Genomic DNA, 56908 nt, shown 5'->3' with positions numbered 1-56908 from the left:
TAGTCAAATTAGCTTTAGCATCTAGAACTACAAGTATAAATTCTATTCCATGAGTTATCACATATCTTGATATCTATGGCGAACATAGAATTCTGCCAAAATGAGAAAGTTATCTACAAAATATCTTTTAGGGGAAGAATATCAATGAAGAAACTTTGCGAACCTCCTTTCAATGAAATCTGATAATGGTCTATCCAAATTCAAACTTTAATCTCCCCTATAAGTAAGCCAAAAGAAGAAAATTTCCTATTCCCTTATTCCAACTCTTTGTAATGTTATTTAGCCGAATGTATAGTAGCCTACTTAAATTTGAATTACTTTAATCAATCAAACAAGTTGAAAATCAAATAATTTATTCAAATCGTCGTGAGCACAATAGGTTACAAATTCGAATTCCATTCTTGAGTTTTTAGACTGACAGTAGTAAGTTAGTAACTGGATTTAGAATTTGTAGAAACTCTTCTTAAACATTTAGCTATAGTGTCCAAACAAGCAAGAGTGAAAAGACCACCTTTGCCAAACCTTGTTACAAGTGTTTTTGGGCTTACTTGAAATTATTGGGCTTGGTTGAAATTATAACAAGTGCTTGGGCGCCTTTTTTTCAGTCTCTAGATCGGAAGAATGAACAAAAGCCCAAAATTCGGCCTACACATCGTCCGGCCCACCCGCCCACCTTTTTTTTTTTTTTTTTTTTCATTTTAATAAATGAATTCACCCAACACTTTGATATTGCCCATTTGCCCAACACACTTGCTTTAGTTAGCAATCTTAGCATAAGTTATCAATATTTATAAAATATTTAAGTGATGAATTTTTAAGGAAAAATTAGCCGCAACAACACTAACTATTACAAAGGTGCGTGTAACATCATAATCTTTTAAGGGTGCGTTCTAGATTGTATATTATGCTCTTGGGTGCACATAACAACATAAATGAAAACGGAAAACTGAAATTACACCGGAAAACTGGAATTTTTTTTTTATATTTTATAAGTTTTTTTTTTTAATCTTCACGTGAGTGACTTATTACACTCCTCTAAACTCCATTTAGTTTCTACCTTTTTATTCCTTTCATTCTCAACCTCCACCATTATGGTAATTCCTTCACAAGTCTAAAAATCAATTTGCATTATCTCCCCAAATCTAACTATGAAATAGTTGTCTAAATCGAGTAATTATGAGCTCTAGCTCTTGTTGTGGAAAAAGTCTATTGGGAGTAGAAGACAACTTTTGGTACGCAAATCTCATACCCCAAAATTAATGCAATTGAATTTAATTTGTTGTGGGTAATTGAGAAAGAAATTTTATTATTATGTTGATAAATGCAAATTTTTTAAATGAATGGATACGGAAGAATAGTTGACATGTACAATTGAGGTGATGAATGGTTTGGTATTTGAGAAGGAAGTATTAGAAGGTGAAATAGAAATCTGATCTGGTAAAACAAATCATTGAACTTAAGTTGAAGAGTGAAAAATAGAATATTGAAGCAACAATCCACTGAATACAGTGATGGTTATCGAATGATTTTTCTTTATTTTATCATTTTAGTACTCTGTATTGATATACTTCGTATAATGCAATATTAGAGAGTAATTTAATAGGAAATTAACATTATGTTGTAGTATTTTGTGAGGCTTGGTATCACTAAGTGACTTTTGTATCTTAAAATTTGGTAGATTGAAATGATTTTTCTTAATCAATAACATAATACTAAAACAGACACCAAGAATGACACGTGTCATTTATTGGTGCTGTCATTTTCCCTCCAAGACCATCCTCCATCTTCTCTTGCCAAAAACGCTTTAGAGAATATTTATATAATATGATTTGTTATTATTGGTTTTCTTATATATTCTATATATACACATTTAACTAAAATTTTATTCTAAATATTCTAATTCGTATCTTTTCTTGACAAAATCTTTTAAAAGAATATTTGTATAATATGACAATTTCCTATTTGGTCATCATTTTTTTGGATAATCATGTTTTTTTTATATGATGAGATGCATTTTTTATTTAATGAGATGCATTTAATATTGAATGAGACGCATTTTACATTGTATTGGGAAAAATAAATTAATGTAACTATTTTCTTTTCTCCAAAAAATTGCAAGATCACTTTGACTATCAACTAAACTCCATTTCCTCTATTTAATCTCATTTTACCATATCACGTCCCTATTTTGTTTGTTTTTCTTTTCACCTCGTATGTACCATTGAATTAAGGACTAGATTATCAAACATTATCATTATTATTATTGTTGTAGTAAGTTACGCATTGATTTTAAAACTATTTCAATAATATACAACTTTCATGCAAGCAAAATTAATTTTTTTGTTAAATCCGTGCATCGCACGGGCACTAATCTAGTTTTATCAATTTAGTACTCTTGTTCAAAAAAAAAAAAAAAATCAATGTAGTACTCAGTTCGTATTGAAATAGAATGCAATATTGGAAAGTAATTAAACAAGAAAGCAACATTATAAAGTACTCTGAGAATAACTAGTGGAGGTTGAGAGTGATGGGAATTGAGAATATATAGGGAGAATATGGGAGGTGAAGCAGAGTAATAAATAATCACGTAAGAATTTTAAAAATCTTCAAATATTAAAATATAAAAAAAAATTCCAGTTTTCCGATGAAATATTAGTTTTCCGGCGGAATTTCAGTTTTTCGTTTTCATTTATGTAGTTATGAGCACCCAAGAGCATAGTATATGATACAGAACGCACCCTTAAAAGATTGTACTGCTATACGCACCTTTGTAATAATTGGTGTTGTTATGATCAATTTTTCCTTTTTTTTTTTTTTCAAAATTGCTACCCACCTATTGTAGGTGGGTGCCAATTTTTCCTATTTTTAATGATAACATGACAAGTTAAAAGTGATCTACAATAGAGATGCAGTTATTATTCAAAGATATAAGGACTATAATATTAGAAATATATCATATTACTCTTTATCAATTTTCTATATAAAAATTTAAGAATACGTGTAACATCAACTGAGATTTAAAAAAAAATCAACATCAATCATCATGTAAATATTATTTGACCATATATATACGAGTATAAGATTATTGACATACATAGATCCACGTCATTGCTATGGCAATTGACAAGCAATAAGTATAACATTAACCATGACTACATTTTAACACTTAATTTTCTTCTAATAACTCAACTTCAAAAATAAAGACAAGATTATTTGATAATTTCAGAACTTATTACCGGAGTATAAACATATAACACAAATATACATAATAAGTGATGAGTTTAGGAAAGTGAATGACGGAAATGGCAGCGGTGGCCGTAGGGGCAGGAGACGCCGGAGAGGACCATACGGCAGACCTGAGTCTTGTATCGCGGGTGCCGAATCACGGGCCGGAGCTCTGCCACCCCATGGGCAAATTGGCATTGAGGTCCATAAGGGCAAGTACCTGTTTCTTGCCATTTGTTGCATAACTCGGTTTTGTACATGCCTTGGTTGAACACATCCATCTCTACTGCTTTCTCTTCTTTTTTCACCCTCAATATCTGTCACAATAAATAATCATTACGTACATATTTACATTTTTTAGTACTAGTTTGATTTTTGGCTAGGGTTATATTTTTGTCTTCGTCTAATTATGTACAAAAATATACATATCTGCACGTAATAAATAACCAAATAACGAACGATATATTATAATACACGTTAATTAAAATCTTATTATAACTAGGTCAGTATTTATTTCGCAAACAAATTTTAAAATGCATGTCAACTAAAAAAAATAGTAATTTAATTAGTTCGATGTTTTTTTTTTTTTTTTTGAAAGGAAGTACTTTTTAGGGACGAGTTTAATTAAGTTTGAATAAGTATGAAACTCACTGTTCCATTGGCATGTTGAGATGGATATTGAGACTGATTCACCGGCGTAGGCGAATTCGAATTCACAAGCTTGAAATAACCCGGTGATCTAACTGATATACTCTTCGGCAATGTAAACCTCTCATCCTCTTCATCCAAATCATCAATCACAGTACTAGTAGGACTATTAGTACTCCCACCAAACACAGTGTTATTTTGATGATTATCATCACCACTACTAGTATTGTTATTATTACTCCAACCACCAGAAGCAGGATCTACACACGGCTGTCCCGAGATCGACAAGGCACGGTTGAGGCGGCGGGTGAGATCATCATTAGTCAACTTGAGCCACTCATTCTCCTCTTGAAGGGTAGTGGCTTCCCTACTGAGCTCCTTGAGACGGGTGATCGCTAGCCGGTACCTGCTTAGGAGCTCATCATAGAGGTGGTTTTCGAGGATGAGGCGTGCTCGGTATAGGCTGGCCCCGGCTGCTGTCGATCCGTCAGCAGCCGTGGCCGAGGGGGTGGAAGGAGGGGAGGTGGAGGTACTACTAAACAAACAGTAATTTTTGATGTTGTTTGATATAATGTCATCAGAAGCATAATAATCATCATTGTTAACATTACTATTTTTGTAATCCATGGTATTAAAATTTTATGTTAGTAAAAGTAACATACCATGCATAAAAATTATATATAGTGTGAAATAAATTAAAGTTGCTTAACATAGAAGGAGAAAAGGGGGTGGAGGTGGCTTCAAGGCTTCAATCGTTGGGTCAATCATGAGGTTTATTGGTTAGATTTAGAACACTTTTATAATTTATTTTATATTTATTATTATTTGGTTGTTTGATTTATTTGGTTGAGTTTTAACTAATTTTGACAAATAATATTTGAAAAGAAAAGGTGGAAAGGCTAACAGAAAATAATCATGGCATAGTAGTATTGTTTGCTTGTTGTTCACAATTGTAACTAACTAACGTAACATAAGCTGTCTTATTCTTGGTGCTCGTGTATTGTGTATCTGAAATAGACAATACAAGTTTTACGTCCAATGTTTTTTGTTTCATCCCTATGCAAGTGATCTATTTCGCAATATGTCTCTCAAGTTTGGTAGCTAATCTTCTATGCATCCCAACCACCGTCACTTTTCGATCTCCATGAAAATGTTACTCCCTCGATACCATTTTAATCTTATCTTTCTATTAGCAATATGATCGAAATTTTGTGAGAAACTACATAATAAAAAAAATAAGAAACTATCTAACAAAAGGTAAAATGTTGTAAGATACTACCTTTGACCAAATTTTCACCGTTGACTTAATTTTACGACGTTGATCCACCTTAAAAACCACCGTGATGAGGGTTGTTTATTTTCAAGGCGGTAATGTTATTTTATTTTGGGGTGGTTGGAGGATATTACGAGTTGGTGAGGGTAGATAAGTGCTTATAGGGATGATGATTTTTGGGGTTAGAGGTAGTGGTTTTGGGGTTGAAAGGTGGTTTAGGTGCGGTGGAGGCAATTTCAAGCAAGTTGTATTAGTTTTGGGAATGAAAGCGGTGGTTTAGAGAGTGTTTTGATGAGTTCGGTCAATAGTGGAAATCCGGTATAAGCAGTATTTTACAACATTTTACCTTTTCTTATGTAGTTTTTTTTTTTTTACAACATTATACTTTTATTAGGTGGTTTATTAGAACATTTTTTTATTAGGTGTAGTTAGTTACTCACAAAATTTGGGTTTTATTAGATAATTTTTGACAAAAAGTCCTTCAATACTCCGTAAATTAAAAAAGAAACAACATAACTTTAAATTTGTACGTACTTACTTGATACTTCATTCATAGACAACTTAAATAATAAATACTTCTAACAGGGGTGTTCAAAAATCAGTTCGGACCGAAAAAATGACTCGGACCAAACCGGACCGAATTAACCGGTTCAGTCTTTGGGTCTATAAAAGCATTTTCGGTCCGGTCTAGTCCAAAACCCCATAATAATCGATCTTGGACTAGACCAATTTTTTCCTTAAATTTATGCATGAAATGAAATCTTAGATAATGGTTAAGATTATTCTTAATAACCTTTGAAAACTTTAATTATATGAGCTTTTTTGTACTTAACATACAAAAAAAAGACGCTAAAGTAGAGTTTTTCCTATAATTTTTTCGAGTTTTCCATAATATTATTAAAAATTAGCCTTTTTTAAATAAAATTCTAAAATCGGTCCAAAGCGGTCCGGTCTAGGTTTTGGATCGATTTTTTCAGTCCGGTCCAAATTCAATCCTAGCTTAATGTTGAGCAATTAGGTTTTGATGATTATAAACTAATGATGATTATCTATCTAACGTGTATGTTAAGTTGTGCATAGAAAGAGCAAGTTATGTTTGGAACAGGATACAAGGAACCTGAGCAATGACAAGTATATATATAAGCAACTTGAGCAATATAGGATAAGCAATAGAGGAACAAGAACAATGATAAGTGTTCGGTTGATAAGCATGATGATGGCTAAGGAACCATGAAAGTAACTATGTAAATATGTGTTTACATATGTTAGCTTCACGAGGTAAGTATCCTATACATATATATGTCATGTATGTGTAGAAGTCTTTTAATTTAGTTTAGTTTTCTTTATTGTTTTTATAAATGAAAAAACTAACCTTCTGAGTTACTTTGTTATCCTCAGAAGTTTGCTCAGTTTGTCATCATTAAAAAGGGGCAACTTGTTGACCCTTATGAGGTTTTGATGATGATGTTAAGAATTGAGCAAACTTCCATTTAATAAGGATTTTCTAGTGTTGTGATGTTTGTAGGTTCAGTAAGCGTTGAGGGCTGAAGTAAGAACTGAAACAGAGGAACTTTAGAAGATCCATGAGGATACAAGTAAAGTTAGAAGAAGATTTCCAGAAATGGAACTTCCAGAAGTTTCTTAACAGGAACTTCAAAATGGTTTGTAACGACCTGGTTCCGGTGTAATGCTGGGGCAAACCCTAAGATCCAGAATATATCAAGACTACAGGATTCCAGAACAAGAGTTTCAGAGAAGCAACATGAAGACAGAGAAATAGAAGTATATTGCTCTAGGATTCATGTAAGTATGTTGGACATAAAAGTCGGTCTGGAACAAGTCTTTATAGAACCAAGGTGAACTCCAAACAGTCAATGAAATTAGAGTAACTAACTTGTCAGGAACTCGGAGACTGTCAGAGTTCAGGAACCTAATAGGAACTTAAGTGTGCACGTTGTTAAAAGTCGGTTTTAATGATATGTATATTTACCTTATACGTGCATATCTTTTAGGGATTTGGTTTTATTGAATAAAGATATTTATCTTCTAATAAATCCCTTTTGGAAAAAGATAAATTTTGTTTAAAAAGTATTTTTAAACTAAAAGATAAGATTGAAATAAAATCTGATTTTATGTTAAATTTATCTTATTATTATTGACAGATTTTATTCTTAACAAAAAGATATATTTTCGGAAAACTTGTTTTAGAAAATATCTTTTAAACTTATCTTTTCAGAAAATCTATCTTTTTCAAGATGAAATGAATAATTCGAGTGTACTATAAATATGCTCATATGTATTCATTCAAAGTTGAGGCTGACGAAGTGAGGTGGTCGTGCTTAATAGTTTTATCCTTCACCACGAAGCTAAGTCAGTTCTCCTGGTCAAAGTTCCTATCAGGTTTTGGTCACAGTACGTTCAGTGAGTTCCAGACAGGTCTCGAGTGTCCAACATATTAGTTTTATCTCTTTATTCATAGATATGTATTTAGGGATATTCAATGAGATCTTGTAATGGGAAAAAGGGTTTTGAGTGTTTTGTATTTTGGGGTGAGATTGTGAATTCTCTTAAATTCACACAAGTGATGAGTTTGAAATCTCGTAAAATTCGAGTGGTAGCTGTGAGTGCACAGTGAGTGAAAGGAACCTGAGAGATGTCTTGGGTCACCTAGGAAGTGTCTTGGGTTAAGGGAGAAAAAGGGTCCTGAGAGGTGTCTTAGGTCTGGTAGAAGGTGTCCTATCATATAGTCAAGTGTCCGTGGTGGAACTTGCGAAGCAAATGTCTGTGTAATAGGTTGTACTAGGAGAGTTGCCTATTATAGTGGAATTTGTTTATAAGTCCCAATAGGGCCGAGGTTTTACTTCCAGTTGGGCACTGGATGGTTTCCTCGTAAAACTTGCTGTGTGCTTTAAGTTCCTTTACGTTTTAATTGTTTATTTCCGCTTAAGTTTCGCGATTGGAACCTACTACCATTCACCCCCCCTCTTGTAGTAGTTCATCTACACTAACACTTAATCGGTTCGATCTTGGGTTTTTGAAATTTAAATTTTCGATCTTGATTGGACCGATGAACAACCCTACTTCTAACTTCTATGACCAAGAATAAGCATTATAGAAAAGTATGTACGAGTTCAGTGGCGGATGTAGAATATTTAGTGTGGAGGGGCACTAAATAGAAAAACAAAAAAAAAAAAAAAATGCTTGTGTGATGGCTTAAACCTAAGACTTTTTGCATAAACTCAATGCATTACCACTATGGCAAAGCTAAATTTTAATGTTATTTATTACATTAAAATTGTATTTAACCTATAAATTTATACCTTTACCTAAATAAATAAATATAATTTTTTTTTTTGGGAAGGGTGCCACCCAGGACCCTTAATAAGTCTGCCTCTAAAGCATTCTTTGAATCACTTCCGTTTCAATATAAGAAGTCTAATATGTGATTTTAGGTTACTATTATTGAATTTAACTGAATCTCCCTCCATTCTTTAAATTTTTCACACTTATTATTATGCATTTTGGATCTTCCTTATTATTTTCACACTTCTTTCATTTGATAATCTGATGTCTTAGTACACAACCCTCTATTTTATTTAATATGGAGTATTCCATTATACAGTAATTATGACACCTCACCATTCACGAAATTAAATTGATTTATACTCCATAAAATTGACTAGAGCAATAACATGGTTAGATTGTTAAAGTGACAAATGAAGGCACTACGAGGAAAGATTTTCCCTATTAAAAAGGCATGCAAGGATAACGTGGACTGTTATTATTCACAAACAATTTGTTGTATTATTGTTGCAAAGATTCTGATAGATATTATATTTAGGATAATATTTGTCGCAGATTAGGATAGATTTAATGTATATTTTATATCCTTATCGTACTAGGTTTCCTAACGTGATTAGGCCTAGCGATTGTAAACTCTATATAATGAATCAATGGTACACACTCCAATCTTGAGGAGTTTTCCCAAAATCTAACATGGTATCACAGCCTTAGTTTTTAGATCTAGCTTCCGCAATTTTTTATTTTTTTATTATTCAATCCCTTCATAGTTCCTTTTTTAAGTTGATTAATCACATTATATTTCTCTTTTCTTCCCACGATTTGCCCACCAAGTCAGTACTCTTGCTGCATTACTTTTAGGCAAATCACTTTATCTTTTACTTTTAGGCAACTTGATAATATTTGATTAATCAGCTACCATTCTTAGTCTGCTACATCATGACGAAGGATACTCCGTCTCCATCTACTGAGTTTCACCCTGCACTTTCCGTCACTAATATCAAGAATTGTGTTCCCCTAATTCTTGATCGGGAATCTGTTAGATACTCAAACTGGGAGGAATTGTTTTGCACTCACGCTGAGGCTTATAATGTACTCGATCACATCGATACAAAGACCACAAAACCTAAGGATATTTCTGAAACTTTGTGGAAACGACTCGACGCGATCGTAAGACAATGGATATACGGAACTATTTCATCGGATCTTCTTGACACCATCCTTTGCAAAGGGGACACCGCACAACAGGTTTGGGATAAACTCAAGAACATCTTCCAGGACAACAAAACCACCAGGGCCCTTTACCTAGAAAACCAGTTCAATGATCTCCACTTGTCTGCTTTCTCTGATGTTTCTTCCTATTGCAAGCAACTTAAGAGTTTGAAAGATCAACTAGCAACCATTGATCAACCTATTTCGGACCAAAAACTTGTTCTACGCCTCATTGCAGGTCTCCGTAATACGGACTATGACACGGTGGCGGCAATATTGGCTCAGACGGAACCTTTACCGTCCTTTGAATCTGCCCGATCCCAACTACTACTCGAGGAAACTAGGTGCTCCAGTGATAAAGGCACGCAATCCTCTAGTTTTGTGGCTCAACAATCTTCCTCAACCCATCCCGGAAATTCAACACAACAACAACAACGGGCACCGGCCACTGGTGGTGGTGGTGGTAGGGGGGGTGGCAGAGGACGCGGTCGGGGCGGAAAGAATGGTGGCAAGGGACGTGGTCGCGGCGCCACACCTAGCCAGCAGCAGCAGAACACGCAACAACCGCAACAACAAGGATGTCAACCTCAACAGCAGAACACGCAGGCCCCTTCTAATGTTCAAAATTGGGCCAATCAGCCTCAATGGCCCAACTTCAACCAGCCTTATTGGCCACACGGCTGGGCAATACCCCCTGCACCTTTCCCTACGTCTGGACAGTACCAACAAAGGTCCAGTTTTAATCGTGGACCACCTCAACAAGCTTACACAATGGGGTCATCCAATTACGGGCCTCCTATGTCTCCAACGGAGTTTAACAGTGCTTATTCCTCCATGACTCTCCCAAATCCGGACAACGGATGGTACATGGACTCCGGAGCTACGTCTCATATGACAAATAATACTGGTACACTTCTACCCCTTTTTAATTTAAGCACTCATAATCATATTTTAGTAGGTAATGGTCACCGCATTCCAATAACGGGTTATGGTCATACCACCCTCCCTAACAATAATTCCCTTAGCCTTAAAAATGTTCTACTTGCACCTCAAATTATTAAAAATTTAATTTCTGTCCGTAAATTTACTTCTGATAATAAGGTGTCTATAGAATTTGACCATAATGGTTTTACTGTGAAGGATCTTCGCACGGGGAGGGTAATAACGAGATGCAATAGCACCGGAGACCTCTATCCAGTCACCTCAAGCTCACCAAGCACTTGCCTAGCCACTACTCTCACTGCAGTCACCCCATGGCATGATCGTTTAGGACATCCAGGAGCCTCTTCTTTAAGTTTTCTTAGGAGCAATAATTTTATTTCTTGTAATAAGGAACATGATTCCTCTTTTTGCAATTCTTGTCAAATAGGAAAACATGTTAGACTACCTTTTTATGATTCAAATAATAATACTTTCACTGCTTTTGACATTATTCATGCCGATTTATGGACTTCTCCTATTCGAAGTATTAATGGTCACAAATACTATTGTACTTCTCGATGATTTCACTCATTATGTGTGGGCCATACCCCTTGCTTATAAATCTCAAGCCTACCAATCTTTCATTCATTTTAGACAATATGTGCAAACACAATTCGAACGGCCTATTAAATCCTTTCAAAGTGATCATGGTCGAGAATTTGACAATGATCCATTTAAAAAGTTTTGTGTTGACAATGGTTTGGTTTTTCGATTTTCTTGTCCCCACACATCATCACAAAATGGGAAAGCCGAACGTATGATTCGAACAATAAATAATGCAAGCGCACCTTGTTATTTCATGCCTCATTGCCCCCTTCTTATTGGTCACATGCTCTTGAGACGGCCATATATCTTCTTAATATTCTACCAACCATATCTCTTAAGCAAATGACCCCGGCTCAGGCTTTGTTTCGTAGAAACCCATCATATGACCACTTACGGGTTTTTGGTTGTCTATGTTTTCCTAATCTTTCGGCAACTGCTCCTAATAAACTTGCTCCTAGATCCACTCCTTGCGTATTTTTGGGGTACCCCTCCAACCATCGTGGCTATAAATGTTTGGACCTTGCAACCAGCAAAATAATCATCTCACGTCACGTCACCTTTGATGAGTCTACTTTTCCCTTTAAAAATTTGGAACATTACACTTTAAAGGAGTATGACTTTTTGGGATTTGATGAGAATTCCCCACTTTTGACTCACCATTTCTTACGCATCCAATCCCCTAAGGCCCACGTGCATCCAAGCCCAACCCCAAATGCACATCAAGCCCACACCCCACCAACTTCACCATCCCACAATTCTGCACAGCAGAATAGTCCGCAAGGGACTTGCGACCCTTCCTCATCAGCCGCAGCCACCTTGCGGACCCCACTGCCCCACCATCTCTAGGCCACCACCCCGGCCCAGTCAACCACAACATATTCCCCGCCACCCTTGCGTGGCATACCGCCCATACAACCAACTCGGCCACCACCTCCTTTTCCCCGAGTCACCCGTAGTCAACGGGGTATTTTTAAGCCTAACCCGAAATATTGTAACCTCACCGTTCAACCTTCGGGTCCCCATCATTATAAATCACCCTTCCAAAGTCCTATAAACAAGCTTTAAATGACCATAATTGAAATGCGACGATGAATGATGAGTATAGTGCTTTAATTAAAACAGGGACATGGGAATTGGTGCCTAGGCCTACGGGGGTGAATATTGTTAACTGTATGTGGCTCTTTAAGCATAAGTACAAGTCTAATGGTGACCTTGAAAGGCACAAAGCTCGTCTTGTATGTGGTGGAAGGTCGCAGGAAATTGGTGTGGATTGTGATGAGACGTTCAGTCCGGTAGTTAAACCGGCCACTATTCGCACTGTTCTCAGCTTAGCTACGGCTAAAAAGTGGTCGATACATCAATTAGATGTCAAAAATGCCTTTTTACATGGTGATTTGCAGGAAACTGTTTACATGCATCAACCCCCGGGATTTATCGATCGGAGTGCTCCTTCTCATGTTTGCCGACTCCGAAAGGCTCTATATGGTTTGAAACAAGCTCCTAGAGCTTGGTACCAGCGTTTTGCAAATTTTCTGATCAAATTGGGTTTTGTCATTGCTAAGAGTGACAACTCTCTTTTTACTTTCCGGCAGGGTGATGATATGGCATATTTGCTTCTATATGTTGACGATATTATTTTAGCTACCTCATCTGACAGGTTGCGTACAGGGATTATATCTCAGTTGCAAACTGAGTTTCCTATGTCTGACTTGGGGCCTCTGAGTTATTTTTTAGGGATTGCAGTGACCCGAAAATCTTCTTATTTGCTACTTTCACAGGAAAAGTATGCACAGGAGATTTTAGAGCGTGCAGGTATGGCCTCTTGTAAACCTGCAGCCACTCCAGTTGATACTAAGTCCAAACTTAGTGCAGATGCAGGACCACCTTTTCGGGATCCTACTTTGTATCGCAGTTTAGCAGGTGCTCTTCAGTATCTCACTTTTACCAGGCCAGATATCTCTTATGCGGTACAACAGGTGTGTCTTTTTATGCATGATCCCCGGGAACCTCATTATGAGGCATTGAAACGCATTCTGCGTTATGTTCAGGGTACCATTGATCACGGCTTACATTTATATCCTACTGCTTCTCATCGCTTGATTACTTACACTGACGCTGACTGGGGAGGTTGTCCCTGTAACACCCCAATAATTCTCTCTTAAAAACCTGTGAGAAACCTGTAAATAACCTGAACAAATCCAAGAGAATTACTGGTGTGCTACCGCCACGTGTTCAAACGTTAAGGCTATCTCAGAAGTTAGCAGCGGAAAACCAAAACAGTTTTAAATAAACCTCAAAGCAAAGTATTTAAATCAAAATAAGTATTACAAGTTGGAACCTTTAAGGCCCTTATTCAAAACCCAAAAGTAATAGTAAGTAAATAAAATTCAGTGTTAAAACAAACTTAAACCAAGAGGAAAAGTGTCAATTAAAATCGAGTTAAATAAAATCAAACTTGCAAGGAACGCGAAAATAAGCAACCAACTCTCTACTCAAGATCCCACAACCCTGATGAATGCTGCATGTGAGAGAACCTGTGGTTATTCTGCTCCCCAATATTACAAGTGTAAAAATTGGATCGTCACAGGGTCATTGGAAGGCGAAGGCCATGACCAAAGAAGGACACACACACAAAAGCACGCAATCAGCAAAGCTAAGTACATACAAGCTGCAAAGTAAAATAAGGAAGTACTTAACATGCTACTAATAATCAATCATACGCATCATTAAATCACAAATTCAACACACGACTCGATTATTTAATTTATTAAGACTCCACTAGCTAATAGTAGCTAACTCATTTCAATTTATTCATTGGATTTAGCAATAGACAAGGTTGTCCAACCCATGTCCCATTTGGAACATCAATAAAGAAAAACCCCATGCCTCCTTTCGGAAACATCAATAAACATCCAACGACCACGGGCGCGACTCCGTGACCGTAGTTAGTATGAGATCTCACCTAACTCCTAGTTTTAAAAAAAGTATTTGAAATAAGAGACTCGTAGATCAGACGGCCTCGAGAAAAGTACACGGCTAATACCCCATGTACCCCAACCCCTGATTGTCATTACTCCAGAAGTGCACCAATCCAGAGTTTTATTGCTCATCCATCTTGCACTTTACGTGATTTACATGTTTAGACTTGGTGATGACTCACATGCATAACAATTCAATCAATCCAATATCAATTAAATCAAGTAAAACGACTTTTCACTTTCAATTCTTGATTTATTAGTGGCAAGCAACATTTATTATTTTTTTCTTTACTACCTCGGTGTATAAACACCTTGAGTGCATAAGGCACCCCAAACTCTTAACCTTGTCTTATAAGACATGAACCATTCCTTTACTCATTCTATTTCATTAAATCATGAATGAGTAATAATTAGATCATTTCACCAATCACATACCTTTGCCTCTAAGCACACCTTGCATAATTAGTACATAACCAATAATTGCAATAAGAAATAGTGCACATCAAATGAAATTCACAATGTATAACCAAACAATTTCACCCAGTCATCCCTAAACATGATACTAAGTTCTCGATCCATCCTTAAACATGCACCTAAAAGCAAGGTTTTGTAACTTGTACGTACCTTGAGTAAACAATTCGATTGGCCACTTTAAAGACTAGAAATCACCTTCTACAAAGTCCTCTCCTAAACCAAATAATAAAGAATAAATCAATACCAAAGCAATTAAAATTACAGCAATACTAAAGTATTTAAAAACCTCTCAAACCATTAAAATAAAGTCCTTAAATTACTCCAATTAGCCAAAACTAATAGTACAACATCCCAACTACAAGTTTAGGTGTTAAAATCATGAGAATATAGTGTTTAATAATAAATTACAGCAACTTTAAAGTGGTAAAATAAATCTGAAAATTTGGTTTAAGCATATAAAATAATCCCATAAGCATAATTGTTTGAAAAAGCCATCATATAGCAATTTAGTGTGTTAAAAACCTAAAAATACACCACTTCAACGCAATTAGAGGCTTCAAAATAGAAGATACAAAATCTGAAAATTTATTAATAATCAAAATAATTGAACTTAAACATAATTTACATATAATATAATTAGATAATTTAATTAGTACGTTTTAAACCCTAAAACCATGAAAAATCAACATTTAAACCCTAAATTTATAATTAAACCAAATCTGAAAATTCATTAAATAAATTAAACATGATGAAACTCATAAATTTATAAACTTTAATAACCCAAGTATAAAATCAAACCATGATAATAATAATTCATAAACAAAATTTTAATAAAGATCAAAACTTTAATTAAAAAAAAATAACAAGAATAAGAGGAGGAGAAATAAGGGAAGGAGAAAGGAGGAAGGGGCAAACTGCTGCTGCTGGTGGCTCGGCTGGAGGCGCGGCGGTGGCTGCTGGCGGCAGCACTGTAGCAGCAGGTAAGTTTTTTTTTTTTTTTCTCTTCTTCTCTTCGTGAAACAGTAGGAGGAAAAGAGAGAGTTTTTTTTTTTTTTTTTTTTTTTTACGTGAGATAGAATGAGGGAGGAGGGGTATAAGGGTTTTTATTTTGGGCTTTTTAATTTCCTAATTAAATTAGGAGTGGTATTCCTAAATAGACTAGGATTATTTGTAAATCAATAATAAAAAAAAAACACTACTTTATTTTAAAAACTTCCATAAAATAATTTATTTAATAAAATTACCATAAATATAATTACAAGAATAACATATAATTAAATTGTAATTAAATTAAAATGTGGGGGATTACAGTCCCGATACCCGGCGTTCCACTTCGGGCTATTGTTGTTTTCTTGGGGACAACCTCGTGTCTTGGTCATCTAAGCGTCAACATACCTTGTCTAAGTCGAGTGCAGAAGCTGAATATCGAGGTGTCACAAATGTTGTCTCTGAGGCGTGTTGGCTTCGTAATCTTTTACTTGAGTTACATTGTCCTCTACGGCAGGCTACTATTGTTTATTGTGATAATGTTAGTGCTATCTACCTTTCTGGCAACCCGGTACAACACCAACGCACCAAACATGTGGAGATGGATATTCATTTTGTTCGAGAAAAGGTTGCTTTTGGGCAAGTTCGGGTTCTCCATGTTCCTTCTAGATATCAGTTTGCGGACATTTTCACTAAAGGCCTACCACGAGAGTTATTTCTGGATTTCAGATCCAGTCTTAGCGTACGACCTCCTCCCGCTACGACTGCGGGGGTGTGATAGATATTATATTTAGGATAATATTTGTCGCAGATTAGGATAGATTTAATGTATATTTTATATCCTTATCGTACTAGGTTTCCTAACGTGATTAGGCCTAGCGATTGTAAACTCTATATAATGAATCAATGGTACACACTCCAATCTTGAGGAGTTTTCCCAAAATCTAACAGATTCATCAATTAATTAAACAATAAAATAAATATACAATAGTTTGATAGAATGATAGTTTCATTTTTATAGTACTTCATTAAGTTTGCCCATGTTTTTTCCACTGTGGTCCTAATTAATTTGTGCAGTTCGATCGTGATATGTATTTGACTATTTGTTGTTTTAGTCGTTACTCCGTTTACCAATTTGTTCAATGCTTATCTAGATGTTAATTGACCTCTCAACGCAATGGTTTGTCTTATATCTTAGCGATTTTACTCTAATCTAAAGCAAACCAAATTATGCATTCAACCATCACATAAATAAATAATTAATACAAGAAAAGAAATACATAAACAATTAATTAGAAAATGTTCAATTTCAACTAAAAACTTACTTAATGGGTTATACTTCGTATATATGTTTTAAATTGGACATTTTGGTCAAGGAATTTTCTTTTGAGACTTGAAAGAGAATTTAATTAGAACTTTGACAATAGTAAATGTTTATGGTGTGTCAGAACTCACAAGAACCTCGAGGTACAAAATAATCATCTATTAAGTACTTCAATATAAATCGGTCAATCCAACAAGTAAACAACAAATTTTTTACACCCAATACCATAACAATCTAATCACTATAATTGACATATTACGTAAGTTGGAGGTATCATGGAGAAAAAACATACGAGACTCCCTAATAGAGAGTTAACCAAGACTCATCTTATGACTTTACTATCTTACAAAGACTCATCAATAGGCATCAATGAAAAAAAATTGATACATGAAATCCAACCAAATTTTGGTGTATTCCTTAGTTTGGTTTACAATTGATTGATTGAGCTAGACTTCTAAATATATTATTTTTTTGTGAATGCTCACAAATTAAATCATTGCAACAATGACAGTTATACGTCATGTTAAGAGAAGTGTCATTCAAAAGCTAACAATAGTCATATGAAGATTCAAACCTAAGCTATATATGGTTACTATTCAAAATCTTAACTAATTAATTAATTAATTTTATTAAATCTATTAGTATTATAGCTAATAGCGGCTACCAAAGTCTGATTAATCTTCTTCACTTTTTCCACTTTTATTATTACCTCTAATTGTTTAATAATTTTGGTGGAGAGATAAAAATCTTTTCTTTACTATATAAGTAAAAAAGGATATAATAGAACTTATTAGGAACCTGAAATTTTCATTTCCACACCAGCAACCTTTCCTTCTGAGGTGTTGAAGTTGAATTTTCCAAGCAAATTAATGTAATAATATCTGTTGTTATCCGCAGTCCAATTTTGAAAGTTGATGACCACCTTCTCCAGTCTCCACACAACATAAAAATGCTTCTAGACTTGAGGCATGCAACTCGATTTAATTTACAAAAATGATACGACTTATATAAATTGTTTTATTATGATAAGTTGATTGACACACTCGTATAAGAACAGAAATAGAATCAAATAGCTTAGCATCTAGAGTAAATATGACCACGCAGTCGGAATTAATGGAGGAAAAGCAGCGCAATTCCTAATACTAACCAACATATTTACAAGCGATAAATCTATAAAAACTCTGAAATTCACAAGTGTAAAACTCTTTATAAATTTTATTAAAACGTCAAAACTGATTATTAATGACGGCTAAAACGTTTAAATAGTCTAAACAAAGCCCTTATACGAAAATAAAGCAAAATTAAAATCCTAAAAATGTTTAAACGCTATTTTCGAGCCTTAAACGAACTCGGATAGCTTAAAAAGCCTGTCACTCACACAGTTGTGAGTTGGATTTTTTGACCCGTTTCCATTTTCGAAAATATTTTATTAAGCAATCTGAGCCCGACTAGTAGAAATCATGACCCTTAAAAATTGAAATCAAACTTTGCGACGCTGAACTTCTTCGTCGAACTGAGCCCCTAATCTTCCTACGTCACAAACCAAATTGACCAACAGGATCGAGTCCAATTCAATCTACTAGCTACTCATTTGAAGTGTTCATCTTGAACTCGTCTTGCAAGAGTATTAACATTCACATGAGACAATCGTGTGCACAATTAACACAAGTTCTTCACGTAATATTATTTCTAATAAAGATATGAAGAAAATTTACAATTTTTCTGGAATTGACATGATTATTAGTTTCTAATTTAACCATGTGCAAAATTTTAAAACGCATCTCAAAGGCTCTCAAGTGCAATTACACGAGTGACAAGCCTTGAAGATGTCATCATAATTCAACTCTTAGACCTAAATGCAAAAATCAAAAAATAAAATAAATAAATAAATACTACAACAACAATAATCATACACGTCTCTTATCTTACTAGGCAATTTCGGACAACCCTTTAGAAGTACTCAACGACTTGTAAATCTCAAAAACAAGCCTAGCTTCAAAATCATCTTGATTCTTATACTTAATCTTAAAATGTTTAGCTTGTGAAATCCTCTTATTCTCAAACTCAACACCTCCATCAATCTGCCCTACTCCGCCGGCTATATTTAACATCATATTTACGTACCCATTCTTGAACGTATGCCATAGTTTCTTTGGCGTATGAGTAATTGTCTTCCTTAGACTCTTAAACTTTAGCGTCTTTTTAATCCTCCAAAATCTCCTATAATTTCTCGTAGTAGAGTCGTTTGATCCGCCTTTGATCTTCACTACTTGTATGCTCCTCTTTGTTTCACTAGCTCCATCTAAGAGATTGTACCCATTTTTCTTCCAATAGTTACTCCCATTAAAAGGCCTAGATATTTTCTCCATTTATTTATTTTATTTATTTATTTATTTTTTTTGTATGGGATTTTTTTGTATTTGGAGAATGTGTAAGATATAAGACGTTGTATAAATAAGAAAGATAAGGTAAGGTGTTATATAAAGCAATATATGCGGCTAATTTTTTGTGGGTATAATACTATACAATATAAATGGGTTGTCTGTTGTTTTATGTAGTGACGCAAACTCCGCTGAATAGATGTGAATATAAGGAGTTTGGCTTTAACTGGGTCAATATTATTATTCAAAAAGTCCACAAAGGCCGGTTTGAAAACTCGTGTTTCAATTAGGATTTTGCGTGCCTCACAAATATTTATGCTGCTGAAATTATTATGATTTTGTCAACTTTTTGTGTATATACGTGGTTATATACATTTTAGTACTACAGTATGAATTAAGAAGCTCGTTTAGTAGGACTAATTAGGTCAATAATTACAGTTATCTTGTAGGAATAGCATGTGTTAGCTGTGTTTGAATTATTAAACGCTACAGTATCTGTTTATTTATATTTTTCTAATGGTTGTTTGATTAGACATAGGGCGTATTCGACGCTAGCTTTTAAGTAGTTTTTAGGTAGCTTTTAGTGGTTGACCAAGTCAAACCACTACTTAACAAAAAATGTAAGTGTTTGACAAAGTAGTGGTTAGAGTAGCTTTTATGAAAAGTTAGAAAGATTAGCTTTTGAAATTAGATGAAGCTTTTCTGGTAACTGTTGAAAATTTAATCCATAGTTTTAAAAATAAAATATTGATTTTTATATATAACAACTAGTCAACCGCTACTTTACCGAACACTCATATCTAAATTATTTATTTTCACAGTTAACAGCTTGTTGACAGCTAACAGCTACCTCCACAGCTACAGCTACCTTCATAGTTATATTTTACCGAACACGCCCATAGGATATTGTACCATTCTTTATAAATGCTCGGTAGAATATAATTTACGAGAAATATCATAGTTTCTTAGTGGATAAATAAAGGACATAAAAGTAGGAGTTGTAGAGGATAATTACTTACGGAGTATTAGAATATAAATGTCTTTTTTTGACACATTTATTTGCCAAAATTTGCTAGGGACCATCTTAGTTAGTTTTTTTTTTTTTTAATATATATATATATATATATATATATATATATATATATATATAAAAGAAGATAATAAGCTGTCAAATCATTTTACTACTTCAATTCTGATAGATGTACTTGTATATAAATTGTGTAAAAGTCAACTATAACAATTATATGAGAAAGAAACTTACATTAAGTCGTAGGAGTGGACAATTGAACATGACCATACCATTCAACTGGAAACTAAATTGAGTAAATGCTAGTTATGATAATCAACAATAAACTTAGAAAATGTGCAAATTAAGGGTGAATGATTTAAATTAAATAAAGAAGCGGTATAGAATTCATATTGCTACACTTCCTAGTAGGGGTGAAAGTAATTTGGATAAAAACCGAAAACCGAACCAAACCGAACCGAATAAGCAATTCGGTTCGGTTTTGTTCGGTTTTCGGTTTGGATCGGTTTGAGAAAATGAAAACCGAATTATATCGGTTTGGATTCGGTTTTGGGATTTTAAAAACCGAAAACCGAACACCGAACCTAAATTTATAAGCCCAATTATCTCAGCCCATTTTCCTACATATATATACCCAAACCCTAAATAATTTCCCTCAGAGTTTCAGTCACAGCCGTTTCTCTTTCCCTCACTAAAACCCTAGATTTTCCCTCATCTCTCCCTCTCACCACCTCACTCCGTTCGTCCACCACCACCAATCCACCACCTCAATACTTCCTGCTTTCCTGCTTTCCTACTTACCACCTAGATTTTCCTGCTTTCCTCACTACTCCGTTCGAGTGTTCCAACGCCGGCCGCCGCTGACCACCTGTTGGGCTGTTGGAGTGTTCCGGTATGCTTTAATTTCAATATTTCATATTTCACTTCTCTTTTCCTGCTCGAATTGCATGTTTTCGCTCGAATTGCATGTTTTCTTTGTTATTTTCGAATTGGTGATAGATTGTTTAATTGTTTTCTTTGAATAGTTATTATGCTCGAATTGTATTATGCTCGAATTGCTGATATTCCTTCAGAGTTCAGAATATATGTTGTTCTGTTATAGTATTATGCTCGAATTGCATGTTTTCTTTTTGATAGATTGATTGTTTTTCATAGATTTGCATAAAAATTGTTGGTTATTGAGTGAGTTCTTTTTTCTGTTTTAAATCAGATTATCAGAATGTCCACAAATATGGATAATATTGAGGAACATGAATCTGACAATGAAAAATCCAAACCCAAGAGGAAGAGAATGAAGGATCGTTCCGAGGTTTGGGAGCACTTTATCAAGGAAGAAACACCCACTGGAATGCAAGCACGTTGCAAGTACTGTGGTATGAGATACAAGTGTGGTACAAAGAGAAATGGCACTAGTCCATTGTGGGCTCATATAAATAGATGCCGTAAGTACCCCTATAATACTCCTAAAGAATCAAAACAAAGTTTGTTGTCTTTCAAAAGCAATAAAATTGAAAGTGGTTGTACTAGTGGATTGTCTTATGTGAAATATGATCCAACTGTAATTAGAAAAGCTTTATCTGAGATGGTTATAGTTGATGAATTGCCTTTTAAGTTTGTTGAGGGAGTAGGCTTTAAACAATTTTGTAATGTAATGGAGCCTAGATTTCATGTCCCTTCCAGAATTACTGTGGCTAAAGATTGTTATGAAACTTTTTTAACTCAAAAAAGAAAGCTGAAATTGGTATTAAAAAAGTGTAACTCAAGGGTTTCATTAACAACCGATACATGGACATCTATTCAGCAAATTAATTACATGTGCTTGACTGTTCAATTTGTTGATAATGACTGGAATTTGCAAAAACGTATTCTGAATTTTTGTCCTATATCAAGTCATAAGGGGGAGGAAATTGGGAAAGAAATTGAGAAAGTATTTTGCATAACTGTTGATAATGCTAGCTCAAATGATACCGCAATAGGATATATGAGAAGGAAAATAAATGGTTGGAAAGCTGGGGTTCTTAAGGGCCGATTCCTTCATATGCGTTGTGTTGCTCATATTGTGAATTTGGTTGTGTCTGATGGCTTGAAAATTGTTAATGAGTCTATTACTCGTGTGAGACAAGCTGTAAGATTCATCAAACAATCCCCTTCTAGGTTGGTAAGGTTTAAAAAATGTGTTGTGGAAGAAAAAATCAACTCTAAAAAGTTGTTGTGCCTTGATGTGCCTACTAGGTGGAATTCCACCTTTTTAATGTTGGATGCTGCTTTGGTGTTTGAGTATGCTTTTGAGAGGTACTCTGAGGAGGACCCTCATTATGTGATTGAGTTAAATGAGAGGGAGGGGAAGGGTTGCCCTACTTCTGAGGATTGGGAAACAGTCAGAAGGTTTTCTGAATTTTTACAAGTCTTTTATGATCTTACTTTGCGTGTCTCTAGGTCTTTGCATGTGACTTCCAATTTATTTTTCCATGAATTGGTGAGTGTTGCTGTCCTTTTGAAAGATTTGATGACAAATGATGATGTGGAGATGTGTCTTATGGCTACTAAAATGAAGGAGAAATATGACAAATATTGGGGTGATCCGGAGAAAATGAACATGCTGATTTTTATTGCTGTTGTGCTTGATCCTCGTTATAAGTTAGATTATGTTGAGTGGATGTTAACTGAAATTTATGATTCTAAGCATGCATTTGTTTTGGTGAATAATTTGAAAGAGTCTTTGAATGCATTGTATGAGGAGTATCGTGGTTCTTCTGGTGATGTGATTAGGGAGGAAATGTCCTCAAGTATGGACAATTCCCAATTTTCTCCCAAACAAAAGAAGCTTGAGGTATTGAAGAGTAAGTATAAGAAACATAAGTGTGAGAAAGATGGAGAAGCAAAAATTGAGTTAGACAAATATTTAGAAGAGAAACGGAGGAGGAATGTGAAAATTTTGATATTTTGGGGTGGTGGAAGTTTAATAGTGCTAGGTTTCCAACAATTGGAAGAATGGCCCGTGATATACTTGCTGTCCCTATCTCAACAGTAGCCTCTGAGAGTGCATTCAGCACTGGTGGTAGGGTTCTAGACCCATTTAGGAGCTCCTTAACTCCAAGGGTCGTTGAAGGACTTGTTTGTGCTCAAAATTGGCTACGTTCTTCTCCCTTTCCTAATATAGAAGAGTGTTTACAAGAAGTTGAATATCTTGAAGAAGGTAATATAAAACAACAATTATCATGTTATTTTTTTTCATTATTTCATATATATTATGTAACTTGTTTATTTTTTTTAATGTTATTAGACTTGAGGAATATGACAATTGGTGATCAAAACCCGGACTTGGTTGAGCTTGATTGAGAGTTAGCTGCCAAGAATGAAGCTGCCCTATTGATTGAAGACTTGAAGTTGCTGCCAAGAGCCTAAGAATGAAGCTGCCCTGTTGGTTGAACTAGTTCATTTGTGGACTGTTTGTCTGTTTTATTATCAATTCATCATGTGGACTGTTTTGTTAGTTTTAAGACTTGTTAAGTTCTTATGTCTCAATGTGGACAATGTGTAAGTGTATTTAATTACTATGGCAGTATGGCTGGACTATTTAGTTACTATGGCAGTATGGCATATGGTTGTGACTTGTGAAAGTTGTATGTTAAAATTTATGCTTTAATTTTGTTCAGGAACAGGTACAAAATTTAGGCCTTCAAAAGGCCCAAAATTATATGCCCAATAAAAAGCCCAGATTTTAAGGCCCAATACAACAGCCCATAAAAATTCGGTTTGGATTGGATTTAATTCTCAAAACCGAATTATTTCGGTTTGGATTGGATTGGATTGAATCCAAATTCGGTTTGGATTCGGTTTCAAAAATCCGAAACCGAAATAATTTGGTTTGGATTCGGTTTGGGGTGTAATCCAAACCGAATACCGAACTTTCACCCCTACTTCCTAGTAAGTTCTCTAGCTTTGATTCCAACCTTAAAGTAAACATGTTATAATTCGTAAAAGCATCTCTTTGCTGAAAATTTCATCAGACCAAATAACGTCAGCACACACAATCATCAAAATAAGATTAATTAAATCAAAATATTTCGCATAATCAAATTGACTTGGTGAAACTTCTTTGAGACCAGCAATACGCCAATACGTCATCATGTGCTTAAGAAGTTTTAATTAGCATGAGCTATGTTGTATATACTGCTTAAACATTGCTGGTATTACAACAATTGAAGCGATTAACTAATTAGAGAACTCATTGAATTGGGTATAAAAATTCTCTAATATCAGAGAAGTGTCGGCAAAAAATTTACTAATATTTTAACTTAAAAATGATAAAAATCATTCTCGTAATTTGTAACATAATAACATGGATGATGTGGTGTTGTTATAATACGTAATACCAAAAAAAATCTTTGCAACACTTATTGTATACGTAATACAACACCATCTTATATATGATTAATGCATAGTTTATAACGTGATAACATGAAATAGTCATTGCACACGAAGTACTTCACATATTTTAAGATGGAAGGGAAAATGTATATGGAATGAACAACACTTTGATGGTGATGATTGATGAATTGGTGATTAGTTGATTACACATTACACTGACTAGGCTAGGCCAATACTCCTAAAGTGAAAGTCAAATAAAGAATACAAGAAGGTTGGGGCTTGGGCTTTGAATATTACTCTGGACTTGAAACTTTGTAGTGTATGTTGGCCCAAACTAGCTATTAAACTACTTCGTATTTATCATGTTATGAATAACGGCTAAGTGATAGAGCAATGAATGACCACCTTTGGACTTTGGAGCACTAATCAAAAGTCCTTCAAATATTTCCAAACATAACTTTTTCAACTCCAAATTTTTTTAATACAATAACTTACGATAAAATAAGTCGATCAATCATACAAGTAAATAAATTAGGGTTTTCACCAAAAAAAAATAAAAAAAAAATTAAAAAAAAAAAATTATGGTCAAACAACTATAATTTTAATTTATAAAATACTATGTAAAATTAAGCTCAAAACTTATACAAAGTGCAGGGCGTATTTCATCCATCTAATTTCCTTACCTAATCTTGATTTGCAATATAATCCTGACCTAATCTTCTTCTAAAAGAGTGCATTAATTTCACTTATCTAAACATGAAAGAATTTACTTGAAATTTTTTAAGCTTATTTAGTTGTAAGTTAAATTTAATTAACTCTTAATGCTTTGTTTAAATCAAAATATATCAATTTTCAATTCCTTAAATTTTACTCCTATTTATTTTGATTAAGTAAAAATAAGATAAATAGACAAAACCCTAGTAAAATATCTGTGGCGACACGAGTCCTTTAAAGTTTAGAGTGAACCAATGCTAGTAATCTAAACATTTAAACAAGGCCCAAAACTCAGTTTTGTGAACACCTAGATTACTGGAGTAATAAAAAATGGATGTTTCCTATTATTTCGCAGATCTAAAAATAGCAAAAATCAAACTCTCAATTTCGAAGGCCTTATCCATTCAAATCACAAAGTTACGCTCAACAATCACTTTTCTACACCAATGGCTTTCTCCGACAAAGAAAGAAGCAGCATCGATTTTCTTCACAAGGTTGACCCCGTTGACTCTTTCTGGAATTGGAAACAACATCAACCCAACAAAAACAACAAACTCAGTAAATGGAAGTTTGACGAGAAACGTTTCTCTGCTCCCGATCTTTTCGGTACGAATCGCCGGAAAAACGCTGCAACTGATACCTACGTTTTGGGCCCGGGAGCTGGGGCCGGTGTTGGATGTGGTGTTGGGCTGGGTTTTGGGTTGGTAGGTGGAGCTGGGCTTAATACTGGGCTTTGGAATCATCTTCGTCTTGCAGTCGGGTTCGGGTTTGGGTGTGGTGTAGGGGTTGGGTTTGGGTATGGGCAAGGGTTCGGTTATGGTTCGAGTTGGAAGTCGATTAAGTCGGATGTACTTGGGTTTGAGGATTAAATGGATCCTAACCGGTTGTGCCGTGTAGCATGTACTTTTATTAATAATAATACAAGTAACAATTTATTTGGTTTTCTATTCATTTCCAATTCCTTTTGATTTTGGTAGTTCAAATGTTGAAAAATATTACATAGTACGTATTTTGTCTAACTCATAAATATAAATAGTTGAACAAAATTAAGGGTGAAAGTAGGAAATCTCTTGTTAACATTATTCAACAAAAGGTATTTTTCTTTTATACTTCTTTTTCACTGAGCTCACCAACGCTACACAAGTACACATCATTAACATGTCCAACCTACCACTAAGTAGGGGTGAGCGTAGCAGGGTACCCTGTAAAAATATCGGTACCCGGAACCGGAACCTGTTGCAACAGGTTCCTAAAAATAGGAACCGGAACCGGAACCTGTTGCAACAGGTTCCTAAGAATTGGGAACCGGAACCGGAACCTGCAGGTTCCGGTTCCTAAACAGGGTACCCTGTTTTTCAAAGTAAGCTTAATAGTTACTTGATAATTGTGACAATTCTATATTTTTAAAAATGGATGTTCACAATTAAAGCTTACAACTTTAGTAAACTGCTTCAAATATAACAAACCAACACTAATTGTCTAGAATATTCAATACCATATAGGTTTCGGTTTCATGTATCCTATAGGGAACATGTACTAACAGGGTACCCTACAGGTTCTAGGTCCAAAATTTTATTACCCGGAACCGGAACCTGTTGCAACAGGTTCCTAATTTTATTACCCGGAACCGGAACCTGTTCAACAGGTTCCGGGTTTGGAACCTGCGGTTCCGAACAGGTTCCGGTTCCAGATCAGGGTACCCTGAATTTTTGCTCACCCCTACCACTAAGTATACCATTTATGCAAATAATTAATAACACGAAAAACCCCTCCCAAAAAAAAAAATGAGCCAAAGAATAGGAGTGACAAATCGTTTGACATACAATCATACAAAGTATAACATGTAGAGTAAAATTAAAGTAAAATTTCATGAAATTTTGTTTTTATTTCTCTTTTGGGACTAATACCATAACACAATGAATCAATATTAGCTTTACAAATAAGAGGGAGAAACATTAAACACTCGACCCAGCGCATGAATGAGCATCATATAAAAAGATCTACCATAACCAACCCCTTGCCCATAACCAAACCCGGCCCCAACACCGCAACCAAACCCAACTCCAAAAACCGGGCGAAGGTGATTCCACTGCCCATTAGAATGCCCAAACCCATCTATCAACCCAAAACCAAGCCCAACACCACACCCGGCACCGGCCCCAAATCCCGGGCCCAATTTGGACAAATCCATTGTGTCAAATCTCTGGCAGTTGGTGCTTAACCATATTTTAGGATTCTTGTTTTTGGGTTGTTTCCAGTTCCAAGGAGATTCATCTTTGTCAAGGAAGTTAATTCTTCCTTTCTTGGAATTCATGGTGATTTGGAATTTGAATATAAAAGGGTGGTTAGAGGTTAATTGTAATTAGAGTTTTTTGCTAAAGGGTTGCCTTAGTAATGCCTGCTATAGTATAGTGCTATAGTGAGTAAAGTCCATGTTGACCATAAAGTAATACAGTACATTGTTTAATGATTAATAATTATGATTCCACCCTTCCTTTTATTAAATAATCTTGTATTAGCTTAACATGGACATGCCTTTTGGACCTTAAGTTATTCATTAAACTAGAGTATACCTGTATTAGTCTTTTAACAAATGAAGATTGAGGAGATGGTAGAGTTAGGTTTGGACCGTTCACAAGATTCTAAACCTCTAGTTGGCTTTCAGGTCAGAAGTTGGACAAAGAAAAATCATTGTAATGGCGTTACTACAACTTCAGTAGTGTATTCATACCAATCATACAAACTTATATCACTTGACGTATAGAACTTCCAATATAAACACGTTGCAAATAATTAAGGAGTTGTCAGCAAATCAACAATTAGTAGCACAAAGTATCCGTTAAAAAAAAAAAAAAAAAGGGTAGCATGAAGAAGAAGAGACAATTGTTTGACATTAAAATCATACGTAGTATAACACATAGAGTATACTGCAACACAATGTTAAATGATTTATTTGACAAAGGCATAAGTACAATTTCCCGAAATTTGATTTCATTTCTCTTTTGGGACTAATACCACAAGTTCTAATACGGTAATACCACTGCACAATGGTGCAATATTAGCCTTACAAAAAGTGGGGGAAACTGGAAACATTTAGAAGTGTGAATCAAACATTCCACCCAAATACCACCCGAAGCACCGTCGCATAAAAACATCTACCATAACCGACCCCTTGCCCACACCCAAACCTGGCCCCAACACCGCAACCAAACCCAAATCCAAAAAACGGGCGAATGTGATTCCACTGTCCATTAGAATACCCAAACCCACCTAACAACCCAAACCCAACCCCAACACCACACCCGACACCAGCCCCGAAACCCGGGCGCAATTTGGACATATCTATTGTGGCTAATCTCTGGCAGTTGGTGCTTAACCAATTTTTAGGATTCTTGTTCTTCTTGGGTTGTTTCCAGTTCCAAGGAGATTCATCTTTGTCAAGGAACTTGATTCCTCCTTTTTTGGAATCCATTTAATTTTGAGATTTGAATAGATAAAGGGGATTACAGGTTAATTGTAATTAGAATTTTTTGTTTAAGCGTTGCCTCAGTACTGCTGCTACAGCGCTATATAATGAATTATAGATCTAAGTCCATGTTGACCATATAATAATATTTTTTTTTTTTTTTTGGCAGCAGTCTAAACAAGTGGATTATCTTTCTGTGCTTGTAAAAAAAGGTTAATAATTATGGTCCAACCTCCCTTTTCTTTAAATAAATCTTGTATTAGCTCATCACTAACGTACCCTTAAAGTTAAATTAGAGTGTACCCGTATTAATCATTTACAGATAAAGATTGAGGATATGGTTGTAACTTGTAAAGCGTAGTACTTACAAGTTACAACCATCTAGTTGGCCTTCTAGTCCGAAGTTGGACAACAAAAAAACAAGCCAGTACTTGTAAGTTGTAAAGCATAATATTGGCGATTTGGCGGTACTGTACTGCAAGTCTGCAACTTCAACGAGGTAGTCATACAAAATTATATGACTTGACCTATAGAACTTCCAATGTGAACACTAACTAAAGGAAGATTACTTAAACAAGCCTTAGTTCTTAGAATACACTAAGGATGATCTCAGACGTGCAACACTAATCGATTCCAGCACAAATAAAGGAGCACTAAAGTCAGTCTTTAATCTGACTGGCAAACAAAATCTATACAAGTTACTCGTAGTGATATAAATGTCTAGCACTGCTGTCTGCTCATCCAGCTTTCGCCAATATCCTAGTGACTGAATGCATTTACACGAAGCGAATAGAATTATAGAAGCTGCTTACTGCTATGGACATTTAGGCAGCATGAACGAAATCTTTGATCAAGATTAGAATATATAGCAAACTAAAGCCAGTATGTTCCCTGCATTTATCCAAGAAGAAATGCAGACAGTATCACTTTGACCAAATTCAGGACTGATCAAAGTTGAGTTGAAACCAACAACAGAGGAGGACCTTCCACCGGGGCCATTCGGGGCCTGGCCTCCCATAAATTATTGTAATTAATTAGTTGATGAACTAAAATAACCTATCTTTACTTATAAAATATTGTGACATAGTGATTAGTTTTGAGGAAGAGGTTAAATATTTAAATTCCAGCCCCTCTAATGTTTTTAGCCAAGATTCGCCACCAGCAACAACCTACACTGGCTAAGAAAAACCCTCTTTACTTTTCGAGCTCAGGCCTTCAAGTTCTTTACTAATCATCTTTTGATCCCCGACATTGAGAGCCTAATGCAATTCCTCATACACCCAACTTCACAAACATCACTTATCCTCAATTGCACTCAATTATGTATTGTGTAATAAATACATCTATAATTCCAACACCACCCATTGATTTACCCGACTTCTTCACATATATCTGAATCCCCTTCAATTGCATTACCATCATCCTTAACTACAACAAAATCCAATATTAACCAACTCCTCCATGCTCTATTCTCACAACTACAACAACCCATGTACTACGAAATTACACTAATCAAAATGTAGTACAATCAACATCTCCAAGACTCCAACAACACCCAAATGGCATGGGAGAATTTACACACTTAACTGTATCACCAAATGTCATTTTCCAATGTTAATGCAATTTCAAGTGAATTGATTAATCAATTTAAGAACATATTACACAATAAAACAGGATAAATTACCAAATTTCATCAAAAATCAGACAAATCAAAAAACATACCAATTCCAAAAAAATCTAATCAACTTGAGAATATGACCCTTTCCCCTTCTCATCATCATCACTAACCCAAAAATCAGACAAATAAAAAAATACATACCAAAATGGATAACCCACTCTTTTCTGAAGCATTGGAAATTTTACCCTCCCTGCTTTTAACGTCCCTCGCACAACCTGAACCTCGTCATATTTGCAGACAGGGTTAGATCGGACATTGTGCTTACTTCTTAAGTCGGTGGAAAGTGGGGCCGACATAATTATACGGCGGGTACTTGACTGCGCTGTGAAGCGGGATTTCCGGCATTTTCATCGAGAGCTTGTGTTTTCTGGGTTTATTTTCTCTGACATTTGCAGGGTTTTAGAATTTTTGAAGAGAAAGAAAATATATACAGCGATTTGGGCGGGGTTTTTGAAATTAGGGTGGTTTTATTGTTGGGTTTTGTTGGGCTGTTTGTGTTGAGTTTCTTTTGTTACTGTACAATCCAATTTTTAAATTAACAGTTTTAAGTCTTTTAGGCCCAATTTAAGTTTTTAAATTTAACCTATTTTTTGTTGTCTAAAAACAGTAATGTAGACGAGATTTGATTTCAAATTGGCACTACTTTTTATACTTTAATCAACTAAATTAGTTAGCAATCAAACATCCACAAATTTAGTGGATCTTTTACATCTTTATGTGTGTTTTAGGTTTTTTAAAATTTTTTTTTTTTTTTTTTTTTTTTTTTTTTTTTTTTTTTTTTGGTGTTTAGAGAGCCACAAGGGCGGGGGTGAGAATTGATCCCAATATCTCCTGAAAGTGGGAGGGAAGCTCTAACCACTTTAGCTTTAATTTATAAGTATACACCAACCATTTTTAAAGAGGATGTAAACATAAAAAGTATTCATACTACCACTTTTTCCAGGTTTTTTATTTTATTTTTTTTATTTAATATTTTTTTGTAAGAAATTTGATCTTGTTAATTTAAGATGATTATTTGTTCATAAATTTAACAGAAGCTTTTGTTCATAATTGTATCATGTGTAAAGTATAAATTTGACTATATTACTTTTATAATTTCAATTAATACTAACTATAACGTTGCGTTGGAGGGTAGCTTAAAGTTATATATCATGTGCGTGTCAAAAGAAAAAAAGTTATATATCATGGGTCTCCTAAACATTATATATAGCTTAAAGTTATATATCATGTATTCATGTGTCTCCTAAACCTCAAAAAAAATGGTATATATCATGTGTTTGTCAAAGTATATCCTATGATAGTATGTGTGAACTTGTTATTTACCAATAAAAGTAGACTCAAGTGGTAAGCAACTTGATGTCCCTTAAAGGAGGTCTTGAACTCGCTTTTATTAAAGGAGTATTTTTTTTTTATGCTTACGAGGGGGTTGTCCCCGGAAAATAAAAACAAAAAACTAAACAGAAATTAAACGTGGTAAAGCCACCCCTGCGATATCTTCTCGCAAGATTCGTCCTAACTCAATAAAAGGAGTAATTAAACTAAAGGAGTAATTGTTTTGTTGCTTTAAAAGCAGCATTTTAATGCTCTTTGGAAACAATAATATCTCTTCAATTCTCATAAATAAGCATATGATATGATATTATGATTTCATTAAATTCTCTACATAATGTTAAGGATTTAATTAGGTTGTACATTTTCAAACTAATATACGAAGTTATTTTGCCACTTTAATGTTAGTTTTGACTCGATCTTCCTCATGGAAGACTGAAGTAGGGTATAGAAGACTAAAAGTAGTACACATTGCATATAGCTATGGGCTCATTGTAGGAGTGCAAAAATCAACTTTCACACTTATTTCTTGCAATACTGATCTTCATCATCCATATGCTTTAGGAATTTTATTTTGAGCTTGTCAAAATAGTATATTATGAGCATTAATATAATAATATTAAAGAATGATTTAGCTAGAAGGCTTAAATAATAAAGGTGGAAATAAGAACACTTAAGAGACGTATGACCACTTTAATAGTTTAGTCCATTAAAATGATTGAAATTGATAAGTAATTACACATAATTAAGAAAAAAAGAATATTATTTCCATACAAAATACTTGTATAAAAACCTCAATATATTAGCAAAACAATTAATTATTAATAAAAAGAATATTACTAGCTAAGAGATTTTTTTTTATATTTTATTTGTAAGTCTAAGAGATTGTAGCTTTGCTGACGGAATATTTTTATTTGATTTAATTATCATGTAACTTTTATTTATGAATCAATTTCATTTCAAAAAAAAAAAAAAAAAGATATCGTATAATTACCATCAAAGCCTAAAAATATAATTACCATCAAAACCTATATTTTCTCATTTCTTGTGAATTTTTTTTTTTTGACAGAAAACGGGGAACATATTATTAAAACTAGCTCAAAATGTCAAAAGTTACAGCATCCGATGCACAGTCCGGCACCTCTTCCATCCAAACATGCATAACATCAAACATCACACTACTTTGAGCAAGCCTATGAGCTACCCCGTTCCCTCTCCTACCCACATGAGAAGTAGAGAAGCTAACACAAGAATTAGCTAGGGTGAGAAATCCATGACAATCAAACCAAATCTGGAATTCTGCCTTTTTATGAGCTACCCAGTTCCCTCTCCTATCCCTCATTTCTTGTGACGTTAATCCCTACTTTAACGTATTTATATTTGCGACATTCTATTGTTAGATAGGTTAATGTCTATTATTGAATGCCCAATTTCTTGACTAGAGTTACTGTAGATTTGTAGTAGTTTGTAATTCTTTGTCACTTTGTGTGCCGCAAAGCTTGTTATTGAGAAGCATTACTATACATCTTTTCAAACAATTATTTCTATTGTGGTTAGCTGCATTAATTCTTGGTAGTTACCGTATTTTAGTGTATAGTACCCTTTGAATCATAATCAAGCAATGTATTAAGGTGTTGGATAATTAAATTAAATTATGTGTAGTTGCACACCAACTCGTTGACGTAATGGTCCTTACAAAAGAAAAAATTATTCATAACATTACTTAAATTTAATTGTTACCTAACTAATACTTGTAATTAACTACATATACTAGTACATAGTCTTACATGGACGATGAAACACAATTTTATGGTACCATTGAGCCTATATGTATTCAACTATTCATTTGCTCTAAGTCCTTACAAAGTTACAATTCTTTAAGATAAAGTGTCCATATAAATTGTCATACATGCGTTTACATAATACGTACTGGTACTCCGTTATGCTTATGTTGACCACATTCACTATGCTAGCTACAAGTATCGCTCCCTCCCCCCCCCCCCCCCCCCCTATATTTATTCAACTATACATTTGCTCTAAGTCCTTACAAAGTTACAATTCTTTAAGATAAAGTGTCCATATAAATTATCATACACGCGTTTACATATACGTACTGGTACTCCGTTATGCTTATGTTGACCACATTCACTATGCTAGCTACAAGTATCGCTCCTCCCCCCCCCCCCCCCCCCTCCTACCATAATTAAGTTTTATCTATGTCTCGTGATTGCGATTATCGTACCATGATTGGTTCATATCTTTGACATATCCTTAGAGGCAACTTTTATAGAAAAAGGGTTTAGTGATCAAATGTTACGAGTACAAATGTACAATGAAATTGACAGGAGCGTCATTGAGTTGCTTTGATTGTGACCAACGTAAGACCAAGAACAACTAGACAAGCTACAATTGGTTGGGACTAAACTTTGTCAACAATTTACGCATCTTATTAATCAATTTAAGATTGCAGTTGGATTAATGGATTTATTATTGTTCAAGATGATGGAATTGACAAAATATAATTTCAGCCATTTTTATTTTATTTTAATTTTGACAAAGGAAAATATAATTTATTTTAATAAAAGAGAGTAATGTAATTAATTATTAGTTCATGTCGTTCTCATCAATCCAATGCTATACATGTAGCTTTTTGATCTTGAAAGACATGATTCGTGCTGATGCATCACCTTATCAAATTTTTTTATTGTAAATAGTTATTGAAAATTTTTATAATGTTAACTCTTATGTTTTTTTAATTTTATAATGTTAACTCTAATGTTACAAGACAACTATGTATAAAGTACAAGTAAATATCAACTCTGCAATTAGCCACACTAGTTGCATATATTAAGAGCAAGTTTAGCTCTAAGTCATAAAACTTGAATGTAACATCATTTTTGGTGGTCTCCATTGAAAATGATGTCATCAAATTCTTGTTAAGACTCGCTAAGACTTGTCCAAATTTATTACTTTAACCCTAAGACTCAAATATATGACAATTTTTTTTTTATCTCTTTATGTGTAGAAAAGTGTAAAAAAAAAAAAAAAAAAAAAAGGATAATACAAATAAAATTTAAGTGGGTCCCACTCTCAAGTCTTAAGTTGAGTATTGAAATTTCAAGACTCAACTTAAGACTTGCTTGAGATTTAAGAAGAAAAATGGAGGAAGTTTTAAACATAAGTCTTAAGACTCGAGATGATGATGTCACCCCAAGTCTTAAAACTTAGGGCTAAATTTGCTCTAATATTGATTGTGAAAATGGTGATATATACTGTACTTCGTATCATACAATTAAAGAGCATAAATAATAAACTGTACTTTGTATATTGGATAATAGTTACCAAATAAAGCTTGGTAAAGTTGGTGGGGAAACTCAAAATTTGAGTCAACTAACTTCAAAATGCTTGAAAGTATTGGAATTTCCTTACCTAGCTTTCCTCTCTACTCTCAAGCTGTCAAGCATCAACCTGCAGAGTTAGACCGACTAAACCAAAAAAAAAGGTCAAAGAGAATGTAATACGGAGTATAATTTATACTCCCTTCGTTTTTAAATATTTGCTCCACTTCCCTTTTTCGGCCGTTTTTAAATACTTGCTATATTTCCTTATTTGGAAAGCTTTTACAATATTAAATTAATTTTTCTTACCTAGTGGACCTACCATGATCATATTTTATTATTTTTATATTATCTCTCCATTACTTTTGCTTTTTACAAATTTTTATTCTTCCACTTACCCCACTATTTCCATATTTTATTACTTTCTCCAATTATCCTAAAACTCCGCATATGGAGTAATGGAGCAAGTATTTAAAAAACGGATAGAGTATACTTGTAGTGGAAGTGGTAGAGGTGGCTATGATGTTTGGATGCAAACGTTAGCCAGAACAATGGACCATTCCCCATGCGGCCATATACCATGCAAGAGTGCAAGTGTGTGCTGTATTCCATGTGGATATATAATTAGCTCACCCTTCTAAAGCTGTTTTTACACCTTCCTAAATCCAAACACTTGCTTTTTAATTCCCTATCCTAATTCCGATCCATTTTTCATTATTGGTTGTCACCCAAAACTTATACGTGAGGGGATTAGATCAAAACAATTGTCGCTTTCTTTATCATTTAAAAGACGACTTGTCACTTTACGAAAATATAATCGTTATATTTACATATTAGTAGATTTATTTTCCGTACAATGAATAAGGTTTGACTTATAAAATTAGTATCTACAACAACAACAAAATGAACTATCTCCTCAATCATATAGATTAACAACAATAATTTACAATAAAGTGTCCATGAACTCTTAATTATAATTTTGAAACTATTAATATAAAAAATCCTTCTTAAGAAATCAATAAAATGGTTTTTATCTTTAATGACTTTAAAAATTTAAATAGCCCTTATGTCCTATAAAATTTGACACAACACGATACAAAATCAATAACTTGTCCATAAATTTAACCCACTCAACTCACCTTTTAGGTACTACCATATCTATCCCACCTCAAGCCAAGCTTTATTGGAATTGGTTGGGAGGGGTGAGTGGTTACAAACGTCCAATTTCCTTAAACAAATCCAACAATATTTAATTGAATCCTACAAATATTCAATCTAATTTACAACTAAGTTACAAAGGTCTAAATTATTTTTATCTTTAATGATTCAATACCATAATAAAGTACTTAATAATTTCAACATTTTAGTATTAAACTAAACTTGTTAACATCGATAATATAACAATGTACTCTCCTCGTCCCATACTTACATGCCTATTTCTCAAAAAACACGAAAATTAAGGAAAATGAAGGGAGTGAAGACATGTTGTTTGTTGTATGAGAAATATATAGAGTAAAAAAAAATAAAGAATACTCCCTCCGTCCCCAAATTACATTTCTAATTCTAGCATTTATTCCTCACATAATAGAGGAAAACAGGAATGTAACTTAGGGACGGAGGGAGTATATAAGTATTTTGTATGAAAAAGGTAAAAAGTTGTATGAATTATGATAGAATTATGTGATATTTTTTTTAAAAACCGGCATAATATTTTGAAATGTCCAAAATAAAATACTCCCTCCGTCCCTTTTTGATAGTCTCTTATGGGCATTTTTTACGGGAATTAAGAAGCACAGATAAAAATAGTAAAAGTATATTGAAAAAGTAAATTGACATTGGGTATGCAAAAAAGTAGAGAGAGAAAGTAATAAAAATACATGGAAAAACAAAATTTATATGAGAATTTTGCACAAATATTGTTGTAAATTGGAGAGAATTTTGTTAAAACATTAATATTAATGGTTGTTGGAAAAAGTAAATGGGGCGAATATTTAAGGACTAAAATTTGTCCATAAAAAATTATCATTTAAAAACGGAGGGAGTATATATGCATATAAATATGGGACGAAATGAGTATTACGGGTATATATCCACCGTATTTAATTCAAAATAATAGTTCATTTAGTCCACCTAATTAGTAATTACCCCTGCTCTAAAAATGAAAAACCCCACTAAAAGGGGAACAAAGCCGCAAAACGAGAGAAATTACACATAATTTTGTCTATTAAACATACCCGCGCTATAAACAACAAACCCACAAAAACCACCCTCCAACTTTTCTCTCTCCTCCTTCTCTCTCTTCCCTCCTCCTCAGATCCACTCCCATGGATCTCTCACCGTCGACACCGCCGGCGACGACATCTCCCACCGTCGTCGTCGGCGGCGCAAAGAAAGAACCCAAAACCTCCGCCCAAAAACTCCGGCTAATGGTCAGCTTCAACGGCCACATCCTCCCTCGTCCTCACGACAAAACCCTATTCTACGCCGGCGGTGAAACCCGCATTATCTCTATCCCTCGAAATTCATCACTTTCTCTCTCCTCCCTTTTCTCTCATATCGCTAAATCCTTCTTCAATGGGTCCCTCAATTTTCTCCTCAAATACCAGCTCCCTAACCATGACCTTGACTCCCTCATTTCTATCTCCTCTGATGAAGATCTCTCCAATATGGTTGATGAGTATGATCGAATTTTGTGCTCCGGTTCTGGTTCGCGTATCAGATTCTTTCTCTTTAAGAAAGAGGAACCTGTTCGTGATTTCAAATGTGATGATGATTGGTTTTCTGATGCGCTCAAGGTCGCGAGTTCGAATCCTGCCAACAGTAACAATAATAATAATAGCAACACCAATAATAATAACAATGATTCTTCGTCGTCGGCGCCGGAATCGATTGTTCTGGAGAGTAGTTCGTCGTTTGGGTCAAATAGTTCGTCTTCAAATTCTCCCGGGAAGAATAGTAAAGTGGGTGTTGCGGATGATTTTAAGGTTGTTTTGCCCTCTGTTGATTCTCTGGGAAGGTAATTTAGTTTACTATTTTTTAAATTTTGAATTTATATTTTTAATTTACTATTGTGGTTTTTTTTTTTTTTTTTTTTTTTTTTTTTTTTTTTTTTTTTTTATAATTAATATTATCATTTTTTTGTGTGATGAACTTTGAGTAATTGAAGATGGAGGATGAAATTTGTGGGTTTTGTTTGGTTGTTTTGTAGGATAAATTTTGTAGAATTACTTGTTTAAAAGGACGGAAATTGCTTACAAAACTTTGAAGTATGATATTTTAGTTTTGATGTTTTCCTGTAATTTATTTGATTTAATTGAGAAATGGAAGAAATCAAACATAGCTATCATATTATCTGCCTGCAATTATCATATTCAAGTTTAATGAGGTTTAGGCTTTTTGCCATGTTTGGTATGGATTGGGTGGTGAATTTATTCTTTTAAGAGGAAAGACAAAATGTCAACGATTTTTTTTTTTTTTAAAAGCATATATTGGGTTGTCAATGACAAATTGAGAAGTAGTTAATTGTCTTTGTGAATATCTAGTTAGGTTGCAGCGGAATATTGTTTTTATTGGATCCATAGGCGGAACTCGGTCTTTCGAGTGGTTGGTACGTTGTACGGAATTGGTATTGTGTTTTTGTAATGGGCTATGTATGTCATTGAGTTAATTTGCGATAGTTGGGGGTTATTAAGGTGGTTTTTCTGAAACACTGAAACCAGTATCTGTTCAGATGTGGATTGGTTAGAGCTAAGACTTTCATGGGACTTGTGGAATGACCGAGGTATGACAATGGTGGTGGTGGTGGCGGCGGCTGTGATGATTGTAGGATGTACAGAATTGAGTGATGAATATTGTGCAAATATATATGGGGTAGTTACTAATTTACTATTCAGGTTTCATATAAGGGTCACATGTGTTGATTGTCCAGCAGTTAGGCTATATGACCTAGGCAAAACCTCTCCATGTATGGTGATAATTTGTGTCGGCGGTTGGCAAGTATGAAAGGAGGTGTAGCTAAGGCAATACGAGTTTGATATTTTAAGTTGTGATTACTTTAGTAATTGGAAATCCTTTGTTGTTCCATGTTTGGTGCTTAGAATTGTTAAGGAAAGGTAGCGGAGATGTGATAATTAATACGAAGTACAAAGTACAATATCATTACTGGGATCTATGGTCTTCATTTGCCGTGCCAAATTCTCTAGACTTTATGCAATATTCTGAAAAGCTCCAACAATTTTCAATGGGTGTCTTTATGTTTAGGATGTACAGTCATACATGCTTGGTGGTTGGTCTTGAAATTTACTTACAAGATGCTAGTCCAAATTAATTTGCACATGTTTATAAATAAGTTGTCAGTAATAATGCCATAATTCTCTCCCTATGCAGTGATCCTTTGATGACCAGATCTCAGAGTAAATTATGTAGATTCCTTTGCTTTCCTGTGTTATCTTTAGCTAAGCCTGTTGACCACCAGCAAGTGTGCCTTGGGTTCATTGTCTTCCAGTAAAGTTAACGTTAGGCTTTATTATCTACTGTACTATATTTCTACGTTAAAATTTGCTGACTATCTAGGGAGTGGATCATTCTCTTATGTATATTGGGTGGAGGTGTTTGCATGTACATTTAGTTGCTAGTAGTCCTATTAGACAAGAAGTTAGATGAAAGTAAAATTTTGGATCTTAAGACTACTCTGTAAACGATCCTTGGTCCTACACTTACTTCTTTGGTAGCTGTATGGTTTCTCCTCTTTACAGCCTGAACTCTGCATTTGTAATGTGTCTTTTCTGAAACAAATGTCAGTTTATTGTGGCTTAATGCATTGATGGATCATGTCTTGGAGCGCTTTGTTTTAGTATTCACCTATTGGTCATCCAGATTCCAGAGTAGTTAACCTTGGTAGTTTCATGGATTGTTGTATTTTACAGTGATTGCAGCATTCCCAGCCCAAACTTCAGCCAGCAAGGAATTGTGTATCAAGACGCATCAGGATTTTTTGACTCTAATCTTGCTTCTGTGAACCCTGTTGAGACTGAAAGCAATGCTTCTGATCGTTCACCTCGGAGTGATATTCTGACTTCCGTTCAGGTTTCTGGTTATATGGTATCTAAACCAATGGATAAACCTCAGCACCAGTCCCCACCTCAGCCACCATCACTAGCAACAGCAACGCCACATTACATTCACTACGCCACTCCGCAATCCAATTATGCTCCCCAATATTATCCAAATTCTATACCTGTTGTATCTTATCCTCCAATGTATCCAACTTATGTCCAACCACATCAACCCGTCCAATATCAGCTAAATAAGCCATACCCAGTCTACATGATGCCTATGGGACAAACACAAAATATATATGATGCGTCTATGCCTTGTACGATGACAACTGCACCAAATGTTGCTAGGAGTCAACCCCATGTGCCTTCAAATCCTGTTGTGGTTTCACCCCCGATAATTTATGAAGGTTACAATAAACCTGCTACTCCAGCGTCTGAATTTGCTGCTGAAGTATACATGCCAGCTGCTATGGCAACCCAGCCTGTGACTTTGCCTGCAGTGCATCAACCAGCTCAGCCTGTTACTGTTCCTCCCATTGAAAAAACCAACTATATCAGTGAATATGAAGATCCTATGCATGCCCAGATATACAAAACTCAACCTTCTGGTCTTATATTGCCTTCTCAGCTTCAAATGGCACACAGTGCTTCAACAGCGATGCTTCCAGAAAGTTTTACTCAGTTACAGTTGGATAGTACTAAACATTGAGGATTCTGAGCAACGGAAAACTGCTGCTTCGAAAAACAGTTTTGAGTAAGATGCATAGAGTTCAACACTGTAATTTCGCTTTCCCTGCTTTGCCTGCACCAGTTTTCTTTTTGTATTGCAGTACATCGTCTTGTTACTCTAATTCATGTTTGTTTAGTATACATTTTTTTGACCTTTTTTTTTTTAATTTTTTTTATTCACAAGCTTAATTAAAGAAAAAGTGCTTTTGCTGTAAGCATTGTGGTTCTGATTATGTAACATTTTGGTAAAGTAATGTATAAGTATTTGCTGTTATCTTGGATGTGTTATTGAAGTATAAAAAATGATTAATTGATTCTTTTAATTTTTTGTATCTATGGTCAATATTTTATCTAGTTGTGTCCTTGGTCCGTACTTGAAGGCACAGGAAGCTGCATAATCATATTAGTGAAATTTCATGTGGAATCAAAATTTGGAAATTAGTCAGCGAATCTTACATGCATTCTTATCATATCCTACTAATCTAATCTAATAAACTCTATGTACTGATTATAAAATCTCCCAAATAAATACTCTAAAGAACCTGGTTTGTATGTACAACAATGCTTGAATGTAATTTTATTAAATGAATACTCAATGGTGATTAATTGTCTGTGTCTGCCTTCAAGGGGGCTGAGTTTTCATCCTCAATCTGCTCATTAGCAAAATATTTTGCAATTTTGAGCATTACTTTTCTCCTTCTTTTCATAGATAAAGAGGTTGAAGTGCTTATACGTCTTGTAGCTGGAGAGCCAGATCTTCGCAACTTGGCTTGTCTTACTGGGGTTGAGCTATAATCATGATCTTTTATTGATCTACTCCCCTGGAGGCTCTTGCTGCTATGATTTATCTCTTTTTGCTGCTGCTCTGTTTCTGAATCCTCCGTGCTTTCTAATTCTTCCATCCTCTTGACCTCCTGCTCTTCCTCTAGCTTCAGCTCTTCAATCTCCCTCTCTACCAAAGCAGTTTCTATCTTAATCTCTCTCTCACTGGCCTTTAATGCTTCTGCCCATGCAAGAGCAGCTGCCACTTTCTTGTCAGCAGTCTCTCGAGCTCCAGCTGCACATCCTGTTAAATATTCGTACTCAAATTTCGATATTGTGATGGTAGAATTTGTCTGGGAAGCCCTTGCTTTCACTGCATTTTCTACAAGGATTTGCAATTTCTCAAGAGCATTTGCTTCTGAAGTTTTGAATTCTTCTAGCTCTTTAAATACAGTCTGTAGTTTCTCTTCCTTCAAATCATTTTCAGACTCAATTTTCTGAATCTCAGCCCTGATGCAGCCTGTCTCCTCTTTCAATTTCTCCTCCTCTTTCTTCGCGGCCTCCTTATCTCTTTTTAAATTCTCTAAAGCAAGGGAGAGAGATGGTAACATTGACTTCGCCTTTTCCTCAGATGCTCTGGCAACTTCTAATGTATCTTTGGCCCTTAGAAGTTTTGAGTTCATCATCTTTATTAATTTTTCGGTTTCTGCTTCCTTTTTTTCAAGTTCACCCTTCTCCTTTGTCATGTTTATCAGCTCGATTCTTATTATATCCATACTACCCATAAGCTGAAACCCTTCTGCTTGGATAGTCTCCAATTCTTTCCTCGCTGCCTGCAGATCTTCTGTGACTGTCTTCAAAGCAGAGTTGTTTAAACTTACTCTTCTCTGATATTTACTGTCCATTTCCTTAATCAAATTCAGCTCATTCTGCAATACATCAACCTCTGAATTTGTAAGTTCTAGTATATCTTCAAGATATTTCATTGTCTCAATTTCATCCCGCAATACACCGATCTTTTTTCTAGTGTCAGCAATCAGTTTTGAATATCTTTCCTCTTCTTCTTTCTTCTGAGCTTCAATCTCTGCAAGTTCTTTCTGTGCCTGGATTTGAGCTAGCTCAACCAATACCTCCTCTTCTTTAGCTTCTTCAATCTCTTTCCTTGATTTATCAGCAGCATTCGTATAAAACTTGAGTCTTGAACCAGCAGCATCTGCTTCTTTTTCTGCCTTGAATTTCTCTTCAACTGCGCGTTCTATCTCAAGTTTAATTTTACTGGTCTCTCTTTTGACTGCTTCAACCTCTTTCACGACTTCTTCATACTGATCATTTTCCTCTTGGCCAGGTAATTCCTCAACTCTCTTTCCCTTCTGAAACTCCTTAACCCTTAACTCCGACTCTTGTATTTGTGATGTGAGCTCCCTAACTAACTTTTTCGCCTTCAGGATTTCAAACTCAGCCTGGTTTATCTCTGACTCTGCTATTATCCTGTTTTCATTGATTTGATTGATCCTATTCTTTGCAACATGAAGTTCTTGAGCCTTTGAAGAACTTATCTGCAAAGTTCAAACCAACCATTAGCACGAATAATCAAATATATATACTCGTAGTATAATCTAGTAACAGATAAGAAAGTGATAATGGAGAATATACTCTATTTACCTCAGAGTTTGAAGCATTATTCAGAGACTTCTTATATGTATTAGTAACTTGATTAATCTGCCCCCCTCCACCATATTTGTTAATGGCTGCTTTTACTGACCCAATTGTTCTCCCATTTCCCAATTTGCTCCCATCCATCTCAACCAAACACTCGAAAAATCTCTCCTTTCTTGCTGAGGTTCGCGGTATATATATGAATTCCTGTGTTCTCTACAAAATCTCATATTTTTGATTCATTTTTTCAGTAATTTGTGCTCTAGAGGAAGGCCACAACCCAAGTTTAAGAAACTAAGATTAGAAGAAAATAATGTTTGGTTGTTATTGTTACAAGTCCTCAATAGTGTTGCTGCCATCTATCAAGTGGGACATGCATTTTGCTTGTGCTTTCTTTTTCAAGCTTTTAAAGATTTTGGATGAAAATTAAAAAGCCAAACAGCTTTTAGTCTCTACTTTGTGCTCAACTCTCGTGAGTCTTGATTGCGGTAAAGGCATAAAGCTTCTTCATTTTATATGCTTCAAAAGTGAGAGATTGTCCGCCATTTCAATTTATTTTTTCAAACTGCGGAGTACAATCTCAAATAAGGTAATTTAAAGGGGGGGGGGGGGGAAGTTCAAATATGTCAAATATAATTTTAAAGTTGGATAAAGCACTCATTTAAACGAAATATATTTTTTCTTTTCTACAAGTACTATCACAATCCTCTTAAATGCAATATATTTCCACCACTCGTATTTACATAATTACATGTCAACCTATTCATTTCAGGAATCAGGTCGCTTTGAATCGGGTCGATTCGAGTCAATCAAATTGGGTTTAAATTGGGTCGGGTCACTTTCGGTTTCGCGTTATGTCAAGTTCAGGTTTTGGGTCAAGTTCGGGTCATTTCGGGCATCAGGTCATGTTCGGGTCAGCTCCATTTCAGCATTTCTGGTCGAGTTTGAGTCGAGTTAGTTCGGGTTCAAGTCATTTCCGAGTCAATGGTTTCAGGTCAACTTTTGAGTCACGGGTCGAGTCAAAATTGCCAGGTCTATCTAAGCTTAACTACGAGTATTATTTTATAACACTCCATGTCAAAAAAAAAAAAAAAAAAAAAAAAAAAACTTTAACAATGAGACAACCGCAGGTAAATCCGTAAATCACCAATACCGACAGCGTCACGTTTCATTTTTCTAACCAGATCATCAAATCCATCTGCATTCTGCACCAATTTGGCAATTTTATCCCAACCAAAAAATCGAAAAAAATTACAATTCTCAGATCGATTTCTATCGAATGAAGCTTCGATCGAAAGCATCAATGGCGGATTCTGATTGATAAAACAGTAGAAATCGAGGAGAGAGAAAGAAGACAATGGATGTGGAGAGATCATCGCTGTGTAATTGTGTGGTAAACTTTCTATTGGAAGAGAACTACTTATTGACTGCTTTCGAGCTACTTCATGAGCTTCTTGATGATGGTAGAGATGCTCAAGCTATTCGTCTCAAGGATTATTTCGCTGATCCTTCTCTTTTTCCTCCTGATCAAATCTCTCGCTTCAATTCTCTTCGAGGTTTGTCTTTTTGTTTCCTTAGATTCTGATTTTATTTTGATTTGTATTTGTAATTGATTGATTAGAAAGATCTGATTACGGCCTGTTTGGTAGGCGATAATAAATTGTGGTAATGAGAATGAATTCAAATGTAGTTGTTGTAGGTCAATATTTGTATTTTAGGCGAATTGCGTTGGAACTTACTGGAACAAATCGAAAGGTTTATACTGTAATTGAATTAGGCAAGGATTTGTCTTCTGCCATTGCATGATTTTGTTGAAGATTTCTTTTTTTTATTGATAGATTTGAAATATTACATTAGAGAGAAAATATTCAAGTAGTTTCACATGCAAGCTTGATTTTATGGCTATATAGTTCTGGGAGACTTACTTGAATTAGTACACTTCATACAGTCACACCATAAGTGAGTATTTATAATGCTTAACTTGAATTGTTTAGGTTGGAGTGGAAAGCTCTCGACATATAATGTAGTATTGATTCGATCTATTTTCAAATTATAGTCTTGTGTACTATTTTGGGATGTTCGGGAAAAATATTGCATTACCTGTTAATGAAATGGTTGGTTGTTCAAACATACTCTGACTCCCTCTTGAAATGATTAGTAGGGTGAGGATGGAAGGGCATAACTATTGCGGAATATAAAGGATGTTTTGGTGAATGTCAGTGGCGGATCCAGGATTTTTTAAGTGCTAGGTCACCGTCAGCCATTGTAACGAAGGTCGTAATTAAAAAAAAAAATAGATGGAATAAAAGGGTACTTTTTGTGAGATATAAAACGGACGTAGTTATTAAGCAAAAAAAATATTCTAAAAGTAAATATCTATCCATATTATAATTAAATAAAAAAATGTAAAATTGTTTCTTACTAGTTTTCGTATTTTGATACGGAGTAATAAGTAACCATCACCCGCATACCAATCACACGTTTTTTTCCCTTATTTTCATTCCAAAAATTAGGACACAAATTTAATAAGAATAAACATATTGCTATTGTCAAGAAAGTTAATTACACAAATGTAAGCTAATAAGCTTGATACAGAGCAACTTATATTTTCAATTTAGCAAACAATTCAATATTCACCTTTTTTTAGTTTAAATTCAACAATTATTCTCAATTTTCTCAATAGTCAGTTTTGCAAACAATTACAATACCCAATTTCATTTGTCCCGTAGTGGAATAGTGGATTAGTGGCTAATGGAGTTATGGGCTTTTGTAAAATCTGAGAAATTTGTAAGAAAGGTAAGTTTTGGGTTTTTTTTTGCTAGGTCACGTGACCTACCTTGCCCAAAGGTAGGTCCGCCACTGGTGAATGTATGGCGAATTCTTAATTGTAAGTGTTTAGAGAAATGTGGCACTTATTCAAATGACGAAAAGTGTAGTATTTTGGAATTGGTGATATGAGGCTACTTGCGTAAAAAAATGTTTTTTTGTGAATGGGAGGGGTGATATGATGAAATCTTAAATTCAAGGACAATAGAGGTAGCCTCAAAGCCAAATTTAAGCTAGCTTAAACTAAGGGCTATATACTTCCAAAGACAAAAGGCTAAACCACATGCCATGTATGAACATAGAAAGATGGGGAGTAGGCATCTAGAAAAGTTGGCTCTGCTGCTAAAGGGTCAAGTATGAAATCTATTGATACCGAACCTAAGATTCAGGGACAATGATAGAGACTTATAGCCTAGTTTGTGGGTCTTTGGTTCAGGGATGAATTGTATGATTTGAAATGAGCTTTGTGGTACATGTAAATTCAGGAAAAACCATTGATTTGTTAGGTATAAATTTATTGTAGATGAAAGTAAGGAAATGAAAGGGTAAAGCGAAATCTTTACCACTATGGATCTGGTCACAGTTTTAAAATGTGGTAATTATACTTTCTTACTGTTTCCTAGCCAGCTATTCTTGTTGGCAGACATTAAGGATGGATGCTAGCCAATATTGGAGGAAAGTTTCAGCGCAACCCTGTAGCTTTAATCAAAGAGCATAAATCACATAGTCACTTGAGTTATCTAGTGGATGATTTTGCAGTTGCTTTACGAGACTGTTAGACCCTATATGATCAAATGGGGAGTGCAAAAGGCTGTAAAAAAAGAGATTATCATGGCACATACACAGAATTGTAGGCATGCAGCCCACACTCAAGTGCTCAACACTAGGAGGCCATTCCCAAGAGGAATTTTTTAGTTGCAACCCTATAGCTTTAACTAAAGAGTATAACATGATACATTACATGAGTTATCCTGTGAATGATTTTGCAGTTGCTTTATGAGATTGTTAGACTCTATATGATCAAAAGGGAAGTGAAGAAAACTAAAAAACAATAGGTTATCATGACGCGCACACACAAGTGTAGGAATGCAGCCCACACTCAACACAAGGAGGCTTTTCAACTACTAGCAATTTTTAGCGATTTTTTTGTCTACAAAGGGAAGAAGGGTGTGGGCTGTGTGGCACAGCCTGACTGAAATGCTGACGCTAAAGCAAAGAAATGAAGCAAGCCTATTTCCTGGGTTTTTCATCCTGAACCTTAGATTGCCATAATTTCTTGTAATGCCACAATGGTGGAGCATTCGATGGATCAAATTTTATCCGGTTATCATTTTTTGTACGATTTGTGTCTCTTCCTCAAATATTCATTTTAGTTGTACTTTCCATACTTCTTCAAGAGAATGATTGAATGCCCATGATCTTTTTTATTATTGCAACTCAGTGAAAAGTTTGAAAGTTAATAGGGCATTCTGGTGGTTGCTGTCTAATAGTAATAAATGTATGGCTTATAAGAGTTTATCCAACTCAAGTACGTCTTCAGGTGGTGGGCGTCAATTATGATTATTATATACTATGATAATCTTTGAACTTGAAAAAGTAACGTGTCCAACTTTAGTGCCATGTCTCATATGATGATTTCTACATATGTTGAGGACATTAAAGACTGTTATATTATTGCATGATTTTATTTTGTGTATCTGGATTGCTGATTATGCGTGAAATTTGCATTACTGACTTCTACATGTAATTTGTCTGTTGTGGGTTTTGTGGCTTTGGGTTTTGGGGTGGGGGTGGGGGTGGCGGGAGGCTATTTCTCAACTTTTATTGAGACTGTTATATGCCTTATCCTTATTACTGTTCTGTTTGTTTGTCTGAAAGCAGTTGCAGATCCTCAAAGTTTGTTGGAAGAAAAACAAGCATTACATGAAAAATTGGCATTATGTGAGTATGAACTTCGATTAGCTCAGGAAGACACTTCAAAACTAAAGGAAGAATTGCAGAAGAAAGCAGAACTTCCATCGCTTGAAAACAACAGTAAGTCTCACAGTAGGTTGGATTCTATATACTTTATAAGTTTGTATGTTTCTAGTAGAGTATTCAAAAAGTGACAGGAGAACTTACAGATTTGGACTTTTGGAGTGTCAACTTATCACTTCTTGAGCCAGTGTGATTATCTATTAAAAATTCAAAACTGTTTCAGATCTTCTCCTGCCGCTTTTATATGTGTCCCATTTACTCCCTTTACATTTGACTCAGCTATTAATTACTATTAGATCAAGTGCAGTTGCTCATGTAATCTGTATGGATGTACTAAGTTATAGCTTGATGTTTTCCAATATGTTTCAACTCGGATACTGATAATAATTAGTAATTGATTAGTGCAATTGGTCAAATAAACCTAGCAGATATACTATGATTAGTTTGTTGTTTATTATATATATGCATGCTGACAGTGCTGTACTGCTGTGGGCAAAGGGCCAGCAATACTAGAGCTTAAATCTGCAGAATCTATAAAGTTTTTGCCTTTTCTGGTCTTCTATGTTACTTTGACACCTTGCTTTACGTCAGGTGTCACGTGTTGGATCCTCCGACCCTTTGACACGACACCTAAATGCATAGTAGCCTTATATTAAACTTTATAAAATTTGGAGTGTCATGGATCCATCACCGTGTGACACACGACACCCCATCCGAGTCTGTGCAACATAGCTGGTCTTGGTCATTTGATATTATGCTGTAATCTGTGCTTTATTTTTCAGTGTCTATTAATATTCTTCTGCTTTTGTTATGGTAAATTTTCTGATACTACAGCAGTGAAGCGATGTGATGGCCCATACCCCACCCCCCCCCCCCCCCCCCCCCCCCCCCCCGGCAAAAAAAAGCCATAATCCAGTGTAGAAATATTTTCTGAGCTTTGTACTCTTTTGTCTGCAGGTGCAAATGGAAATGTTTCTTTGGACCCACCTCTTGATATAATAAGACAGAAGAAGGGCACCACAATGTCAAACTTGGGTCCTGTGAAGGATAATGAAAGACACGATCTTAATTGTGCTGTGAAGGAATACTTGCTCATGGCAGGTTATCGTCTGACTGCAATGACATTCTATGAAGAGGTAATGCAAACTTAAAGGTTCCGTGTATGTTTCTTCTTGGTTTTTCAGTTCCTTGCCTTCCTTCTTGTTTGGGCTCTATGTCTATTTTTATCATTTTATTTGATTTCTTTTTGTATGGGGATATATTTTGGGTGATTCTCTGGGTAAAAGAGGCTGTTCTCATAGATGTCTCTCTTCTAAAGCCTTAAGAAATTCAGTTGAGGAATTATTTCCTGATTTGATTAGATATTGACCTTTCAAGTTTTAACTAAACCAAGTTTGCAAGTGTAAGATAAAGTTTTAAAGGGCTTAACTGTAGCACTCTACAGGACCAGTGTCAAAGCTGGTATCCAGTCCCTAATCTTCCTTTTGTTTATTGTTTGAGGTGTTGCATAGAGCCAGATATCCTTGTTGGTGTTGGTTACTTATCTATTGTTTCACGTATAAAATTAGGTTGTGAAATGTTTGGCATAATTTAGTGATCAATTATGATTTGGTTCACTTGAGTCATGCTCAATTTGGCACTCACTGCTTAGTGGAATAACAGAAAAAATGGTAAAATTGTAAGTCAATTCTCTATGTTAGAGACACTCACTCGAATCACTCCAATGAAACATAAACATGATTAAAAAATTGTTCTTGTTTAGATTGACTTGATTGTAGGGTAATTGTATTAGTTGTATGAAAGTTAGTACTTGCCTATTATAATACAGATATTGACCTGTAGGTGACCGACCAAAATCTGGATGCTTGGCCTAATTCACCTGCATGTGTGCCGGATGCTTTGCGTCATTATTATTATCAGTACCTTTCATCCACTGAAGAGGCTGCAGAGGTATGTCTAAGATACTATTCTAAACTTGTTCAGATTTTTTTTTTGGTAGAACTAATTATCCATATTTCTTATGACTGAACTCAGTACATTTTAGTGTAAGCTGGACATAGGCAAAGGTTATTGTAGTTAATATTGGCTCAACAAGTGATGACATATGGCTGTATGAAGCTCTCTCACTGGGCTATATTAGTAAAGGTGTTAGCTGATATGAATGCCTTGCAGGAGAAAATTGCAATTCTAAGGGAAAAGGAGTCACTGTTAAAGGAGAATGAAAGACTAAGCCATGAGAAGGATTGCTTGCAGAGGAACAAAGAAGTAGCTGATGGTCAAATAACAGCTTTGACAAGATCAATAGATAGCTTGCAGAAGGAACTGAAAGAGAAGGATATTTTGGTATTGCCAATATCTTTATTATTTGTGCTTAAAATTGCTATCTCTTCTTCTATCCGGAAAGTTTATACCTCTTATATATACAAATAGGTGCAAAAGATGAAGCAGTTGTCTGAGAATCAAAGAAAGGAACTTAATGACTGCAGAGTGGAAATAACTTATCTTAAAATGCAAATTGAAGGTTGGCGATCTGGTAAAACTCAGTCAACGAGTAATGCTGATCATTCTCATTCACATTCCCTTGAAAACCCCACAGAAGAAACCAATTCCATGCTGATAGACACAGGAGAGGCAGAAACCTCTTTAGCTAGTGCCGTTTTTGATTCAACAATCCCTGAGGAGATTGAGCAGAAAGAGGTAATAGCTGTTGAAGTCCCTGAAGGTGAATCAGCTTCATCCGTTCCGGTCCATGGATCAACTGAATTTGAGGCTTTGAGAAGTGAAGATGCAGAGTCTAATACTGCCGAAATGTTAAAAGGCCAAGCGAATGGTGTCCAGAAAAATTCTCCTGAGGCAATGAGCCCTGAAAGTGGAAGCCAAACAGATGCTGACATTTGTGGAGATAAACTTCCAGACAATACAAGTGTATCACCTGCTTTAGAAAAGATGGCAGGTTTTCTGCTCCTTTATCAATTATGCATGCAAGGCTGAAAACCTGTCATCTGTACTTCCTTAATTCTGTTATATTTTGTATGATTTTATGATGTAGCATATATCCTAACGATATATGCCTTTGTTTGCCTCACAGAATTTGGAGACAGTCCAGATTCTTGCTGATGCACTCCCAAAGATTGCTCCATATGTTCTTATACAACATCGAGAGGTTTGCTTCTAAATTCTTATCATACAGCTTGCATATACATTCCAAGTAGATTGCTAATCATGTAATATTATTTTACCACAGGAGCTTCTCCCCTTGATGATGTGTGCAATCGAGCGCCATCCAGAAAGCACCACACGGGACTCTTTGACACATACACTGTTTAATTTAATCAAACGTCCAGATGAACAACAAAGAAAAATTATAATGGATGTATGTAGCATTTCCCTACTCATTTAGTCTAATTTTAAGACCAAAAAGACAAGAAGAATTAAAAATGAGGCAGTTTTTTCTTTACTGAAATCTTCTTTCTTTTCTGCAGGCTTGTGTTAATCTTGCCAAGAATGTTGGTGAGATGAGAACAGAGACAGAATTGCTTCCTCAATGCTGGGAACAGGTAATTTACTTTATATTTATGTATTTACTATTAAAGTTCCCAGCAAATGCACAGTGTGTTGACATTTCCAAATTTAATTTTGAAGATCAATCACAAGAATGAGGAGCGTAGGCTGCTTGTTGCTCAATCATGCGGAGAGCTTGCAGGATTTGTTCGACCTGAGATCCGTGATTCTCTGATCCTGTCTATTGTGCAACAATTGGTAGAGGATTCTGCAACAGTTGTACGTGAAGCTGCTGCACACAATCTGGCATTGCTGCTCCCACACTTTCCCAATACAGAGAAATATTTCAAGGTCAGCCTCACTACATATGTTCCAAGGCCATCATGGAGAAGAATTGTGACTTGACAGAATTGGCCACAATGTAAGATTTAGAGCCAGGTTGAGGAAACATGGTCTAGGGAGAGAGGCCTCATCCCTTAGTTGTAACATGATGAGTAGAAAAGTATATCCAAAACATGTCTCTCCAAGGTTCCTTTTGTGTTTTGATAGGTTGAGGAATTGATGTTCCAGTTAGTCTGTGATCCTGCTGGAGTTGTTGTTGATGCTACACTTAAGGAGTTAGTACCTACTTTGGTCAGATGGGGAAACAAGCTGGACCACATGCTGATTGTTTTGCTGTCACATATCTTGAACTCTGCCCAGGTGTGCTGGTCTTACAGCCTGACTCTTTATGCTTATGTTCAATGCTGATTTTCTTGCTTGGTTAATGACTCTTTTTATAAAAACTCAGCGTTGCCCGCCCCTTTCAGGGGTTGAAGGTTCTCTTGAGTCGCATCTACATGTCTTAGGTGAACGTGAGCGCTGGAACATAGATGTTCTATTAAGGATGTTATCAGAATTGCTTCCATATGTGAAACAGAAAGCAATTGAGACATGCCCATTTTCTGCTGCTTCTGAATCAGCAGGGATGTTATTTTCTGAATCCTTGCTGCAACTATACGCCAGGTGATCTTCCTTTACATTATTCTCTCTTTTTTCCTCATGCATCAATTTGAACCTTATTTTTATTACATCTTTTGTGCTGAAAGAATCCTTGGCCAGGGGTCAGGTGGTATGGTCTGCATTTGAGTGGATGCACATAGAATGCTTCCCCCATTTAATTCAGCTTGTATGTTTGCTACCCCAGAAGGAAGATAATTTAAGAGCCCGGATTGCAAAGGTTTGTCTCTAGTACATATGTTTGATGCTTCTAGGTTCAAGAATACTTCTCTTGCATTGTTCATGACGTAATACTTGATTTTGCAGTTTTTGTTGGCTGTACCTGAACAATACGGAGACTGTTATCTGACACACATAATGCTGCCTGTTTTCTTGATATCAATTGGTGACAATGCTGACTTGACATTTTTTCCATCTTCCATTCTACCAAAGATTGAAGGTCTTTTTGCTAGCTTGGTCTACTTTCTACTGTCAGTGTGCAGTTGCATTGCCATCACATCATTATAGGAGCTTATATTGTCATTTTATTGCAGGTTTGAAACCAAACAGCTCGGTGATGGAGAGACTTGCCACCATGTGTGTGATGCCACTGCTATTGGCAGGCGTTTTAGGTGCTCCTAGCAAGCGTGAACAGTTGGAAAGTTATCTGAGAAAGCTCTTAGTTCAAGATACTTCAGAAGAGCCACACAGACTCCATGCTGAAATAGTTGATGCTGTCCGCTTTCTCTGGTATGTAGTTAGCATTGAAGTTGGTTAAGAGTTGGCTTTTGTAATGCTTGTATTTTTCTGACCTGTATTATCTGGCACAGCACATTTGTAGAGCACCATAGCATGATATTGAATATCTTATGGGAGATGGTTGTTAGCTCCAACATTGATATGAAAATAAGTGCTGCAAACCTACTGAGAGTCTTGGTAGGCCACTCTTCTTGGCTTGTCTGATAGTGACATGTTCTGAAACTGTTACTGACTCTTGTTTGCTATAGGTTCCATATATTGATTCAAAATTAGTCTCAACTCATCTTCTTCCAGCCCTTGTCACACTTGGTTCTGATCAAAACCTGAGTGTAAAGTATTCCAGCATAGATGCATTTGGGTCTGTAGCTCAGCATTTTAAGAGTGATATGGTATATCTGATTTTTGTTATTTTTGCTTTCCTTCTGTAATCAAATTGCGTTTTGTAAATCCAGCTAATTGCAAATTGAACTGTTCAGATTGTTGAGAAAATATGCATTCAAATGGATGCTTTCTTGGAGGATGGATCTCAAGAAGCACTGATTGCTGTGGTCCGTGCATTAGTGGTTGCTGTACCACATACCACAGATAAACTTAGAGATTATATCCTTCAATAACATTTTACAACTTGCATGTCCTTTTATTAGAGCTGAATTTGACTTCATGCCTTTAGTGTTTGGGTACTTGTTTTCGTAATTTGTGTCCTTGACATGATATACATCTTCTCTCTAAGATTTTCCAGTTTACAGCTTCTCCTGTTCCTATAAGTGATGTCATGCGTCGCCGTGAAAGAGCAAATGCATTTTGTGAGGCAATTCGTGCTCTGGATGCTACAGGTTTGTTTTATTTTTGAGTTTTATTGTGTTTTCTTTCCATTGAATGCTGACATTGTGTCATCTTTACCAATGTTTATTTCGTAAACACTTGAGAATTCTAAGCATTAACTCTGAGAAGAGTGAGAACCTTCTAATGATCATACTTGCTAGAGTCCTATGATAGAGTTCATTGACCATAAGTTAGGTTGGCTTTGGAAACAGATGTCTGATTTTCCTAATACTGTTCCTTGTATTGTACGAAGTATTTAAGAAGTCTATGCCACTAATAGTTGATTCCATCTATTTTTACTTTTTATTAGATATAGTTTAAACAATCATCAAAGGATGACTAAACTCATTTTCTTTTATTCAGATCTTTCTGCTGCTAGTGTCCGAGACTATCTTTTACCTGCCATTCAAAACCTGCTCAAGGATCATGATTCACTTGATCCAGCACACAAGGAGGCATTAGAGATCATAATGAAAGAAAGATCTGGTGGGACCTTTGATGCTATCAGTAAGGCAATGGGTGCTCATCTTGGAATTGCGTCATCAGTTACCAACCTATTTGGTGAAGGTGGGTTGCTAGGCAAGAAAGAAGCTCTGGATTCTGTGGTGGAATCAAGTGAACCCCCTCAGCCATCCCCACCCCCAGCGGCAGCAGAAGACACGAGATTTAAGCGGATCATGAGGGGCAACTTTGCTGACATGCTTCGAGGTAAAGCAAAAAATCAGGACGACAATGTGCCTCACCAATGAAATTTTGTATAAATTGTGCAGCATCTCCTTTTTTGTGTTCAAGTGAGGAGCAATTCGACACAATGTCAAGTTTTTCTTGCCTCATTTAATTTGTGTTGTTCCTTCTACCAATTTATATGTACGAAACACTCGTGATTTTATTTGTACTTTTTATTGAGCAGATAACCAATTCTTAATACATACATGCAATGATGCAATTAATTAAATAGGAGTATACAAAATGTCCAAAGTTATTCTAGTTGATGGCTCATGGAACAAACACACTAGTAGATCAGGTACGGGTTGGTGTCCGGAGGTTCAAGAGTAGGGGGAACAGGGGTGGCCTCTAGTGGGCTTGCTCAATCAGCTCTGCATCCAAAAATGAATGCCCGTTTGGCAGGGTTACAAATTACAATGGGCAGTCGCTAGGTCGATTTGTGCGGTCACTATATATACAGATTCTACTACGGTCGTCCGGTGCCTTCTGAGGAGCACAAGATTCAGAACATTCAGTACGATGGACAGTGGCTCGTATTCAGGATATTAGTAGCAGTTTTGATTGGTGTAGCATTTTGAAGGTGGATTGGGCAGTGGTAGAGAGCTCACGTTCTTGCTATGACGGCGAACTGTAGTTTGTCCTCCTTTAATTTTGTCTTATAGTTAGTTCTTCCTTTCTTATTGTTTAAGCTCTTGTCAAAAAAAAATAAAAAAAATGTCCAAAGTTGCTTGTTAGGCCAAAAGAAGTAACTTTGCAGAAATCTGAATTAACAGTTTTGCAGCATTTATTTGGCTTCTCAGTTTGCTTACTCCTAATCTCTGAAGCTTTACCTATACCGGCTATGAAGATTAATATTTGATAAGTTGATTACTTGATCCCCTATTTATATTGATCATTCATCTTACATTTCAGGATATAAAGTTGGATTTTTTTGGAAAATGTGGGAAACAATACTTCCTTTGTCCAATCAAACGAGTGAACAACTATTATATCTTTGACATCCTATAACTACATTATAGAGAAATTTAGTAGGTCAGCCAGGAAACTCTCGTCCTTTGAATGAATCCAAGAGCCAGTTATGTTGTTTTGACACCATAGAAGCCATAATTAAGTCCTGGCTAATCACAGTTAACTCAAAACATTTGGATGCAAGTTATAAATATAAATCGCAAGTCGAGAGTAATAAATAAAAGAAAAATAATGTAAAGGTAAATACTGATTGACATTATACAATCGATAACGGCATAATTACGCGTGTTTGTGTGACAGCTGAAAAGGAAAGAGATAAGGCTTAATTTAGTGTTAATTCATCTGTCGGTCCACCTATTATATTAGGTAATCGACATCGGCCTGTACTCAAATGTCCTGTGAGTACTAAAGGTCGTGTGTAATAATTCCCCTCATCTTTTATTACTTGTTACACTTGATTTTTTTACGGTTTTCAATTACCGTGTTATGCATAATTGCATAGTGTACGTATCCAAAATTTATATCAAGCTCTGCGTGACTGTGCAACATACGCACTCTATGTACGGAAACATGGTTGAATGTTAGTGCACCCAACCCATATTGATGAAATCGGACCAAAAAAATCGTGAGAGTTGAGATTTGATCCAAATCTTTCTCCTTACCGTAAAATAGAAATAGTAAATAAATAAATGATGAAACCATCTTAGCCTCTCATCTATGTAGTACATAAATGGGAGGTGCACGTAGAATCCCTTCTTTAAGGGCATATAGCAAGAAACAAGAAAAATACCTTCTGATCTTGTGTTGGTAACTTTCATCATTGAGGCCTGTGTTATTCTACCATAAATGTTATTGAATTTTCAATTAACTGTCCCATCAACTTGAAGAGGAGGA

The 56908-nt window shown here is 35.3% G+C and overlaps 5 protein-coding genes across 6 annotated transcripts; 2 read left to right on the top strand and 3 right to left on the bottom strand.

Annotated features, from left to right (window-relative positions):
* Window positions 1-3055: 3055 nt before the first annotated feature.
* Window positions 3056-4504, bottom strand: LOC145592823 (zinc finger CCCH domain-containing protein 14-like). Its single transcript, XM_081649327.1, has 2 exons — window positions 3877-4504; window positions 3056-3542 (listed from the first exon to the last, which is right to left on the bottom strand). Exons 1-2 carry the CDS (start codon window positions 4498-4500, stop codon window positions 3282-3284), a joined length of 885 nt encoding a protein of 294 aa, XP_081505453.1. The 5' UTR covers window positions 4501-4504; the 3' UTR covers window positions 3056-3281.
* Window positions 4505-18876: 14372 nt separating this feature from the next.
* On the bottom strand, window positions 18877-19317 carry LOC145591638 (uncharacterized). Its single transcript, XM_081648152.1, has one exon. It carries the CDS (start codon window positions 19315-19317, stop codon window positions 18877-18879), a length of 441 nt encoding a protein of 146 aa, XP_081504278.1.
* Window positions 19318-37488: 18171 nt separating this feature from the next.
* LOC145591294 (protein PAL OF QUIRKY-like) lies at window positions 37489-41312 on the top strand. Its single transcript, XM_081647709.1, has 2 exons — window positions 37489-38268; window positions 40178-41312. The coding sequence occupies exons 1-2, from the start codon at window positions 37577-37579 to the stop codon at window positions 41016-41018; spliced, it is 1533 nt and encodes a 510-aa protein (XP_081503835.1). The 5' UTR covers window positions 37489-37576; the 3' UTR covers window positions 41019-41312.
* A 107-nt stretch (window positions 41313-41419) lies between these two features.
* On the bottom strand, window positions 41420-43829 carry LOC145591293 (protein PLASTID MOVEMENT IMPAIRED 2-like). Its single transcript, XM_081647708.1, has 2 exons — window positions 43463-43829; window positions 41420-43356 (listed from the first exon to the last, which is right to left on the bottom strand). The coding sequence occupies exons 1-2, from the start codon at window positions 43598-43600 to the stop codon at window positions 41641-41643; spliced, it is 1854 nt and encodes a 617-aa protein (XP_081503834.1). The 5' UTR covers window positions 43601-43829; the 3' UTR covers window positions 41420-41640.
* Window positions 43830-44261: 432 nt separating this feature from the next.
* On the top strand, window positions 44262-55250 carry LOC145591292 (uncharacterized). 2 transcript variants are annotated; one of them, XM_081647706.1, is made up of 20 exons: window positions 44262-45012; window positions 48161-48316; window positions 49217-49395; window positions 50102-50209; window positions 50432-50602; window positions 50690-51208; window positions 51348-51422; window positions 51504-51632; window positions 51742-51816; window positions 51902-52111; window positions 52310-52462; window positions 52551-52765; window positions 52862-52979; window positions 53066-53198; window positions 53293-53488; window positions 53569-53674; window positions 53746-53886; window positions 53974-54099; window positions 54216-54330; window positions 54683-55250. In XM_081647706.1, exons 1-20 carry the CDS (start codon window positions 44814-44816, stop codon window positions 55066-55068), a joined length of 3510 nt encoding a protein of 1169 aa, XP_081503832.1. In that variant the 5' UTR covers window positions 44262-44813; the 3' UTR covers window positions 55069-55250. The 2 variants fall into 2 exon arrangements, with proteins under 2 accessions (XP_081503832.1, XP_081503833.1); XM_081647707.1 differs by having other exon boundaries at window positions 44265-45012; window positions 48164-48316.
* Window positions 55251-56908: the final 1658 nt, after the last annotated feature.

This window comes from Chenopodium album, chromosome 18 (genome assembly GCF_948465745.1).
Source record: "Chenopodium album chromosome 18, dcCheAlbu1.1, whole genome shotgun sequence".
Taxonomy (NCBI): domain Eukaryota; kingdom Viridiplantae; phylum Streptophyta; class Magnoliopsida; order Caryophyllales; family Amaranthaceae; genus Chenopodium; species Chenopodium album.
This window is presented reverse-complemented; position numbering and strand designations above follow the sequence as displayed.

Excerpts from the sequence above, each read along its gene's own strand:
- LOC145592823 (XM_081649327.1), bottom strand. The coding sequence starts at position 4,500 with ATGGATTACAAAAATAGTAATGTTAACAATGATGATTATTATGCTTCT. Across the intron at positions 3,543-3,876 it reads CTCAACATGCCAATGGAACA|ATATTGAGGGTGAAAAAAGA; the intron begins GTGAGTTTCATA and ends TTATTGTGACAG.
- LOC145591638 (XM_081648152.1), bottom strand. The coding sequence starts at position 19,317 with ATGGAGAAAATATCTAGGCCTTTTAATGGGAGTAACTATTGGAAGAAA.
- LOC145591294 (XM_081647709.1), top strand. The coding sequence starts at position 37,577 with ATGGATCTCTCACCGTCGACACCGCCGGCGACGACATCTCCCACCGTC. Across the intron at positions 38,269-40,177 it reads TCTGTTGATTCTCTGGGAAG|TGATTGCAGCATTCCCAGCC; the intron begins GTAATTTAGTTT and ends TGTATTTTACAG.
- LOC145591293 (XM_081647708.1), bottom strand. The coding sequence starts at position 43,600 with ATGGATGGGAGCAAATTGGGAAATGGGAGAACAATTGGGTCAGTAAAA. Across the intron at positions 43,357-43,462 it reads ATAATGCTTCAAACTCTGAG|ATAAGTTCTTCAAAGGCTCA; the intron begins GTAAATAGAGTA and ends TGAACTTTGCAG.
- LOC145591292 (XM_081647706.1), top strand. The coding sequence starts at position 44,814 with ATGGATGTGGAGAGATCATCGCTGTGTAATTGTGTGGTAAACTTTCTA. Across the intron at positions 52,463-52,550 it reads ATATCTTGAACTCTGCCCAG|CGTTGCCCGCCCCTTTCAGG; the intron begins GTGTGCTGGTCT and ends ATAAAAACTCAG. Across the intron at positions 52,980-53,065 it reads TAAGAGCCCGGATTGCAAAG|TTTTTGTTGGCTGTACCTGA; the intron begins GTTTGTCTCTAG and ends TTGATTTTGCAG.